At 43.3% G+C, this 60,948-nt stretch overlaps 1 protein-coding gene and 1 pseudogene across 1 annotated transcript; both read left to right on the top strand.

The window, feature by feature from the left end:
* The first annotated feature begins 24,533 nt into the window (after positions 1-24,533).
* On the top strand, positions 24,534-25,626 carry LOC133393585 (uncharacterized). The gene is made up of 2 exons (XM_061659166.1): positions 24,534-24,630; positions 24,697-25,626. Exons 1-2 carry the CDS (start codon positions 24,625-24,627, stop codon positions 25,528-25,530), a joined length of 840 nt encoding a protein of 279 aa, XP_061515150.1. The 5' UTR covers positions 24,534-24,624; the 3' UTR covers positions 25,531-25,626.
* Positions 25,627-27,499: 1,873 nt separating this feature from the next.
* LOC133393171 (uncharacterized) lies at positions 27,500-43,781 on the top strand (annotated as a pseudogene).
* Positions 43,782-60,948: the final 17,167 nt, after the last annotated feature.

Here is a 60,948-nt window from a genome sequence, read left to right on the forward strand (position 1 = left end):
TGTTTGCATGTACCCCTGCCGTTAGTACCACTGCTCGGCTTAGTACATCCTGCGGGGCTCTATTTGCTGCTCCTTTTATTGTCTGTTGTCTTGTACCCCCACGGCGCATGAATCAATAGAGCACGGGAGGGACAATAAGCGATAACACTACGGCGAACATGTGCTGCCTGAAGGACTGCCATTCGCTGTGCTGTGCTGTTATGGTTTAATAACTTTATGCTAATTGATGACGATCGCTTTCGGGCCAGCTTTCGCTGAGGCGCGCTGGGATGACATTTTCGCTCGGGCATGTTGCCATGTTTCTTTTTGCACTGGCACCGCAAGGCACCGCCAGGCTGGTGGGACGGCCCGGCTCTACACTGCTTAAACGGTTTCGCTCATAAACTCGGTGTTATGTAGCCGAGCGCGCATGCAATTGCCAATTTGCGCTCGCTGTTGCTATCAGTGTAGGCGCTTCGTCGGCGTTATCGCCTGGGGCAGGTCTCCATTCGCTCTGTTTCAGCAGCTGGAAAGGAGGTGGTACAAGTCGAGGTTTGTGGAGGAGTACGATCGTCACGTGCGGGAAATTGTAACACACGTTGTACGATGGAACGTTTACGCCATCACTATTCTTCATCATCAGATCATCGAAACGGTTCGAAGGGCGCCTGATAGAGCTGACGCAGGTGTTTATTGGAAAGGTAAGAATGGAGGGAGCGTTTGTGGTGATGCTTAGCGTGTGGCTAAATGCAGAACGCAACAAGTGAGTGCACTGTAAAGTTTAGTTGTGAATGGGATGCCTGTTACCGAATGATTGGCTTCCACCGATTGATATTGGCTGTAATGGCATTGGTTGGAAATTATCGACCAGATTGTGAAGGTTGGTAGAGTTTTATGTTTCTCCAGCAGTGTGATGCATCCAAAATGGTCCATTTAAGAGTAATAAGGAGCAAATAAGGAGCAATTACCATTTTGTAACATTTTCAGTTGTACATTATTTTCCTGATATTTTATAGTTCCAATTGATGGCACAGAATTGTTTATTTCATTCCTCAAGTTTGAAGTATCTTCAATTATTTAACATCAAACTGGTAATAAATATTTTGTGAAATTATAAACATAGGTTTCGACCCTTTTTAATGAAACACTATGGAACAAAAACTGTTGGTATCGTTAAAACAAAAAAATATAAATTATTATTTTGGAACAAACCTAGGCTACCTCTAAAATCCTAGATTTAATAATTTAATTTTGCAATCATCTTACAAACAACGTAATGGAATCGATAAAGTTATCAATTTATTAGTAAAGCGAACATGGACTTTAATTTTATTGCAAACCTCTCAGCTCCCTTTCAGAGCAAATTTCAATTTTAGAAGCCCTTTGCGTGAAAGCAACGCTAATTTAATGCACTATGCGAAATCTCTCCTTCTAATCCCATGCCCCTTTTCTCCAGTTTTTTCAACCAGATGAAAATAATTTACATCATAATATGCCACTTTCAATTAGCACCGTCATAGATTTGGTTTCGGATGGGGCAAACGGGAATAGTAACTTTCGAATGTTTATCGTCCTTTCCGACAGTCATAATTTTTTTTTCCTCCTCAAACTTCACCCACCAAATCACTCCATTACGCACATACACAAAAAATGCAAAAAAATGGAGGGAAAAACAGCCTCGCGCTTGCAGCACATGGCGTTCATGGTGCGCGAAATTATTTCCGCTCGCCTCAGGCCATTTAGCGCGATGGCGATGGCAGTGATAAGTGCAGGAGCGGGGTTGCACCATCGACGACCATCTGTGCAATCGGCTGCTAAACTGAACGTTCATTTATCGGCGCCTGACAATTATCACTCACCAGAATGATGACGGCAGAATGATGCGTATCGCCGTAGTGCATCACCATGCACCATTTCGTGCGTACGATTGTGATCGAGCGCATCGAAGGACGCCGCATGTGGCGGCTGGGTTGATGGACTAGCTCGCAAGAGCTTGGAAAACGCGCGCACGCACAACGCTTCCACAGTGCACGGGAAGGCCCGTATTTCAGCGCAATCCGTCACTCCGTCATAAGTTAATTAAGTCCCGAAAGATGATTTGCGCATCCTAAGGCACCAGCCCGTTTCCCAAACCCATTGCCTGTGCCCTATAAATAGCTGCTGGTTGATGACTGAGGGAAAGAAATTAATTCCACTGTTCCGTGCGAGGGTGCCTACGAACTGCGAAATTGTATTGCTAATTAGTACGAAGTGCGGAGCGAAGACAATGCGTTCGCATCGGGTTGGATATTAGCATATATTTTCATTCATACGCGTCCATCGATGAACAATGGATTCCCGTTGGCAATTTATTGGCGCGATATGGAGCATATAACTGTCGCTGGCTTTGTCATACGGTGGCGAACGGTTTAATTGACTGCAAATTGTCAGCATTGACATATTGGAGAGCTGAAAATGTGTGTTGATTTATTAGCGAAACATATCGAAATACGCAGATAATTTAAATTTACATTCAAGGAAAAGAATCTATTGGACAAGCAAAAGCCCCATTTACACCACACTTCTTGTGAAGGTAATGGTATGGTTTTAATGAAATATTTTTTTATAAAGCAAATCTTTCATATTTCTCATGTTCAATAATGAAATTCAGCTCTCAAGGAGTGTTTGCCGGCGTTTTTCGTTCACCTCTTCATTGTTCAATTTTGACACACTCCAACAAACAACATAATGAATCCTGTAATAAACCACGGTTTCGTAGAAAAAAAGGGGTGGAACTTAAAGTGGAAAACTTCAACCCAATATCAAGCGGCACAAAAATACAATGAAGACATTCTTGGATGCGAAAAGCAATGGTAGTTTGGGGAGCATTCTAAGGGAAAAGCTGAAGACGAAAACAACAACATCAACGACGATAGGCACAAAAAACCCTTTTCCCAAGAAGAGATAATAACGCGAAAAGTTGCACAATAATGATTTATTGTTTATTAAACAATCAGGGATGAGTTTGGGAAGTAAACTTCTTTTTTCACTCGCCCTTTCTCTCTCGCTCTCTCTGTTGCCTTTAACTCAATACTTTTCACTCGAGCCACACAGCTCAGGGTATCATCGTTGTAACATTTTCCGGATTTTCCTCGCTACCTTTTGGGCCCTGGGAAACAAGGGGTTTCCGCGCTGCAAAAAGGGGATCCACTCGACAACGGAAGCGAAGGTAGAGCAAAGTAACTTAAGTACATCCGAGACAATATCGGTAAGGCGAGACAATCTTGGCAAACAACTTATTCTTCCTCCCCGCGGGTGCGGCAATCGGATCAGATCGTAAGGGGAGAGGGGTGGTAAGAGTGTACGTAAAATTTCAAAAATGCAAGCACCGAAGCTCAATTGAAAGTTTGCCCTGCACTTTCCCGCACTACGGGGTTTGCTACCCGGCCGTCGACCCAAAGGTTCGAGCTGAATGGCACAAAAGGGAAGCACTCTTCGCGTTGACTGTACTTTCAATTTGTACATTTCCTACCACATGATGCACACACACATGCACATTCAGGCACACCACAAGGCACCACAAGGAGTGACAGGAGCGATCTCGGTATCAACTAAACAAAAATTCCTAGTGTGTATCGTTCGACAAGTTGCCCGAAGAGTAAGCACCACTGCGAAGTATGTCGAACAGGAAGCCCTTCAATTTTACCTCGCACATACACACTCTTTCCACTGCTTACATCGGTGACGTGTGTACGAAAGCTGGCTTACCAGGCATCCGCAGCCATCCGCAAACCGCACTTCCAACGCGTCAAGCTTTCACGTGTCAACTTTGGTGGAAAGAATTCTTCGCATTCGCCACTTTTCTACACCGCAGCGGGCGAGCAGCTACTCGAACGTTCGCATCGTGCATTGGCATTTCTGATGCTCGCTATTGTAAAGGGATTAAACAATAGTAGGACTCCATGCTAGTGCTTTTCAGTAAAAAAAGAAAAAAACAAAGGAAACGTGTTTAAAATCGATCTGGAGATTTTACTCTGGCCCTGCTCACTTCAGCACATTTGGCTCGCGCTGACTTTTCGACCGCACTAAAACCGAGTTTTCTTTTTTCGCTCCTTCGCACTGCTCCACGGTAATCGGTAGCAAAAGCTGGGTGAAAACGGGAAAATAATATTGCTTCGGGCAAGAATTCTTAGCCCCGGCGGAAAGCACTACAAGCACGGGCGAAACAAAAACAATATCGAACTTTGGCTGTGCGCACAAGTGGCAGCTCAGAGGGCAATTTTTCATATTTTCCCCTTTGTCCGAAAGCAAAAGCGCCCGACGTCTACAGACAAGAAGAGAGTGAGCGAGTGAGCTGACAAAAGCTTACCCAATACACTTCACTTTTCAGCAATGGCAAGTGGAACGGGTTACCAATTGGTACGGCTGTAGGTTCGTTCTCGATCGGATCGGCACTGCTCAATGTGCGGTGAGGACTGTTCATACGAGCTGCTCCCGTGGCAGAAGACACATGAAATTGGAAAAGTTCCATTTCCGTTGAGGTCAATTGTTTCGGTATAATTTAACCGACCGGCTAGCAGTGCTTGTTATTATTTACCCAAATTGGACAGCAGTGGAATCGAACAAATGATGATTTTCGAAGCATTTCCATCTCATTGCGTTGGAGGGCATTCTTCGTATGGTAAGGCGATTGTTTCTATGATCGAGAATGTTGGAAGAAGTTTAACGAACTCGTAACACAATTTCTCTACTTCATACCTTATTTTCAAACAATATCATTACATCATTATTAGTTATCATTTCTTCATATCAATATCATACGATTAAGAGTCACAAAGGTTCTAAATGACCCAGGAATTCCCTTAATAGTTTCGTTAAATTAGTAAGAAATCCTTCAAGAAGTATTAGCTTTTGTTAGCTGCTGGTCTCAATGTCTGCGTACTTCAGGTGTTGTGTATCTCGACAATCACTTGCAAGCAGGGCATAAAACACTGTCTAATCATTCTTATATGCATGTCGATAGATTGGGACGACTCATTGCAAACTCAGTTCAGTTCGCAATATTGCGATACAAAAAAAAAACAATATTTTAATTCATTAGAATCGTACCACAGATCGTAACATATCAGATCAGCATCATATGTTTTTAAAAGGATAATTGTTTCTTATTTCGTACAAAAATGGTTTAAATTTAAGATTTAAGTGTTGCCCCATTGCCACAAAATCTGTCGTTTTCTGTCACTTACTGACTCCTTAAGTGGACTTCTACGCCATTAAAAAGCCTCAAACAAACATATCCTCTGCCATCGATGTAAGCTGTTTTAAGCTAATGCACATAACCATGATCAAAACACAATCTACAGCAGCTACCGTTAATTGATTACAGCTTATAAATGGCCTTTCCTCACCGACAGTATGCCGGAATGGAGGCGAAATTTTATGCCACGTCAAATTAAGAACCAGCAACACGATAATGATAATTTACCGTGCTGCAAAAACAAGCACCAGACGCTACATGCAGGACACGAAGCGGGTCGTGTGTCCAGTACGCAGCGAAAGTAACACCGACCGTGGCTTATAAATTATTTTAATTTATTTGATTATGCAAAACAGCTTCCCCCCGGACTGTAGGCGAACCGGCGGACTCTAATGACGACGCTTACGGCGGCGTGTCAGGTAGACAACGCGGCAAGCATTTTGCGCCCAAAGGAACATCCCCCGGAACGCCGACGGGAGCTTCTTCACGTCGGCGAAAGCACTACACCATACGCCCACCAATACCACCCCACGGAGAGACGACCGCATGCAACTGCAACATTGCACATGCACAGGATTGTGTGTGTGAGAGACAGTGTGTATGTGCTAATATAAATGTATATCGCCATCATTTCTGTCAAGCGCTCACAATGGATGGCCATTGTTGGAGGGAAGCGCTCGAGATGCGCAAGCATTAGCGTCGTCGTGCCGTCGTCTTGCCTGAACACGAACGGCAGACGGCCGACGCGATGCACACATTCCCGACCCTCCTCACGATCCCCTGCTGATTTATAACCCCCGTCTAGTCACATTCTAAGGTAGCAAATGGGAAGTCCTGCAGTGGCAGTTGCGCGTACCATCCACCGCGGAAGGAAGATGAATATCGGTGTCCTCGAGATGCCGTGAACAAAGGACAATGTTTTTTTTTTTCTCTTCGCACTCGCTCTCCTGAGCCGTACGTTTCGCGTGCTTGATCTAAATTCTTGGCCCTTCCGCGAAAAGCGTAGGCCTCGGGAAAAAGGCTCCACGGCGCAACGTCAAACTCATCAGGGCCGTGCGATTTTTTGGCGAGAGCTGCTGCCGAAACTGAAATGAATGCATCAAATATTCATCCCAGCTCCCGGGGAAGAATTCGTGCCTGGGATACGTGGAGTCGTCAGTTTTGAAGGATTCTCCCCATGGGGTAGCAAATTTCGCGATACCTTTGAACCCCATGGCCCAAAAGATGTATCTCCCAAGAGTCCTGAGTCAAATTTTGTTGTGAAACAGAGATCGTCAAATAAGTGTTTCTAAGTTTAGCTTTTCGAAGTAAAAACAGACATTGGATTGTGTTATAGTTTACAACATGATCAAGAATTTGACATAATATTTCGACAGCTTTCTTTCCTCTCAAAAAAACATAAATCCTTCACCATTCCAATGCCCTTTTTCGTCCGTCGCTGGTCTGTAACAGCTTCAGGTTTTGACCGACATCTCACATCAGCAGAACCATCCGAAGCACTCTGGCAGGAAAACCGGCAGTCCTAGTTATTCCATGCACGCGAACCTTCCCGCTTTGGCGAGCCTGAACGGGCGACGGATCGGTTAAAATTCAACGCTATGCTGATTTCGGTCGCGAGGCCACGGCCAAGAGCGTTGGCAGAAAATACGGTCACCATCGCCCTTCGACAGCGTCGTGGGGCGTGAATGCGCTACCCGTGTGCACTTCGTATTTCCTCATTATAATAATAAATTTGTCATATCAAAGTTTCATATCTTGGTTCGTCGGGTTTTTCGCTCATTCGCTCACCGTCGCCCGTGAAATCGACCCACCAGCACCAACCAGCAAACAAAATCCATCGAACGGCTTCCTTCGTCCATCTGGGTTCGCCTCGAAGGCCCTGGAAGCTGCAGACGATGCTTTGGTTTTGTTTGCAAACCGTTTCGTTCGCTTACCTCTTTTCACATCCTTGCTTTAAGCGGAGCGTTTGTCAGGCATCGCGCCTCCGCCAGCAGCGGGCTTACATTAATTCAATATTAACAATGTCATTATTAATCGGAGCCCTTTTTTCTCATTTCCATTTTTCTTGCAACATCATTATTATGGTTTCGGAAAGCCGTGCTGTGTATGAGTATAAGGCAGTGTGTACCTTCGCTCAGGACGACGTGTGGCACTCCGAAACACTCTCGGTTTGTCGTTGCTGCCAGGCGAAGCACACGCCACCTCACCGATGCAAAGCAAAAGAATGCCTATCACGAACGCCATGGCGAACGATCCCGGGTGAATGGGAAAATGATGACGCGTGATAAAAGACTAAAAACCGTGTACGTACCATGTCCGGCCTCGTCATCTGCATCAGCCAGACGGTGCGCGGCGGTCGGACCGGGACCGGGCAGAAGACGGGCCCGCGAAAACACACGCGCACGGTGTGTCCCTCTATCGTTGCGACCATCAATCGTCAACCGGAACGCGCGCTCGCCGTGGTGGAAGCTGCAAGTACCTGGAACGGTGGCAACATCTTCATCCCATCGCACTTCGCCACGGGCTCCAGACGGAGTGCATCTTTTCCTCCCCGTTACGGATGCGCACAAGACAAAAGGGTTGTCATGACTCTCGATGGTAATGCACTGCCAACCGCGGTCACCCGCGGCCACCGTCTTTGCCCGGTCGTGCCTCATAATCATCGGCCGGTATGTTTTGTGCTGTAGCGTTTCCGTGCTTTCAATGTGTTTCTTCGCCGTGCTGCAGTCAAGTCCGGAAGATGCCGTGAAGTACCATTGCACAGGGCCAAGTAAGACGAGCCACGACGCTCGTGCCTGTTTACAGAACGTGCGCGCTTCCAACTGCTCAAAAACCTGTGTGTGTGTGTGTCGCTTGGGCAAAGAGCGGGGGAAAACGATTCGCGCGACCGAGCCGTGACCTAGCCAGGTTAGCAGCACTTTAAGCAAATGACACAGAAATGGTGATGTTTGGTATCTGCTCCATGCCATCCATGTCGCTTTTGCAGAATGTGCAATGTGGTACCGGGTGGCGAAATGGGAGGATTTGTGCTAGGAAGTTGATGAAATTATTACGAGTCAATCCTGCACGAGTGTCGGAAAGCATTACTGTGGGGATGCTTACTTTGCATACGACCGGGGATAGAGGCACACAAAGTAGCGGTACGTTTTGAGAACGGTGTCTCGATGAAGCTGGTGCTTGTAACGGCACACTAAAGGGACGTATCGTGACGGCAAATAACGAAAAAAAACCTGTGCCAACTTCCGATCCAAGACAACCGTGGAAGCATTGCATGGATGCATTTGTAAGTTTTGTTTTCGCTTTGCCTCTTCACTGATTTCTTCTGAATAACTGTCTAAAGTGAGACATGAATCAGTGACGCAGGAAGAGTTAGGGAGGAATTATTACAAAAGGGTAGATGACAGTGGTCTCCAACATCAAGTAAGAAAATCCTGGATAAGAGAGAACTTAACAACTCATCTTTTTATCTAACAAAGTATCATTTTGACACGTTGTTTTTCGGGATTTTTTGAAATATTGAAGCAAATGAATATTGAAGTAAATAGTGAATGTTTGATAGAATTATCCTTATTTCACTGATTCCGTATTCTAATGATTGATTTTGGTAGTTCTACACTGCAGGTCCAATCACATATGCATATTTTCTTTTACAAATGATATAAAAGGCCATCATTTGAACTCAATACCTGATAGTAGTATAGCTGTGTGATAATTTTATCGGTGAAGTAATGTGAATTGCCACTTGGGTACCCAAGTCCATCAAATCCATTGATAAAAAATTGAATAAATAACTCCGTTCTGTGACCAAATCAACAAACTGCATTGTACAAAAATTTGAGAACACACAAAATAAAATTGACTTGAAATTTTGGCAAGTAATAATTTATTTTCTAGAAATTCAATAAAGCCATGTTCAGGCTTTAGTTTGTTTCTACTTGGACGACGGATTATGAACGAAAGTCTTACATCAAGTAGTTTTGATGAGCGGATGATACTTAAGGAATCGTATGTCATGAGATATCTATATATAAAAGAAGCAGTTTGTATCACATTAAGTGCAAACTCTAGTATTTAGCCATTAAGGATGAGTTCCTGAAAGTATTGAATACAAGATTTATTGAATGTTTAGTTATTGGATTAGATTGAATTAAAAGAAAGATGTTTAAATCGATGATGTTAAGATAATTCTTGATTGAAATGATAAACTAATCCAGCAAAGTGTCGTCTTAGGACGTGATTATTGTTTTTTGATAAACGATCGATGTTTTGTCTGAGTAGAAGTAATGGGTATCATTCGACACAAAGAGTTTCACTCAGCGCCCTAGTACCATTTCCCCACCAGACCCATTATCGATTAAACCACCAACAGGGCACAATCCATCAAGTTCGTGGCACAGAACAACAACTGCACAATTAATATTTGATGCGAAACTATAAAACACGTGCTGTGCACGATGGTGGTAGCGCATCCGAACGCCACTGATGCCTTCTTTCCCAACATCGCAACACCCGCGTACCGGTATCTGCTAATTTTTTAATCACAAGACCACACACACACATTGGACATGGCACCATGCAATAGTACACAGTAGGGTCATCCGCTAACCGCAGCAGGTAATTTGGTGAATGTTTATTCACCCCACGGCCCATTAACGATCTCGGGGTGCCACCCAAGGACAAGTAAGGGAGGGGGTGATCCCCCTAGGAACTGGTCCAGCAGCAGACCACAAAATTTTAGTTGAACATATTGTGCTTCCGCGAAAATAGTGCATGCTTGTGGTTGGACAGCTGGGACGGGTGGCTTCGTGTCGGTCGCACCCCGGCTTCTGCATGCAGGAGCGGGTGAATCTCATTTCACTCGTTAGCGCCAGCTAAAGGGTAAGGAAAGTGGTGGCGGATTGTAGAGGGGAAAAGGAACTCTCCCAGCGAGCCCTACCCTTTCGCAAACGATCGTTCGTAGTGCAGTGTTGTCAGGGGCCATTTTACAGGATATGCTCCTGGTGGACTTGCGCGTAAACACGTGACAACAATGCTGCTGCACTCTGACCACACACACACAGTTACACACAGAGTCTATGATCCCGTTCGGGTGCAACTGGTCCCACCGGTACACACTGTCCCCAGCACCCACAGCAACACAGCAACGAAACACGAGCTCCCTGTCATGTTTATTCAATGCTCCCGCTCCAGCAGCAAATCCCGGAAAAACCACTTTTCATATGGGATGCAAATTAAATGCTGCCCAATTCCGCTGGCCACAACCATTACGCCAAACCAGTGGGGCTCTGCCGTTTCGGGAAGGGATCCGCGTCCGCTCGTTAGCGACGCGCTTGGTGTTATCACGTGGAAGAAGCAAAAAACAACACCCATAATTGTTATTTAGCTAAAAATGCAAATATGAACGGGACAGGAAACCGAGCGTGTGTGCGTGGTTGAGTGCGGGAGTGGTGTAATAAACTTGTGATAAACGCCGTACATCTCGTTGTGCTAACAATGTGTACCTGTCCGGGGGTGACCAAGCTTTACCGTTGACACCGCTGTCATGGTTGGTAGGATTTGGAATTAAACAATTGACAAACATTAACATCGTTTCTTTTTTAGGGGGAGGCAATGAAAAAGCGACAAAGGATGCTGGGGGATGTTGGCAACATCAAAGGTAACCACAACCATGTTATTCATGTTATTTAACAGAAGCGAGATTAATGAGTTGGATACAATCGTAATGTGTTGTATCACTTTGTATAGAACAGCGAAACTTGTGCACGTTCGGAAACGGGAGTCTATTCACAATTCAGAAGACTGATCAAATTGTAGAAGAGTTGTTGTTGACTTTCTGTAGAATTAGCATCATTACAAACAAAAGCCATCTCCAAGATCTTCAGATAGAAATCCTTATAGCTGATAACCTAAATTTAGTTCAGAATGTGTTGGCTTTGAGCGGTATTTTAAAAACTATTCAGGTTGTGGGATAATAGCTGCTAGACTCAATAGTTTTAGCTCCAGAAATTGGTTATATTTAAGTGAATAGTAATTCGTAGGTCAACTCACTAAATAAAGTTCGGATAACTGTTACATATGACTGATATTTATATATAAAAGAGAGTTCTAAATAAATCTGCGAAGTAAGAGATTAAGGAAAAGAAGAGAGAGAGAGAGAGAGACAGACAGAGAGAGAGAGAGAGAGAGAGAGAGAAAGAAAGAGAGAGAGAAAGAAAGAGAGAGAGAAAATAATCTCTCTCTTCTACCTTATTAGAGTTCTCACTTAGAAGATGAGAGTACTTCAACTAACTCTTGCACTTTGTACAAGATACTTATCTTGTTCTTAGCTTACGATGCGTTAAGAACACGCCTAGAATAAATGGTGTCGCATCAATTCTTGGCAGAAGTTCCTTACACGGACTTTATTATTGCGTAGCAAATTCAACCAAGAAACTGATGAACCTATATAAAACTAATTAACTAGTTTACACGATCATCGTAAACATATAGCTATTATACGACGATGTACGATGACATTACTGCAACCTACGATGATAGAGTTAAAGATTAAGCAGAGTTCTAGATTAGGAGAATACCTGGGACCAGATCCATACATAGGAGGAACCATATACCTAGATAGACAGGTATATTTAAGGAGACAAATATGTATAAACACTTAAGCATGTACTTGCTAGCAATGTCTTAAACCTCACAGTAAAATACCACACAGCATCCAGTGTGGTTCCAATTGTTTCCACACAAACCGTACACAAAAAAGAGACTCCACATTGAATGCTTCCCAGAACGCAAACGCTGATTGCTGCTGCCACCATGTCAGCTTAAATCGAAATTGATATTTCATCCCCAAGCTAGCAACAGCTGCCTCGATCAACGACAATTATTATAAGAGTTTTTGCTTTCGCTCCCATCCTTCCCGGCGATCGATTGCATGCAAGCGAGTTCGTCGTTCCGCATGCGACCATAACTCAATTTTCTTCCAAAGGCCACACGCACGCCAACCACAAACTGGACACACACACACACACACACACCCGTTTTGCAGCTGCAATTATTTTGCAATCCAACATTTCCCACTTCGGGCAAAGCAGAAACAAAAAACACTGCCAAGCACAAAAGTCACTGGCCCCCATTGGTAATACTCTTTTCCATCCTGCCCCAGACGGTTCCCTCCAAAGTGCATCCCCTTCCGTTGGGCAGGAACGGAGACGGGAAAGACTCGGTGCTGGTAAACGACCGGCGCCTAACTTCGGTTATTGTTTGAGCACGTTTCTCGTATTTATCAAAAGCAGTTTAATTTTGACATTATCAACAAGCAGCACTAGCGTCTACACACTCCTGGGAGAAGGGGAAGAAATTGGAGCAGTACCATCTTCACTATCAACCGCCGCATCAAAGAGCATTCCAAGCCGAACCGGACAGACGGTTGATGGCAGTCGTTTCTACTTCGTTGACGATGCACAAGATGATGCGCCTCGATCGGATGTTTCCTCGCTCGTGATGCTGGAATTGCTGGCCTCTGTTCCGTAGCTGCTGCGCCTCCATTCCATTCCGCAGCAAATGCGAGTAAAATTTATTATTGCACTCCGGTACAAATCACAGCATCCCCTGGTTCAATGGCTACCCTGGCCAGTTCTTTTTCACACTGTCTCTCTGTCTCTCTGCCTCTGTGAAACGGACAATGGTTTGCGAAGAATTTTTCTTCACTTTTGCCCGCAAGCATAACAACGAACGGGCACGACCGCTGTGTCGACGGAGCCCGTCGCCCTCCCGTTGATGGAACCATGCAAAGTGGGTAAGAAATTTACTTAAACATTCAATGCCCGTACATCGTGCAAACAGATTCGTTACAGCGTGTATGACAGGCTGTGAGTGTGTGTTCATGAAATACCACAGCCAGCTGCAGGACCGCCTATGCTGAATCAACAGGCGTAATATGAGAGCGTGCGGGGCAACTGCGTCAGGAATAAGTCAGCGAACGTGTACCCCGACCGTGTTGACAGGCTGGACATGCTTCGGAAGCCATTTACATCTCCTTGACGAGGTACTAATTGAAACGTTTCCAACTGCCTGGAAGGATGACTGCTGTGTGTGTTTGAGTTGGAGAAAATAATTCCTGGAAAGAAATAAGTCCAGTAAACCAAAAAAGCTTACAAATTCGTTCACAAATGCTTACTGTTCACTGCTCGAGAACGCAATTCTTTGTTTGTATTCTCTTTCTCAATCTTGCAATGCGGTTCATTTTATGCCCTGTTACACTATGCACCCAAATTTTCTTCGAAAACCACAACAAAAAGCGCTCTCTTTCTTTTTAGACACTATTTGTAACAAGACAGCCGTCTCGTAAGTCTTTGCAAGATTGTATACTCCCTCTCTGTACGGTGTGATCTTGATAGGGTAACCTTTTACGGACATGTTTTTCAGAAACTCTACTCGCCAGAAATTCCATGGAACGAGAGTTTAACAGTTGTACTGCATAAGAATCCAGCCACTCGTGTGTGAAGTGTGTCGAATGTGTGCACTGTAAACGCAGTGTCCCAACTAAACCTGAAGATTCCTTGCACTGCGAAGACATCACAAGGACACGCTGCAGTGTGAACATTGGTTCAGTGCATGAAGTTCAGGTGGAGGGCTTCGGTTACCTTTGGTCCGGTTTCTTCGAGCGTAACAAGCTAAACAACTGCAGATAACTTCAAGTGGAAAATTGGCCCCCCCAATACCTGGTTAATGTGTGTCCTGGCAGCAACAGTACCTTAGTAGGGGAAGCTCTACACAACTGAAAGAGGGAATGGAAAGCAAAGAGAAAAAGCTCGTTGTATCCTGGTAACCGTTTGCTACAAAATGCTCCAGCAATGGTTACAAATGCAAAGAATGAGAGCTCTGTTCAGATCCTTTCCAGCTTGGCATTTAAAGTTCGTCCACCAGTTTTTCCCCACCATTCAACCAACGTTCCACGTACCACCGCACGACGTTATGGTGCTTCAAATATGTTTATTAACCTGTCAGCCAGCTCGAGGTCAGCGGCCAAGCGGGTCAAACCCCCGGCAGGTGGGTGTGTTTTGCGAAAACCCCGTTGGCAATAGGGTGTGCCGGCGAACGTTACACATTTATTTCAAGTTGCTACAGAAGGAACATGTGCGGCGGTAATGTTCCCGTTTATCCGGCAACAAAATCTCAACTCAACGTCACACGATTGTATTAATTAGACGCGCCAGGAAAAGATGGGTCTGGGCGGTGGGAAGGGAGAGGAACACAAGTTAATCCGTTGCCTCATTAATTCCACCTGTGTGCGCTGTTGTTGCTGTTGCTGTGTCGAGCACAAGCATTATGGGCGTTGTTTACCGAGTCAGCGGTGACACTTGTTACGCCCGATAACGATAATTAAGCCGCGTCTCGATACAGACAGCTTCAAACCTTACACGACTGCTCCACAAACCGCAAATGGCGGCGCTTCCTGCGGAAAAACATGACGGTAGCTGCAGAACGGCAGGGCAAAAGTTATCCCAATTGTTCCCGTTTGCACCTGTACGCCGAGGCACACGAGTTGGAAAAATAAGCATCACACACACATACACACACACACACACACACACACACACACTCACAAACACACGCCAAGCTGTCAAACTGTTTCGACATTACCCAGAAGTGCCTGGGAAATTAAACTTCGCCCCTGACGCTTTCCGCCTTTCCAAATGGAGCTGCCCATTAAATTCAAATAAGCGTCGTCGAGCAAGACATTTTCGCACGGAAGCACTTTTTCAACACGAGCGACACGCACGTTTTCACAAACGTCACATGAATGGGCACGTCCAGCCCATTTTAAAGTGCCAAATTTCTCCAACGTCCAACACCAGCAGACCAAGTTCAAAAGCAAAAAAGGAGGCGCAAACCTTAATTGCGTGTCTCAAGTGTTTCGGTCGGCTTTTCACACCTCTCGGACGATGTTGGCCACCCTACTACACTCAGAGAAAAAAAAACCGAGCTGTCCTAGGGCATACCAGGTTTTGGAAACCACAAAACGGACTCGTTATGGTTCCCGCCCCCCCCCCAGCCAGAAAAGCCTTTTTGTGCCACATTTATTGCTCCAGACATCTTTTTCAAGCCATCTTCATCGGCGTCGCAGCAACGTTCGCTCGGTTCCTCCAACCAAACCGAAAAGAAAAGTGGAAGGTGAAAATGATAGAATCCATTATGGGGGTGTCGGCCAGAGGGAGGCGGATTATAACGCCGTCGAGGCCGCTAAAGCAGCTACGGCGGAACCAAAACCGCATTGAAAGCAGCCGCACGAACAGAGCGAACCACTTGAGCGTTTCCCTTCTTCTCTGGCCCTGTTCTTTTTTTGGCCTTACAACACAGAAACCGTAAAGTTACACCGCACACAAAGGCCCACCGTCACCTAATATCTTCTTCCCCGAAGCTCGGGTAGCTCGGTAGAGCGCTCACTCTCTTATTATTACTTAAAGATGAACCACCGAGGACTTCTTCACCGAGTCCCAAAGCCATCCCGCATCGGTCCCGCAGGAGCACTTCCGGCAGGCCTTAAAGAGTGTTGAGTTGCCGGCATCCCGGTACCGGCCAAAGCGCTCACACCTTGCCACCATTGTCTTGGGCCACCTCCGATTGTTTACCCGGGCCCGTGCCGTTCGGGATGAGCAAGTTACTGTATTTGATTATAAATTGACTGCTTGGTAACCGGAAGATTATGTGGCAGTTATGGGTCGACATAGAGCAATCCTGCAAGCTATGGAGCAATGCCCGCACAGCCCGAGCTCGTGCAGGATCTTAAAGTTTTCCCAATCCCTTAGCAGCAAAGGTAAGACTGTGCATCCTGGGCTAACATAATACCTGTTGTAGTGAAGTTGCTCCCACGACGACCGGTGCAAAAAGGGCGAATCCTTTAAGCGGTAGGGAAGTTTTGCAATGATATTAGATACCTTTGCAGCTCTTGATTTGAGCTCAAGGATCGCTACTTGTTGGGGTGATTAACATTCTTTCGAGTGTCGTCTGGTGAGTGAGTTTGTTGGTGGTGGTGGAGCTAGATTACAAGACACAATCAAGGTCTGCTGTGTGCTGCATCCTGTACGCCAGGCTAAAGTTCTGCCTACTTTACTTAAGCAAACATTGTTTCACCGCTACATCAAGTACTTCCATCGTCTCTCGTGCACACACACATGCACACAAACAAACCCTCCCAACAGTTTCATCAAAAGAAGTCATTATGTTAACACACCAGCGTCTCCTAAATAATTCAATTGCATTAAATCACTTTTCCGCATGATAAACAAACATCCCCAGCCCGACCGCCAGCGCGAAAGTGCGGCAACGAACGACCGGCAGTGGCTCTCCCGCTTGCCATCCTCCCATGAAACCACGACCCACTCGGGCGTAAGGGATACTGGCTGGCTCTGTTGAAGTGGGGCAGCCCTAAGCAAGTAGCTATCATGTCACCCATCACAGCTACGTCCGTGTGTGTGTCAATCGTCTCAATGGGACTCTCATTCTCATTCTCCCTCGAATAAACAACGCCATGATACCGAAAATGCCACACCACCGCTGTCCAGTCCAGTGGGTAGGAATGGGGCAGGCGGCGTGTCGTCCTGGGAAAATGCGGAACATTCGCTCCGTGCGAAACCCGGGGCCGAAACCGTTCGGTTCCATTACTTATTCATAGCGAATTATTTGAACAACAACGGAAGAAACAAACGTCACGGAATCGACGTTTTGTCGAAGCGCCGCCCGATGACGATGAATGCTGGTGAAATAAATAAATAAATTGTACACACCAGCGACACCCACCGGCAGGACCGCAGCGCCATTGCTCGAATGGTAAGGCGAATGGTTTGTCCTTTTTTTTCGCCTCTCTGGAGTGCTTACAGTGACGGACATGCTGTTGGAAGGTTCGTATACCTTTTTTCGTGGAACGGGCTTTTGTAAAGACATGTAATGTATGCTGCTAGTTTCGTAATAATTCCTTAAGTTGGTTTAAAATGGAAGTCATGCAAGGTAATTGCCTACCTTTAGGCGCTTTTCATCACACGAACCAATTAAAATGTCACCAGAGGCACTATTTTTAGTGCATGTTTCCACACTTTTGACCTTCACTGTACACGTAGGCCTTATTACTGTGACGCATTTCCAACCCTCCCTACACTCTTCCCTTTCGCTCTAGTATTGCCCTAACATTGCCAATTACAAGTGGGTTGAGTATCATAACTTTTGCTTTCTCGCTTTACGCCATCGATTCGATACCAAACGACGCGGCGGGACCACCGGCAGCGTCCTTTACGATTTCTATCGCGCCACAACAACCCTTCCCCATTCCCCTCCACTTCCCACCACTTGCCAAAGGCACAGAATCACCATCAGAATCCGGCCCGCTGCCGTTAGAGCGATTGCGTTGATACCGCTGCCAACCCGATCATAATGATGATTGAAGCCGAAAGATGCCGCACCCCGGCACTTAGAACACATGAGCAAAAGAAGAAGAGAGAGAAAAAAACGCTGCACATCCCAACATCCTCAAGAAAAAAAAGGGATAATCCCAAACATAATGCATTGGGGGGTACTTTAATAAATATTGCCCCGCACTCGAACGCGGCCCGTTCGGTGCTCTCCCTTTCCGATTTCGGGCATGCACCGTTCTGGTTCTTGTTTCGCAAAACCCTGTCCAACCCAGGGCAAACCTGGCCGGTCAAGATCACCCCGCCTGCGAGCTACCAAGCTTACGCGCACGAGAACGAACGGCGTCCGGTTTGATGGCCACACGACCAGCACCGAACTACACGAGCCGCTTTCCGCCGCTGTTCTGGTCGCCTAAGGGTGGCCCCTCTTTCGATTTCATCGCTTCCCGAGCGCCTCTCTAACTGGGGCGTAATAAAAACGGACAGATGTGAATTTATGAAAACATTCATCAAACATTCAACATCAATTATGATTATGGTGAGTGTTTTGATTTTTATTCCACCGTACGGGTCAGACAATCGGTTCCGGCCGCCGACGACGACGAAAGGGGCGATCAATTTTGCCGAACCGTTCATGATGGAAATGGACAGTTGAGATGTAATGTGGATGGGATGTGTGTGCGTGTGTTTATGTGTATTTTTTTCCTTCATCTGTCTATCTTAAGACGTACTTACATGAGAGCGGAGAAAAAAGAAATGTGGAACACGCGTTCAAAAGGGCCGACCAGCGGGAAGGATTACAATTTGTTGTGGTTTGATGTATGGGTGTCTCGTTGAATTTTCCGGGTGGTAAACGACCCAAGTGTCATGCGAATAAGAGAAAATCCTTAACCGAAAGATTGATTAGAAAAGTAAAAAAAAATCATAAAATAAAAGGGTAAGAACCTACTTCAAGAAGAACATGTCTAAATTCACTCTTCGCCTTACTATTCTTGTTCTCTTTTAAGATTCTTTCAGTGTGGTGAGCCTACACTTATGATATGATGAGTCGTTGACGGTTTTCAATGCAGTAGGATGAACTGTTATAACACTCTCGTGATTGTCTGTTGAGTACACTGCAGAATGTGAGTAATCAAGAAATTTGATTGTTATTACTGATTTAGTTTTTATTTAAATACTTTCAAATTTTCTTCACTGCCACCAACGCAAAGTTAGTTTACCAAACAACCCTTTGATTTATTTTACCATGTTAAATGGAAAGGATACAGATAAAGAAATGTTAATTCCAATAAGAAATCAAACCGAACGATTATTACTTTGCAGTGGCAATTCATCTAAACGAACATACTTTTCCCATCAAAGCTTGGACAGGGCCTCCGTCCATTTGCCTTTTTGCTGCTTATAAAACACAATCCGCACACACACAAAAATATGATCTACGAGGGCAAAGGCTGTTTATTTACATAATTTATGTTACCACCATACGCGGCCGGCGCCTGTACAAATCCTTTGGCTGCGTTTGATTGCCCATACGCTCCGTTTTACGGCCACTGATCCGCAATATCACACTTCCGGTCATGCCCAAATACATGCCACACACTCGAACACACAAGCTTAAGAAGCGACGTTGATCCTTTGTCCGTTGAGGCATACTTTCTATTTCCGGTTTATGTTTGCGGCTAAATTTTCTTCTCCATTTCGAGACGATACTGTGTGAAATGTATCTCCCTCTCGTCGGAGCAATTCATTCGAAGGATCGCACACACGCCCGCCAGGATTGTTTTGACGCGCCCGCTGTTATTGGTGGTGGAGAAAGAAAGCGAGCTAGCGGTATGCATTACCATCAGCGGCATCCAACTAACCCATAATCAACTCAGACATTGCCACTCATTGCTACTGCTGCTGCTGCACGCGAACGCGACGGATTCGAAGCAATTTTCGCCGCCTTTCATGTTTGCTTTCAGGCGCAGCTTGTCGCACGGCCTCGCAGCGCCCTGCCACGCAAGCGAGTGTGTCTCGCGTGCGTTATACTCTCATTTTTATGTTTATTATGAATAAGGATTCAATAAGATAAAGTGCTGATGTGATCTGAATATTTGCCGTCGCTCCTGCCTGCCCGCTGTTGTCAGACAGCCATGTTGCCAGAACCTCCAAACAACCCGGCAAAGACGCTCGGGCGCAAAAATCTCTGCGTATGTCTTTGCCACTCGCACCATCCACTACCGCTTCCGTCTTTCGGCCACCCAAGAAACTGAGAAATGCGAACGATGGTTTGCTGTTCTCCGTGCTCCGTCGTTGTACGACCCACCGAAGATGCTGCTCGTTTGACTTAACGCGTTTGGAATGCCAATTTTCTCGCCCGTATGTGAAACCGCCGTCGATTTCCCGGTCCCACACACTACTCGGGGGCCCGACCCGCCTGTTTGGCGTGTACAAGAAGGAAGCTCACGAGCACTAGCAGCGCTGTGCGGTGGAAATGGAAAAAAGATTTAGTACCCTGCATGCTAACGAGGGCTCCAGCATATGCGCTTTTATCTTTATCAGTCTGGCGCGAGGGCGACGGCTGGGGTTGTTGTTGTTGGGATGCTGGACGACCGACCGTACGCGGCGATGATTCTTGCATGCTAAAATGGAGCTTAAATTGATTGAACAACCTCAAGAAAATGTGATCAGTGGCGAGTGTTTGGCGTGATGTTTTCATTTTTTGCATTATTTTTTCTCTTTTTTCTTGTAGAAGGTGGTAAAAGATCTTTCACAAAAAGGATGAAAAAGATGATTAAAAATTCACACCATCAAAGAGAATGTTTTGAGAAAAGAATCATAAAAAAGCGATTTTTAAATTGAAATCTTGAATTTCCAAAACATCTTGAGAATGAGTCAATGTCCAAGAGCATTCTTTACAAACAGTCATACGAACTGCCTCCGCACCGGCGAACTCACTTTCTTTCGATTACATTTTTATGACCTTCTCTCCCTAACCACCAAACGCCCCACGCGTACAATTAGCCTCCCGAGCATTAGCATAATGATTATAATTCAATTTAAAGTTAATCCCGCAAAATGAAATCTGCCAGCCGGCGGGGCGCGTGCCGCACCAAAACCAAGACAATCCTTATCGCCCGGATAGCCCTAACTGCCCCCAAAAACCCGGCGTGCCAGCCTCCATTAGGCCTTCGAGCGGTGTGCGTCTGCCACCGGATGTTCCGGTTACATAAATTCCACCCGTGAGGGGTGCGGGGGCAGGCCAAATGGTCCGGTTGTAACCGAATCAACAGCTCAATAAATTAACCCACCCACCGGGCTCTGGAGGTGGGCTGCGCAAAAGCGAACAGAACATCCCCACCGTAACTCGTTATCGGAGTTGAGCAAACTTTCGCTCGGAGTGCTTCCGAACTCTCGGCGCGCCAGTATTGCCCCGAAAAGCGGACGCCAATTAGTACTGTCAATTAGCGTACCGGCGTGTTTCGGCGCGACGCGAGTTCTACCACCCACCAGCGGTCGCTACCGACAGCATCGTTGAGCGAGGGGAGGGCCAATAAAGCAAACTGTTGGTGGTGTATTAGCTCAAAACTTTGCCCACCGGGTGAACAAACTGGCCAAACCAAACTTCGCGGGAAGGAAAGTCGCTTTTCATCTTTTCATTTCGTCTACTTTCATCTCTGCACACTGTCAAGGTGGTAGGCTTTCGGTGAAAAGGGAAAAGCTAAAAAGTTCGACCACTTGAGCTAGAAACACTGCTGCTGCTAGTGTGCGAAAAGTGTAGTTTGAAGTGTTGAAGTTACGCTCGCTAGTTCATTTGCACACAAAACACAATAAATGATTATTTATTTGTGTCAATTTATGCCTTTTTTTCGCTTCAGGAGGGAAATGTTTTGCAATCTGCACACCGGCAGGGAAGCAAATTGTGCACACATGCATGAATTCTTGGTGCACTTGCTACTGCATTACCCTACGAGGATGGAACAAAAACCAATAAACAAATGTTGCTGACTTGGATAATCTCTTCGATGCGGCTGTAGTGATGAGTAGGGATTAATACCGATAACAGCATCCTGCTGGTACAGCAATGCTCATGGAAGCGTGCAATTTAATTTGAGGACAGATCGGTTGCTTAATGTTTATTGACAAAGGGAGTATATTATGTTTAACCCCTCATCATAAATAACAGAGTGATGCAACGTTTGCAAAATTCCTTACACAACAATTTCGTTCTAATGACAAACAATAATTACAACCCTTTTCTCACTCGCTTTTTTTTTTCTTTTTTCCCCCTTGCCTCTCTCTCTCTCTCTCTCTCTCTCTCTCTCTCTCTCCCTCTTTCTGTCTCACTTCATGTCTATTTCGTCGCCTTTAAACGAAACCAGCAGAAACGATTTTGTTCATACATATCATCAAATTTTCATCAACCATACATCGGTTCCATCTGCACACCACAGCAACTCGGCACGGCTTCAAATGAACAGTCGCAGTTGTGCACTTTATTTGGACGTCGAGCCATCGTAAAATATTGCAGCAAATGTGTGAGATCCACTTGAAGCCACGGTCGACGTATGTCGCAATATCGCAGCACTCATCATTTATGCATTTCGATTTCAATTCAATATTGGCTGGCACACTCCCCTTGGGAATGCAACTGGGGTGATTGGAAACCGGAGCGATACCGCACTTAATTAACCAATGTACTGTGATAGTGGCGGCAGAATGGGAAAATCAGAGAGTTGAGTTAGTTGCAAGAAAATAAATGTTAATAAATAGTGCGATTTTCTTACAAATGAATCAAAATGTGACTTCGTATGATCTTTCCTGTTTTGGTGGCTTATATTTTTCAAATCATCGAAATGTTAAGCAATTCTAGTTATTATTATTTTCTATATACATCCAGGATCATCGAATAATAAACATTGGATAAAACATTGTATCATTGAACTAAACATTAGACAAAATGTGTCCCAGGCGAATTATCTTTTACGTAACGCCTGAAGTTATGCTATGTAATACAACAAATTAACGAATCCCGGTTTGTTGCAATGCTTATTTTCCGCGTTGCATACATTCAGGCGCTCAACCATTAGAAATTCAAAAATCCTCCCTTTTTAACACAAAAAGAGCTTAAAAAGCGTACAAAAAAACGTTCAAACGCTCCAGCCACAAAAACCTTCCTTATCACCGGATGGACAAAAGCACGTTAAACAGTAACGTACACAACGAACAGATTTTAACGAACAGAGGAGAGATGGCGAATCAATCGTAAGCTCACCGATTTTCGTTAAACCACCTCCCATCCGCTTTGATGAACCTCCCGAACAACGATCCAATCATACCGCCCGTAATGTACCGCTGTGATTTGTTCTACTTCTGTCAAAACTTCAGCAGATGACGGTTGCGCAACGTGGGCCAAGGGTAAAGGCAAACGGCTGAATGAATTTGTTTTCTTTTTCTATGAATTATTTTGTAGCCGTGCTCCCGTCACACTCAAGATGAAAGTGTTCCATGTGCACGTAACGCGATGGGATGCTGCGGAGCAATTTGGATGAAAGTCACACCGAAGCAATGCGGAGCTTTGGATTTGGTAGAAACTGAAACGTAACAGTAATGAGGAATCAATGCATAATTTTTCACTTGTCACATGTCTAGAGGATAATCGTGCTAACTATCAAGAGTAATTTGCCCAAAATATACACACGTTTTGCAATGTTTCATACCTTTCACTGGCATTTTGTATTTGAGTATGTTTTTTTTTATTATCGTCCCAGCTGAGACCAGTAATTAGCCACCGAACCTGTGGGCAAACATTACGTGCAGCTCAGTAAAAATGACAACAAACCAACGTTCCTTCTCCGACCGTAAAGTTGACGTAAGTTGACAAGTCGCACTTGCTCATTACTCCATACGCAATGCCTCTCGCAGCTGTACCTCGGAAGCAAACACATTAAGGCCGTTGAGACGTACGTGAGCGAATCATCCCGCAGCGCCACTGCCGCGCCACCAGAGCAGATCGTTTGATGGAACGTGACAGGGCCCGCCGAAAGTGCGATCCTTTCTCTTTCGATCGCACCAGCCCCACGTGCCGGTGCCGGTGAAGGGCTGCCGGTGAAAACGAAATTGTAACAAACCCAGAATCGGCGTCCCCCCTCGTGTATCGGAAATGGAGCAAGTGACAGTCGGCCTACTCCGCAGTCGGCCGTAAGTGCATTGTGCTTCCCTCGGCCGTGCTGTGAGATCGCCATCACATCTTTACCCCTTCGGTAGTGTCAACCCATTAAGTAACCCACCTCTCCCGTCCCCAGGTGGTGACGTAACCGTACGCTGCCTTCCTTCACCCGGGCAAGCAAACGCACACACACACACAGCGGGCAATTTGGGCACAGCAAATTAGATTAAAGATTTGGTGCGCACAACAATGAGGTACTTCCCGTGCGCGTTAGGGAGCAATGTGTTGCTTCGATTTTCCTTCACCCCGTTTGGCGAAGATTGGCGACCCGTAAGAGCGGTGCGAGTGGAAAGCCAAACGGTGAAGTGTCTTTCTCCGCGCGCGGCAAAGAAGTTTAATCGGCGTGCAATCGCTTTCCAGCGTCGGCCACCTCGGCTCGGGCTGTACCCTATGTTGAATAATCGGGCAGCTTTGGTGGGGCGGGAAGAAAGGAAGAAAACCAAATTGTAGCCGATTACCATTAGCTCGGGCGGGTGCAGCAGTGGCAGTGCAGTGCAGTGGGCCAGGTAACGCAAAATGGCACGTGGGCTTTGTGCCCGAAGTGTTTCGGGGGGGGGGGGGGGGGGGGGGGGGGGTGGAGATCGGTGAAAGAAATTCGACACCTGTGCAACGAATTCGCATTTCGGAGCCACGGTGGTGCTGCCCTCTGGTGGAGGGGGATGACGGCGTTTTTGCCGGTCCGGGCGCTTCCCATTTCGCTGCTACCTGGCGCTATAAAACGATCCATTTCTTCGGAAGGAAGCATCAGTGATCTTTCGACAGCTCTTGCAACCACACTAGTCCCGAAACCACTAGCCATGAAGGTAAGCTCCAGGAGCAATTGCAACCAGCACGACATGCACTAAACTTGCACATTCTCGCTTCTCCAGGTATTCATCGTTCTAGCAGTGAGCATCGCCAGTATGGCGGCAAGTGGCTACGCCACAAAGGTAGCCACCGGCCAGCAGAAGACGCTGGACAAACGCAGTCCCTGGGGATTGTTCTACGGCGGATTTGGAGACAGTTTAGCGCGATCGGACGATGTACATGGGCACGGGGTAGCATCGTTTGCGGCGCCACAACAGCAGTACGGTGGTGGCTGGCATCAGGAATATCAGCCACAGGGGCATCACTGGGTGCAGGCAGACCACGAACCGAAGTCACTAAGTCATACTCCGGTGCACGAGTGGCAGGCTGAGCGAGCGGCTGCACCTGCCCACTACGACGAACATGCCCAACAGCACCAGTTCCACTTTGGAGGTTCGTTCGAGCAGCCGAAGGTGGAGCAATCGTACGGCTGGCAGCAGCAACAGCAGCAGCACCATACCCTACAGGACGAGGATGCATCCAAGGACTGGGGACTGCAGCATCAACAGCTCCAGCAGGGAGGCTCTTCCCACGAGTGGAAACACGACGAAGGGAAGGAGAAGGAGCTGGCTGGTCATGGTGATTGGGCACCGCTGTCGGCCGGAAGTGCCGATCTGCTCAAGGAACACTCCGCCCAGTCGGTGACGACGGAAACGAAGGAAGAGCATCACCAGGAGTGGGCCCCCATTGAGGGAAAGGCCGAGGAGCACAAGGAGGAGCATCACCATACGAAGATCATCAAGGTACCGTACCCGGTGCACATCGAGAAACCCTACCCCGTGTACATCGAGAAGCCGTTCATCGTGGAAAAGCCGGTGCCACTGAAGCTGTACATTAAGAAGAAGCATCATCACTAGACATTAAGGCAAACAAAGTGTAAAGTCAACTAGGTTAGGAACGAAACATTTGTAACTGATAAGTGTTAAACTAAAGACACACCTGTATACCGTAAATTTGTGGTTGTGAGTTTGATTTTCTTCCGAAATTGTTCTTGCCAAGTATTGAGTGATAAGAAATCAGGGTATGAGATCATCTCTAAAGGAAGTAAAGCTCAGATCAAAATAAGGATATCAACTTGGCCTGAATGTCAGTATCGATCCCAACAAAAATATGGAAATTTCCAGGAGTAGTCATTTAGGTTTAGATTGAATCCAGTCTCGTTCCGACTGTAGACTAGTGGCAGGTTCTGAGGGACGCTACCATGCTTCGGCTAAAGTTCCAAATAGAGTGATACCGACAAGCCAAGTTAAAAGCTTCATCTCAAGAATCCTATGGAATTGTCAGGAATCGTCGGAACCTTTGAAATCTTTATTAAACATAGGAATTTTGAGTAGTACTGAACCATCCTGAGCCATCGGAAACAGGGTTTTATTTTACTATTATTAAAGTGGATTGTTAAGTGTAGTTTGTTTCAGATACAAATGCTAAACAGGTTTTTTTTACAGTTCTTGATGGTTTCGGAAAGAATCCACGATTCCTAATGGTTACGTTAATTTCATCGGTTCTGAACGCCAAAGACGATTCCCGATGGTTTGAAATATTCCATCGGATCTGTTGTCCATTCCAGACTGTTTCGGACTATTTAAGATGGTTTTAGACAAGGTTTTTACTTAACATACTTTAAGGAACTACATTTACTAAAGTTTGGAATCTCCCGGAACCAAAATCGTACTTCTATCAACCATCAGAAACCAGCGGTAACCCTTCCGGTATGACGGTTTATGAAATGAACACCTACACTTCCAGCAATATTACAACGACATCACAAATAGCACACGTCACAAGTAACAACGAAACCATTTCTTTCACCCGAGTCGAACACCCGCCTCTCCACTGCTCACGGTTCACCAGTTCAGGTAACAAACACAAACACTGCAATGCAAATAAACACCACCGAAAAACCCTCGCCGGAAACGGTTCTGCCCCATTCCGATACCAACAACGGACATCCTACTGTCGCCAAACGGACCGAACGATGCTTGTTTCCGATCTCAACACCAGAGAAGAGGGAAGCAACCAAAAAAACCTCCAAAATTCGAACACAAAAACTGTAACGTTCCCACTCCGAGGGATGGGGAGTCTGCCCCCAAGTGGGCCGTATCTCGGTCGACAACAAAGATTGCCGCATTCAGCCGCATACGGCCATCAGCCATTGATCTGGGCAATCCGGGCGCAAGCAGCCGGAAGACCCGTCCAGTCGTGCGTGCGATTTCATCGAGCTTTGCTCGTTCGATGCTGAACGATTGAATCGACGATCCGTGGACGACTACGACGGATCTGAAGGTGCTTGGTCGAAAAGGGAACGGCGACGAGTGTAACGGAAAAAAATAAACGAAAAATATCTTCACCTAAACGATGGAAAAAGAACACACACACACACACGTCTCAGGCTGGAGCAACAAAAAAGACACTAAAACCTCATAAATGGGCCGACCAGCAGGAAAAAAGCTGGCCCCCGGACGTTGGTTTGCGTTGGAGCATCCAAGTTTTTCCAGCTTGTTTGTTCCTTTGTTACAGATAATTGAATATTCTTGGTTTGGCCATTTTTTTGTACGAGTCGTCCTACTTGCTTCATTTTCCTCTGTTCCTATGGCTTGAAATTTCCTCTCAGCAGCGAATGATTTTCGCTTCCTCTCCATCAAAGGCCCGAACACTTTTCACGGCGTTTTACTATTTCCCGACCCAACGCTAGCACCACAACGACAACCGGCCGGACAGTGAACGATGCGTGCGATGGTCCCGCAAGCCGACCTTGGGAAATCAATCAGATTTTGACAGGGAAACAAGGAGCGAAGGTCATTATCTGTGCGAGCGTTCCGGAGCGACATGTCGATCTTCTGCGGTCTGCTGCAGAAGGCAATAATTTTCATTCGGACGCACAAATTTAATCACCAGCCCGAAATGGTCCACACGCTCGTTAGCTTCGAGCACGGTTTGGGCCATTCGAATGTGTGTCCGTGGATGATAATTTTGCGCCGCACCCGAATTCCATCGTACAGGCACGAGCTGTTCGGATCTGTTGGTGGGAGTACGAATTGCACGACGAATAGACAGCGCTAGCCACAGATGAAGACAGTTTGAAACGTCAAAACTCGGAGATGCTTATGAATTCGGACTGCTCCTGAAGTAGGGAAAAGCATACGGAGACAAATCAAAAGCACGAAGTGCTTTGACGGTTGAAGTGCATAATTATGCCAGCATTACGTCGTATGGCTGCAGTGTAGTGAAGGTGGATTTTTGGTGCTTTACGGTGTATCATTAAATTAATAAGCGATTCCCGTGTTTCCCATCATCCTCGGTGACCTCGACGGATCAGCTGTCAGTGAGCCTCGATGCTGGTTTGGTGTTTGTGGGATCGTTAATAGGAATTGATTTGACACCATTTCCGATCGACCGTCGTCAGTACGTCCAAATAGGTACTTGCACGATGTTTATTTACTCACAAGGGTGACGGTAATGTATGTAGCCTAACGCAGATCTTATTGAGGATTTGACGTTACTGTGTCATTTGTTCACCAACGCTTTTGATGTCTTAAGCGGGTTTGAAATTGCGTGGATTTTGAATAAGATTTCTTACCAGAACACCACGAGCTTCATTCTCGATCTCGTAAAGCTAAACGCATGCGACAAACGAGCCAAGATTAAGACCTGTACCACGGCCCGTAGCACGCAAACTTCACCATTAGCTTCCATTGTCGCGGGTTCGCCGGGAGCCAATTAAAAACCTGCCAATCGCTAGCGGCACGCAATGGGCACGCTTGTTCGCTAATGCAACGCGCTGGAATTGCAAATTGCTCAATTTACCACCAAAGTGACCTCGCACTCGTACCCGCTGTAATCGCCATCGACCATCAAATTAAGTCACGGAACGACTCCAGCGCGGCAGCGCGTGCATCGTTTGATTCAGCACCAAAGTGTGGCGATGGCCTGCTGCGACACCGAAGCATTCCAACAGATGCTCGGAGCAGTAAACTGAAGTGCGTGAGCCCACACCGCAGTTTGTCCTCTGGTGAGCGGGTGCGTGCTATTCACATCAATCGAAAAAAAGAGCCACACGAGTAATCTCACTTTCTTTCGGTTTCAACCGGTCAAGTGTCTCACGGATGGCCCGGTGTTTGGCAAGCATCATCCAAAGCCGAACCACTTTCTTTCTGTGGGAAGAGTGGGAATTCTTTTCCCTTAAACCGGGCAGACAGAGGAATGTAAATCTAGGCACAATAAAACGATCGTCAGAGTCGCAGCTTCGTCGCTTGGAAATGATAATTAACTTTTGAATCATACACGAACACGGCTCACGAGCTTTGATTGATCAACTCACCTGTTCGCTCGGGTTTAGCCAAGCTTAGGTCTCTTCTGTGTGACCTATTTCTCAGACTCAAACACATCGTGCCCATCAATGGGAATGAAAGCCAACACATCTAGAGATTTTGTTTTATTTATTTTACATTTTCTGGGTCACAAGTAATGCGATTGATTCGTTGCCTGTAGGCATAATGACTGCTTCTACACTACGTTCAAGCTGAATGAGAAGCAAAATTAAATCAAAGGATAGTTTAGGACCGCTGGCCAACTATGAAAGCTGTCATTACCTATTACATTTGATTTAGTGACTATTTTTCAGATTGCGATACTGCGATTGAGATTTTGAAGTCCTGACTATTGTTTTAGATAAGATATAGTTATTGTTTCAAGAATATATTTATATTTTAATAATACCAACTCCAGAAGATAGTAAATGTTAAGGTATGATGAAAGATGCAATACTCAGAGCTGATCGAGAACGCCCGGAGCCGTCCAGAGCAGTCTAGAGTCGGAGTCGGAGTTGGAGACGACTGGATTTGTTGGAAGTGGTCCAAAGCCAGAATTCGATCCAAAAGTAATCGGAAGTCTTCCAGAGTTGAAGGCGTTGTTTAATCGTATTTATCGTAAATCGTATTCAAAATTATTACAAAACATGTTTGTCACATGTCTAGACGACTTTTATGGCTATAGCGCTATTTATCTAATTTAGAACACCAGCCAAATTTGCCGTATAACCTTCTATTAAACGAGATATGACGTCAGACAGAACACACAATATATAATCTCCCTTAACAGTGAACCAAATATAACTCAATTTAGCCGGTACCGCATACTCTTATGCGAGCAGATGGTGCAGCAATCCCTCACGCTAAACAGCTTCACTTGGTATCCTTACCAAACCTTCCTATTTATGTTGCACCAGCTAAGCGAACCCATCCGCTTGATTCGATCAGCGATGGAGTGGAATACAAATTTTGCCCACAAATCGAAACTATCCCTATCTTGCCACAGTGAATCTGCACATTCGGTAAGATATGCATCCTTTCCATCGAATCGGTTTTGATTGATATGCCTTTCGGAACGCAACCCCTCGACGCAGCCCTTCCACATGCTCTATCGTGAGGTAGGAAAAAAGATGAAATATCTTTATCATTATGGCGTAACCTCGCATCCAGCAGCAGCAGCAGCAGTAAGCGAGAAGGCAAAACCGATCCGGCTATCGATGCCCGAGTGGCGATACGGGAGTGGCCGGAACTGCTGCCAGCTGTTACCGATAAGAGCTGGTGAAAAATTGACTTGAGCTCATTTTTATCGCAACCTTTAACCAGCCATTGCTCACCTCACCGGGGAGCAAGCTGTTTCATCCCCGTACCCGTGCACGCAGCTCTCCTCCCCTCCTTCCCCTCTAGGCAAGCATCCTTGACCAACCGAGAACGTGCTGGAGTGTGGGCACATGCCGGAGGTTCACTTTATCGTTGAGGATATACGAACGGATCTATTCGTACAGAAACCCGCTGGTGAGCTCGGGCGATTTAGCTCGAGTAGGTAGTGATTTTCTTATTTCAGTCTTTCTTGCTGTTGGGAAGTTTGATTTTTTTTCTTCTGTGTGTTACCATCCCCTGCTTGGGTAGTATGTTAGCTCAAGCACCACAGTACAAAATGCTCTTATTTATCATCCATCGGCTGACCGTGAACGGGGCGAGTGGTACACCCCGTGCCAAAACGGAACCCACGAAGTCGACACCGCAGCAGGAAGGATAACCATGTGTGTGTGTATGTGCACTAAAGGATGGCCAAATATTGCAGCCCACAGTGAAAAGGTGGCAAACCTGCCGGACGCGAACCAATTTATCATAACGAGCGCCCTGCCGCCACACACACACACACCCCATTGAGCCTGTGGTCCGGCTCGGCGGTTTGGGGATGTGTGAAAATTGAAACGCAAACGCCACTTCACTTTTACCACGGCGGTCACCGCAATGGGAGTGCCAAGGAGGCAGGGGGATTTCTTCTACAGCAACATTGTGTTGTCGAAACGAGGAAAAAAAAACCTTCGAGCCAATGTGAGGATGCTGGTACTGCTGGGCCAGCCTTGCAGATGTGAGGTGGTAAACGTGCACTCATTTATAAAGGAACCTAACCGTTTCACCATACACGTGCATTTGCGGTGTATGTTTGAGAAGTAAAAAGGAAACCCTTGCCTTTGGGAGTAAATGTTAGATCATTTTTATTGCATAAACTGAGGCAGATGATCAGAAAGGTTGCTCTTAATACCGCAGGTATACGAGGCTATATGATACGTTTTTGCAAGTAGAAATGTTTCTAAAGTAATATTGTTGAGATTCGTCCAACCGTCCTGCGAACCAATACTTCAGGACAGTATACGAAGTAAATTTATGGTGAATATCCAGAAGAAAGGACACTCTTGAGCACCTTAGGATAAGGCCCAAGAAACTGACGATGAATAAGTAGGGTGTTTGAACGCGCAAATTTGAACATAATGACCTCCCTATTAATGAGCCATTTAAAAGGACATTGTGAAAAAGAATAATTAGGACTAGTGTTGTAATTCATTTATCTTTCTTCAGATTAGATAGAGATCTTCGGTAAATTTCTTCACATGCATCGAAAGTAACGATTCGTTCCAATTACAAACTAAATCTTGAATCTAGAATTTTGAGAATCATAGATCCTCAAAATAATGATTTTCTGTATTTTGTTGATTTCATGAACCATGAACTGCATCAAGAGCAGACATTGGTGAAAATTTTGGGAATGAAAGTTGCGTCACGAATGTTCTGATGACTAGGGGAAACTGAGGAATCATTCAAGGTGCCAGACAGTGGGAGTGGATATTTAGGGACTACGATTAGGTTCATTCAAGATTGAAGATTCATGAACCTTCATATTTGTGATTGATTGCCACTAGCTTACTTGATTCATTAAGAGGTTTAATTTGTATTCAAGATTATGATTCTGATCCATCCAACAGTTGTAAAGAGATATCCAAGAAGTTTTGAAGAAGTAAAGTTCAAAAGATAGGCACATGTAGTATCAGAAGAATTAAATATTTATGAAAATCACAGAAAACAATTCAACTTCTTAGGTAGGTACTGCATGTGAAGGTATATCATCCAAGTAATATCCCATAGGATCTCAACTGTAACAAGTGAGGCAGAGGATTGCGCCATTTCGGAGGCAAGTGTCTGAAAATTAGGACCTGATGATTCAACTGAGTTATTGGAAATACACAAAAACTCATCGGTATAATAAGATGAAAGCTCCCTTCTAAAAATTTACCTTCTTATTCTCCAAATTTTATAATAACAATCGACGATGTATTGAACAACCATATGAAATATTGTCAAGATAATAAAAAAAACGGAGAGAAACCCCATTGTTTTTGCAGATAAATATACCTACCACAGCTCCTACTGTACACAGCAAATTTTCTCATCCTGCTTCAGTAAAGTTTTTTTTACTGAAACGGTTCAGTAATAGAATATTTTACTGATTTTCAGCATGAATGCCATGTTTTTACTGACTTTCAGCAAAATAATTTACTGAATTCATTTCAGTATTACGCATTTTACTGAAAATCAATAAAATAATTGTCAAATTAGTCGTTTCACTGGATATCAGTAAAACAAATTACTGAAAATGCAGCAATTCATTCTGTCAAATCGACCTGTCAGTCAGAACATCAAAACAAAACAATGCGGAACCCACTTGCTCGTGATGTGCAAAAAGTTTATTTTGTAAGCGCTTACAGGCCTACTAGTGAAATTTCAGGTGATTTCGTGGTGTCTGTGAGCGCTTACTGAACCATCTACACTTGCGGCGGCAAAAAACAGTATAAAAACTGTATAAAACAACACAAAACATGTACGAACATGAATTGAGGAACTGGCAATCTCTAAGCATAAATAAAAACTCAATTTAAAAGAAATATTTCGTCATTTTTTAATCGCAACTAACTACTGAAAAATCAGTAATATAAGAATGGCTTTACTGCGATTTCAGTAAACGAGCTGTGATTTTGGTGAGCACCGTACATTACTGAATGATTCAGTAAACATTCGTTTTACTGAAAGGATTACTAAAACTTCAGTTAAAAAAAAAATTCAGTAAAATTTTACTGAAGTTCAGTAAAAAAAGTTACACAGAAAAATTTTGTCCTCCTTCCAACCTCCAAACAGCATTATTGCCATGCCTGTAATCAGATGCATTCCGCACCATTAAAACCCTACATCGATTGTCCACCCTGCATTTAATTCATTCCTGCAATCAAACAGGTACACAACCGCACCAACTGTTTTGTAGACAAATCCGTTTAATCTCTACCATGACGCTTAAATTATTGTGTTAGTGGCAGAAAGTGGTAGGATTACATGCCATAAAACCTCCGTAACCAAAACAAAAACGATAACCACGTGATTGTCTATTGACCCGCACCCAAAACACCCCCTGAGCCGCCGCTTCCGCCCTGTTGAAGGTCATCAGCATCATGCGCGTTATGCTCGAAAGCTTACAAACTACAAAATCACCACCGCAACACACACGCTGCATGCTGTTGTTATTAATCGGTTTTGTTCCATTAGCGAATAAAAAGCTAACAATAACTGCAGCGAACAAAAATCACATCCCGTACCCTGCCTGCCTTCTGCACCTACACCCTTTCTCGCATGCATAAATCCGCTTTCTACAAACTGGCCAATCAACATCAGCCTGCCATCCTGTGTGGATGAGTTCGCGGTGCCGGTGCTGAATCAACGGATTGGTTGTGGGACTTTTTCCCCCGCACCTAGCGATTGTGTGATTCGGATTGCATCGATCGTGCTCAATGCCGGGCTCGGTGCGTGTGCTTTCTTCTGCACAATAATAAAAGCCGCCCAAAATCCCACACGCTCAAAATCCACGGTCGCACAGGCCTGCCAATTACTGGCCGGATCAGGAACGCACTTGACCATTCGCGGGGGGAGGGAACAGCACAATCCGACGCCGCATTCCATTAGACGCACCCGCGGCTAGGCCGAATGTCGGTGTCTGATTTTCTGTCAATCCGAACCATCCGCTCGGGGAGTATCGCACCAAAAACGTACATACCGGATGGATTGGTTGTTCTTATCCACTCCACCGTTGTCATCATTCTATTTTTTTGGCTTTGTTTCTTTCACTTGTTTTGGGTTCGTTGTGCAGCCAACAATCACATAGCCAGTGCCAGAGTGCCCACGGGAAAATACAACAATGAAAGAAATTGTGAGCCCCAGCGCTTATCGCTGCCCTCTTTGGCGCCATGCAAAGGGGTGCAAAATGCAAACACAAATTGGCGTGTTGAAGGCAAGCCCACCTTCATCCATCGGTGCCGTTGCTAGGTGACTTTTGGCATTTTTCCGTTTTTGTGGAACCAGCTCAAAACCTTAATCCTTTCGCGGTAATCAAGCAGTTTCGCCTACTAGCGTTGGCATCGAGAAAGGATTGTTTGATTCTGTTCACGTGGTTGTGGTTTTCCCATCCCTGGAAAATTTCACCATCTCGATCGCCGGATGTAGATGCAGACACACCACTCAAATGGAATATTAGATTAAATTATTAACACAATACATCCATGGACCTGTGTGCCACCAAAGAGCACGTTGCACATCCTTCCTGAGTCGGTTGCGTTTTGGTCGTGCAACATTTTCATTCATCGATGCAAGGTCTTTTACCGAAAAAACCTTGATAACAGCAATCAATATACGCTCGACAATTAATCCAATTTTCTGTTTTGTTTTGTAACAATGCGAATAATTTGAAAATATATTTAAAAAAAGTATTTTACATCACTCAAACTGCAATGACTATCGAGAGGATTACCAATCCTTAATGGTGACCGTTTTGTGGTCGCTTCAATCTACTCAGCCAACGCTACACACACGCACACAGCTGCAAACCAAAAACCCTTTCAAACACTTTCGTTACGCTCCCTGCTGTCGTTGTCCACATTCGATGCTTCGGGAAGGGGTGGAAGTGGGGGAACCCACCCACTGGAATGGAAATAAAACGTTGCCATTGTTTTAATCAATTTATTGTTTTTGTTCTGCACCGTTGATGTGGTTTCTTTATGCTTGCCTCCCCGCATCGCTTTGCTGGCCCCTTTCCGTGTGCCACAGTCACAGTTTTCCCTTCAAATTAATTTCTACCAGCCGGCCAACCCGACGGTGCCTCTGCCAGTGCAAAATTGTGCAAAATACCGATGCGGTCGTCGAGCAAATGATGGATGAAAATCGTTTCTACCAGCCCAGCAGTGGTCTGGGAGCGCTTTAGCTTTAACGTGCATTTTTATTTTTTTCGTTTCAATTCTCCCGCGAGTACTGTGATGGTTAAAATCGTTTAAATAAAACATCAATACTATGTGCACGTTCCGGACACTTGCACCCACGATGTGATGTACACAGCAGTACGGCAATATGGTGGGCAGTCTAGCCGAGGCTTCGGAATCCGTTGGACTGTTTCGTCTGTTTTTTTTTTCTTCGGTTTCACGCGACCATAATCGTGACAAATTGTCGAATATATGTTACGAATATTTATCACTTTCATTCGTCATTGCAGGGCCACCATCCATGCGACAGAAAGTATGACGTTTGCGTTGCTTCATGAGCCGTGCCCTTGTTACGTTTCATTTCATTAAGTTTTTGCTCATGCACGCTGGATTGACTTGGTTTAAGTAATGAGATGCTTTGCTATGTTCAGTTTGTATCCAGATACCATTAACTGTGTTTCGGATTTTTACCAAATGAGTTAAAACTTCATGCAAAATTATGCCCCAAATTGTTTGCAGTTCTACTAAATTTGTTTGTTCAAGCTTCACAAATTGTTCACAATATTTGTTTAACCTTTACTCCTAGTAACTTGTAACAGCTAATGCACATAATGCCACTAGGACACAACACCCTTTACTTCTATTGGCAGGACATTTGACTGAAGCTAACCTTCCCGCAACAAAACAAAATAGACCAATAGCACGCACCTGACCCATCGAACGTTCCTACCAGCGCTGCATGATCGGCTATTAGCATCTCTCTCTCTCACTCACCAAAAAAAACATTATCCTTACCTGAGTTATGACCGGCATAGAAAAGGGGAAACTGTCGTCTAAGCACGCTAATGTATTCATTCCATGGTATGTTATGCGGCAGATAGCTTCCTGGCAAGAAAAAAAGCCCCAAAAAAGGGCGACAATCTGCAGAGTCTAGCAGCAGATATATCCCGAAACAAAAAAAATTTAAAAAAAAACCTACCATTATCCCCACGGGAGAACTTGACACGAGCTCGGCATTGCGTTTTGTGACTTTTTTCCGGTTGGTCGTAATAAATACCACCGTAGGGGGGAAGTGACTGTGTGAATGTGAAGAGCGGTTTTAAGTGGTCACTTTGGTCACAGGCTTGCCACCCTCCACTAAGCTTGTCATTTCATGCTGCGTTAGTTTACTAGTTTACTAGGCTTGATTGAATGATAATACAAAGCCGTGATAATTCATCTATTTACAACAAACTAGTTCCCTTTTTTCGGTGGTTCGGTTTTATGCTTCACTCTACAGTTTTTATATCTTTCATTGCTCCCAAAGCCTATTCTGAACTATTTTCGGCAAACCAGCACCGTAATTTCAACCACTTGACGCACAGGAACCGTTCATACAGGCGTCCACTTACTGTAGAAAAGGAAAATAAAAATTCCATCTCTCGTGCCGAAACGATTGCGCCTTGTCCCCAAAAGTGTCCATTTGTGGCACGGCGTTTAACCGTAAACGCTACACCACTGTACACTGAATTTTCGGTACGATGGAAAAAAATGAGCCATGAAATGTTGCTGGTATTACCTTCCCTTACCATATCACGAGTCCAGGCACTATGTCCCCTCTTAAAACAAACAACACCACACCGCACTGTAACGATTCATCCTGGACACTCCTGAAAAATGTAAAAACCATCCCACAATAAGGGAATTCAAACAGTGTGAAACAGCAAACACCAAAAACCTGTATCTATTAATGTTAAGCAATCTCCAGTTCCATCCAACCGGGCACATTTGCTGGACCTTTTAATCCAATTAATTTTCATTACATTTATTTAGGCACTTTTGGATGTGTGTGTGTGTGTTTTTTCTATTGCTTTTTTGATATACCCTCATCAAGAGTATGTATTTTGGTGTGACTAGAGACAATTGTCCTATAAAGGTGGCAGAGAATAAGAATTGACATTCTTCGCAAGTGTAGTATAGTTGTGACCTAGTTTTAATTGGTTTTAATTTAATAATAATTTTAAAATAATGCATAGGTTATCTCATGAAAGTACTCTTGCAAATCTTAACCTTTCGATGCCTGACTGCTGTTAGGTACTAAAAACTTACATAATTTTACAACGTATTTGCAGCCAACTTATGCGCTTCTCGACCATTTTTCAACCTTTAAATAAAACCAAATTCATCAAACCAACAGTAGTATACATTTCACTTGTTTGTTTCGCTCTTTCAAGCTTCTCGGCACGTGAACGTTCAGCTAATTTTCTCCCCTTTTCTGTTAATGCTGTACCGCGCAACTTTTCGCCTGCCGTACAGCCTTCCACGGCCGGATGCGGGCTGGCCAGTTTTTATTTCCAGCTCGATGCATTTGCTGTTGTCCGGGGATGAGAGATTGTGCACGTTTAATCTTTCACTTTGTGAGTGTTTTTTTTTTCCACAGCATAGAAACACGGCTGCTGCTATTGAGCGATGACGCTGGCAACGGTTTCTTCTGATCTACATCATCACCACCACCGCCGCCAATGGTCCGAAAAGGTTTTTCCCGGATAAAAATAACCAGCACGCTAACGCACCAACAGCAAAAGGTTGCAATGTTTCCCTCGGCCCAAAAAAGGAAAATGATAAAATTTACGAATGTTTTTGTTCATTTTCATTCACCAGCCTCTTTTTTTTGTACTCGGTGGCTCTTCAGCAAAACCAGAGGCCCATCCCGTACAGCCCGTACATCGCGTAAGATTTGATTGTAAGTTTTACGGTCCGCTTGTCCGCCTCCATGGCAACGGAAACCCTCCGGAGTTTTTCCCCACCGGGCAGGAGTTTTGCTTCCCTTTAACGTTCCAACGAGTCTATCCCCTTGAAGCGCCGTGGTGCGGACCGAACCGACCCGAGTCCCCGCGTGATGGTAGTTTAATTATCGATCGGCCTGAATATCCTGCAGCCGTGTGTTGGCTGCGTGTGTGTGACGACAAAGACAGATACACACAGACACGCACAGATCGATGATGGTTAAGACTGCGAACGGGGGCAGCAAAAAAAAAAGGCAGCCACTGTCGACGTTTGCGAAATGTGTTCTCCCGCTGGCCGCGAACACACCGATAACAAATTGCATGCATATTAACGCAGACGTGACGATAGTATAAATTTTCACGCCCTCCTTCGTTACACAGGCGCGCGGCAGGATAGGAAAGCATTCAAAGGGTGGAAGAGAGGGTAAAAATGTGTCCCAAAGAATTTGACCAATTTTTCATCGCTCCACTGCGATGAACTGCCATATGTTGGGGATGTTTGGTTAGCGACCGCGTTGTCGATCAATGCACAGGAGTGACAGGAGTGTTCTGTTAGACATGTTTTCTTCGTGAATTGCTGTATAGTACTATATTTGGCAGCAGTATCAACGAATGAATTAACATCTTTCCCGAATAGCAGCCGAGTGACGTTTCGGCAAGTGTGTTCGTGCTGTGTTCAAACGTACGAAGCTAAACGATGTTGCATCCTGACTGTCGAATGATATGCTTTGTTCAAATTCACGCTGGTTCATTCGAAAGCTTTCACAAAAAGGATTCGATTGCTTTCGGAGGAAAGAAAGCTTTGTGTAAAAGTTTACCGGTATGGTTGAGAAAGTTTTATCAGAGCGTTTCACGCATTCTAGGTTTTCACTCCGTTACGAAATGAAATCTCGGTGGTAATGAATGAAACTTCAATAGCTTTATAAGATAATAAAGTGAAGAGAATACAATGAGAATGGACACTGCCAGAACTACATTTTATTCCATTATTCTTATTTATTTAAAAGATGAAACAATAAGGATATCGTTACATCAACGATCAAATTGAAATATTAGCCGGGACAAGAACCATGACCGGGACAAGAACTGTTCTAAAATTGGGAATACAGGCAGTCCCCGAGATACACAGTACCTCTTATACGCGGATTCGGAGATACGCGGTTTACTAAATATGACCATTTTTTCAGAAAATTGTACTAATTTGACACATCAATTGTAAATTGCCAAATAATTGCAGTTTTGAATGTTAGAAACCATTCCAAAAGGTTTAAAACTGTTATATTCAGTCAGAACCATATCAAATAATTCATAAAGTGTCTAAACCCATCCCCTACTTACAAAATTACACAAAAATGAGTGATATTTTAGCTGGAAATCAAGAGATTCGACTTACGCAGAAAGCAACATTACACAATAAACGAAGGCAGGGTAGGGATAAAATAACCCTCAGTCCTTGTGAGTTTTTTAAACGATCCTGTAACTTACTTTCTCGCTAACTTCTTGCTATTTTTCATATCACACCCGTGCATTATTTGTATGTGACCCAGAAGTATGTAATACCATTTCTGTCATCGCGTTTATCGTGAGTGTTATGAATAATTATTTATGACTATCTTCAAATGCAATATTGTTCTTTGGTTTTGAGCAGATACAGTTTGTAATTCAATCTTATACATGGAAACAAAATAATTCAGAATTCGTTGTCCGAACCTTTTTCAGGTCCTTGATATCTCATTGCATACCATACAGGGGTACATTGTATTGTATGCATAGCATGCAGGCGCATAATGCAGCGTCATCTATCTTTTAGCACCGCAAGCTAAGTGCCAGCGCCACCTATCTTTCAATGTAAACAACATTTTAGAACGCCCTCTATTAGTTAGAACCAATGCAGTAATGCAGGGTATGTGATGCAGTTTTTACAGGGTTGCTAGCTGACGCGTTCTGAATTTGCATCGCAATACTTTTTCAATTCTTCCATACGAAAGTTGTTTGTAAAGTGTTGATAATCAAATGGAATATTTATTGTGATGCAAATATATGTGAATACAGGTAATTTTCCTTACTCAATTTCAAAGTAAACGGCTATCAGCTTCATTTTTAATCAGGATTGCGATTAAGCTTTCAATTTTTATTTAATTATTGTCTAGTATTAACATTAAAGACTTTCAACGACATCTTCTGCACATTATATTTTTATTTATTTTAACGCATTGATTTTTTGATTGGACCGTTCCTCCAAAATAAAATAAAAACTTAGTTTTATTTAAAAAAATAAATAAAGATCTTTGTGCAATTGCTTAAATAACGAATTTAAATAATATTTCTTCTTCTTTTGGCACAACAACCGTTGTCGGTCAAGGCCTGCCTGTACCACTACTTGGGTTGGCTTTCAGTGACTTTTAGGATTACCCCCCATAGCAGGATAGTCTGTCCTATGTATAGTGGTACAGGCTTGAACCCATGACGGGCATGTTGTTAAGTCGTTCGAGTTGACGACTGTACCACGGGGCCGGCTTATTCTATGTTGTGTTATATTATTTATGTTGAGAACTTTTGGCTGAGTGTATATGCATTTTCGAATCTACTTATCTTTGAAGCAGGTTGTTTTATCGCGACTGCATTTGTCTCTAAAGATAAGCACTATCAAAACGTTAATACTAAAGGTAATTTGAGTAAAGTTGTTATAAAGCAGGATTCAGGGCAAGCAGGAAAGTTCAGAGCATGACAGTCAATTATGGACAACTGAATTTCATCAATTCGAATTTTTAGATAATTCCTCGCCATAAAACCTTATCGTTGTTTTCTCCTACCTTCTCTCTATGAAAGCATACAAAAACAAAACAAAATCGAACCACTGTTTGAGCAGTACAAAGCAAACGAAACTGTGTATTTTGTTGAAAAAAAAAACAATTTTCTAGTTCGTTTTTAAAATGTACAGTGACCTTCCCAGATGATCTTACTCAAGTCGCCCTTCACATATTTTCTATCTTATCTATCCATTCATCTAAGAGCTTACTTACTTACTTATCCGGCGCTACAACCGCTTTGCGGTCTTGGCCTGCCTCAGGAGTGTCCGAAACCGCTCACGGTCTCGCGCCTTCGTCTGCCAGTCCGTTATCCCGGCCATAATGGCGGACGCCTCCACGCCACCTTGCCACCTCAATTTGGGCCTACCACGCCTCCTCTGTCCTTGTGGACGGCCTAAAAAGACTTTACGGGCTGGGTCGTCCGTTTCCATGCGTATAATATGGCCAGCCCACCGGAGCCTGGCGAGCTTGATACGCTGCACGACAGTGAGGTCGCCGTACATCTCGTATAGCTCGTCATTATAGCGGCTCCTCCATTGTCCTTCCACACATACGGGGCCAAGTATCCTTCTGAGCATCTTCCTCTCGAACGCGGCTAAGAGGGTTTCGTCAGATTTTGACCGTGTCCATGTCTCAGTATATGAGTACCGGTAATATATAGGTACTATATAGTTCCAGCTTCGTCCGTCGCGACAGGTTCTTTGAGGTGAACTGATTTTTCAGGCTGTAGAATGACCGGTTGGCAGCCAGCATCCTTGCGCGCAACTCAGCTTCCATGCTATTGTCGTTGCTGACCTTTGACCCAAGATAGGTGAATCCTGGGACGACTTCAAACGTGCGTTCACCTATCTGTACATCACGCCTACGTAAATTCTGATTATTTATTGGTTCTGATTATTTATGATACTCTGCAATGGGATGGGATCCGAAGCCCCCTCGAGGGTTAATACAGGCTCTCCCATCCAACTCCTATTCCGACACGTCCTCGCCGTGCAGAGTGGTAACGTGTGTCACCACATATCCAAGCTTGGGTACACGGGCTTGATCCAACCCCTTGGGCGGATGGTGGCATATGGCAAACCAGGAGGGGGGGTGGGTATCCCGGGAAACTGGGTACCTGAACGTCGGGAAGAGGGGGGGGGGCAACCCGACGCTAAACAAAACGGTCACGTGGGCGCGGGGCCAGTCACCCAGTCCCATTGATTTATAGACTACGGAAAGCATCAGGAATCATCGAAACGGAACCAACAATACCGACCCATCTAAGAGCTAACATACGAAAAAGCTATGCATTCTTTCAAGTGCATTTTGGTTGCTGATATTTATTTTACTGTACTTTTAGCAAAAACTAACATGTAGTTGGAAGACATCAACACTACGACGGAGTCAAACAGCAGACAAGCTGTATCCAGTGGTGGTACTAGACCTGCGAGTAATACAGTAGCGAGGAATACCTTGCACGGGGTTGCTTACCACATTCGGTTGGCCATGATCATGCTTTTCCGTGCAAACTCATTGTACCGTCAAGGAAAATTTCCTCAATTTTAATTGAAAATGCAGATGCAAGAAAGTTTGACGACCTCGTGTTTCGCTATTCATCGCCATCGATATCTGAAGGTACTGTTTACATACAAGCTAAACACAAACAACCGCCCGACATTAAAAAGCGCACGAAATCGAAAAAGATCAACCCAAACTATTCGTACACCCCTACGCAGAAAGAGCGACCATCAATTACGGAAGCAACGCTGCTCGCGAAATGGAACTCCAATCGTCGCTTTTCTATTCCCATGTACTTTATCTCCTACCTTGAAGGATATGAAAAGTTATCCACTGGTTCGCATACATACCTGCTGTGCACTAATGCAACGATCGACAGCAAACTGAAACAAAAATTAACATTACGGAACCATGACAGCAACGATATTTTGTTCTTTTGCAACGACATAGTGGCAACAAGCTACAGCTTTATCTTCGAAAATGAATGTAATGCTTATGTGGCTGCACTGCGGCAAGCTAGTCTTGAAAAGTTAGGACAAATGATCGTACTGCATTTTCGATACAACACAGAAATTAAATCGAATTATTCTTCCTTGAACGCATACGTCGATTTAATTTATATGTGTGTCGAGGAACTTACGACAGGAACAGGAATGTTTAAATTTAGCCAACGACTACTCACTGCATGTGAGACATCCATCATGGGGAAACTTCGATCAGTTCTTGAGCGTGAATATGATAGGCTTATACGAGCGAAGTTGAGTGAAGATAGTTGCGGCAGTTGGGAAGAGATGCAATTCATGATCGATAAGTCCTTCTTTGAATCAGGCACTAAAGATACATCAACTTCAACGGAAGATGAATCATTTTACTACCAGAAAGTTGACGGTGTTATACAGCACTTTTTCAAAGAGTTTATGCTTGTTTCTGGATCTTCAAATGAGAAACAGCTTCACAACAGAGTTCTAGAAATAATGCCACACTGGATCGACGATAGAGCGACGACGCATTATATGCTATTTCTGCGACTGTTTGATTTGATGAAATTGGTTAAACCAACTTCTATGGATATTCCATATTTATAAAAACTATTCATCCGCATGAAGGTGAACTATTATTGTACTAAATTTCCATTTTCATCGCAATTTGATCTTAGACTATGGAAATTTGATTATCCATACATTGTTGTTCGGTCAGATCGGCTTCGAGACACTGAGCTATACGAGTTGCTCTGCCAAACCGTTGCATTGCTTCGCTGCAAAGCTTTTTTCATACACTTCGTAGCGAGTGATTTCGATGAGAATATATGTGATGTTCTCCGTGTCCTACTCGAGTTCATTTCAGAGGTTGATTCCTCCACGAGCATCATTATAATAACCATTGATCAATCGAAAAAAAACGATCCTGCCAGAAATTCAAAGATATGCTAAAGTATATAATATAAAATTAATAGTAATCGAAGAAGTACTTGAAGCACGCCCAGATGAAGATTGTTTCTATGTGCGTGATCTTACCAAAAAGACAAGACAAAAGCTGTACACAGTACTTTGCAAGGCACCATTAAATCTGTTTGGAACCACAACATCACTCAGTGAAATTGTAACACATGACGATAGCTTAAGCTTTATATGCAAATTTTTGGACAATTACTATGGGTTCGCTAATATTACATATATAGAATCGAAACAACAAAACTTTGATGTAATCAAGCTTAGGTATTTTTCGCGCACCGTCGTTCCTTACATGGGAGAAAATGACGAACATACCAACGAACAAGAGGAAGTCCATTCCTTTAAGTACCTGTACAAACATGAAATACTATTGGACGATATTCGCTTCCGTAGTCCTAAGTTTTCTCAGATTCTTAAATCCTTATCATCTACAAATGATGTACAATACACCATTTCTGATATTTTCAAGCACAATAACGAAACAAAAGTACATATTGTACTTGATGAAGCTGGAACAGGAAAGTCAACATATTTCACATGGCTTGCACATGCCTTATCAATCGATGAACCTTTACAGTACGTATTTCGAATTAACGCTTCACAGTATTGTACTGATTACAAAAGATGGCGAACAACCGACATTAAGCTGCTTGATGACACAGCCATCATTAGATATCTGTACCGTTTAATCCATCTTACCCTGTACGTTTCTAACGTTTACAGTTTTTGGATCAAAACAACAGATGTTGTAAGAAACCAGGCCGATCAAGCTGGAGAGCTCTGCACGTATACCAACGGGAAAATTTATGTGAACACATGTAAATCAAAAATTTCAAAATTAACATTTGCACAGTTGATAGGGCTCGAAGTATTCCAGGCAAAGTTCAACCAAAAACAACTCATTATCTTATTCGATGGGCTTGAAGAGACTGCTCCTTTTTATAAAGAGTTCCTAGTGATTTTTTTGGGAAAAGTTGCAAGACTGAAAGGTATTAAAGCTCTGTTCCTCTCAACAAGACCATACGATTACATGCAAGAGTTAAAAATTCATTTTCTAGTAGTAAAATTCATCGTCTGAACCTATTATCACAGTCCGATCAGATACGATTTGTCCACAATTATTTGATTCAGGAACTAGAAGATTATAAACAATGTGGCGTGAAAAATCGCCATACAATTTTGGGCCTTCAATATCATCAAGTAGTAAATTTTTTAGGAGATGTAAAGCGAATTCCTTTATTTCTTCACATGGCGTGCGTCGTACATCTAGCAATAACAAAAAAACACATGGACTTCAAACGTCGAACAATACCAAGAACGATACTGACGCACACAAATGCAGATCTATTATCGCTAATCGAACATTCCATAAATCAAAAACTGAACATTTTAAGCATTCAGCAAGCAGGACTGACTGATTATAACCTTGAATATCCCCTCAAGCTAGCAGAGCATATTAGGTTTTGTGAAAACATTAAAAAGACACATTTTCTTGGCAATGCTAGTGATGCTGGATCCAACACAAAGACAAGCACTGCTAACTCCGCAAGACATCGAAAAAACCAACAAAATGATTCAGGAAGTGCTTAAAGGAATTGAACAGACTGGTATCATAATAGGAGCTCACGATGGAATCCCTCAGTTTACCCATCGAATATTTGCTGAGTATTTTGTGGCGTGTTGGATGAACGACAACAAGCACCGTATGCGGGACGAGAGTTTCTTCCGTTCGTGATCATATTGGAATGCGTGACTTATTAAATTGATTTATTCTTAGAGAAAGCACTGGCTGTGATCTACATAAAGCTGTAATTAAACAATCAAAAACAGTGGTTCGCAAGCTATTGTCAAACAATTCTTCAGCTGCATTAGTCAAAGATGCTGTTGGTCGATTACCTTGGCTTTTACGTACCCATCTATTACTACTGTCGAATTGTTAGTCGATAAAATGTCCATTCAGTCAATTAACACAACAGATAATCTTTTTGGATGGACCGACTTATAATACCCATTTGCCAGTCGTTACAACGAAACTGCTCGAATAATAGTATCAGCCGGAGCGACACCTAACGAACACGTACTTTTTCAACAGATACTTTCTAAAAGCTTAGCGCAATTGTTGCCTTGCGTAAGTTTTCATCGAGCACATCTTCAGTCAAATGCGAGGTTCAAACCAATCGCGAATCGTCTTCTCATTCGTTTGGTCGATTGTTTATTCAATGAACAACGCGTCGATATCTTCTCACCTCTCGAAACACTAAAATCTAAAACGGTTCTTGAGTATTGCATAACTGAAAATTTAGTGGAAGTATTCGAGCCGTTTGTAACACAAATCAACGATTCTTCCAGGATTTCTGAGACTGAATTCCATCGCTTCCTAAAGTTAGCTTTTGAAAAAAACGCTCATGAAATTATTGTCTATCTTATCAATAATCGAAATAATTCTCTACAATCAATCCACAACATTGCTGCACTCATTTCTTCGCTCAAATATACAATACAAAACAATAAGCTTGCCGCATTCAAGGCTATCTTTGAACAACTCTGTTTTCTACAAAATATTACCATAAACGAGGAAATTGATGATCTCGACGACTCTTCCGTTCAGATATATCAAAACAAACAACTACCTGACCAAGACCTACTTCCTAAGGTTTGCTGTGTACTTCCCTCTACCAACGTTCGACTACCTTTACCTGAATATGATGCCAACGATATCCTGTATGAAGGATACGTCATAGTGGGTTGTAGAAACATAGTCAACGATACGTTCTCGAAGCTGGCTTATTCAACGCATGAAGGGAACATCATCATGCTCAGATACGTTCACCTCAAGGCCAACATGACTATCACTAACAGACTCATCGCAACAATCATGAGGCTTCTACCGAAAGAGAGAAAGGTTTATCACCAGAAGTCGATGTCTGCATTTCAATATCTTCTTGACAATACTACCGATCTGGACAGCGTGGATGACGAGGGTCGAAATCTGCTCCACATGACTGCTCAAAATGGTTGTTTCTTCATGCTGCATTGTCTGATTGCTAGAGGATTCGACCCTGCAACAGTGAACGTCACAAATGGCTGGAATGTGTTTCATTATGTCGCGTTCAATGAGGATAAGGATAGATCAAATAAAATCTTGGAATATCTGTTAAAATATTGCAACTTGATTTGGTTTAACATGTTGGATAACCTGTTACACTGCAACAACCGCGAGATAGCTGATAGCTTCTCCATCAATATCAATCCATCGCAAGATACAACAAATACAAACAAGCTAACTAAGCGACAATATGGTTTGTTGGCTTGGTTGTTTCTGCTTAGCAAACAGAATACTGCTAAGCTGTTGAATGACCAAGAGCAACAGGAAGCTTTCCGTCAAACAGATAGTTAAGAGCAATCAAAAGCCTATGTTCATTAAAGGAGTAGATGATGACGTTCCCCATTTTACTCATCGAATATTTGCTGAGTACTTTGCGGCTTGCTGGATGAATGACAACAAGAACCACGTCAGAAACGGTGGCTTCTTCCAATCATGGTCATATCGGAAGGGTGAATTAAGAATTATACGTGACTTGTTAGATCGAATCATTCTTAACGAAAGCAAAGGATGTGATCGTCACATTGCTGTTAAGAATCAATCCCTGGATTTGTTCCGTTAGGTACTGTCAAACAATCCATCAGCTGCATTAGTGAAAGATGCTGTTGGTCGATTGCCGCTTCACTTGGTTGTTACATACTCATTAATTGAAATAGTCAACTTGTTGCTCGATAAAATGTCCGTTCAGTCGATCAACACAACAGATAATCTTTTTGGATGGACCACCTTAGATTATGCGTTTGCTAGCCAATGCAAACACACATCTGAAATATTGTTATCTGCTGGAGCGATACCCAACGAACACATGCTTCTTCAACAGATACTTTCTAACGACTTAAACCAATTGTTGTCTATCGTATGTTTTTATGGAAAAAGGCTTCATACCAATGAAAGCTCCAAACCCATTGCAAAACGACTTCAAATGCGAGTAGTTGATTATATACTGAATGAACAGGATATAGAGATATTCTCTAGTCTTGAAATATTAGATTCTAAAACGGTTCTTGAGTTTTGTGTGACTAAAGATTTTCTAGAACTGTTTAAATAGTTTGTATCGCAAATTAACGACCCTTCCAAGATGTCTGAGGTACACTTCCATCGCTTTTTTACTCTGGCATTTAAGAACATACGAAATTATAGTTTATTTTATTGATAATTTTAACATTTCTCTAAACCATATCGACAACATCCCTGGGCTTATTTCTGCACTCAAATATACCATACAAAACAATCAGCTTAACGCATTCAAAGCTATCTTTCAACAACTCTGCTTTCAACAACTGATTCCTATTAATCTGGAGACTGATATTCTCGATGACTCTTCTGTTTAGATTTATCAAAACATATTGCTACATTAAATAGAGCTTTCTCCTAAGATATGCTGTGGACTCCCCTCTATCAACGTTCGACTACCTTTGCCTGAATATGATGCTAACGATATCCTGTTTGAAGGATACGTTCTCGAAGCTCTGCTAGCTTATTCAACTCACGAAGGAAACGTCCCCATGCTTAGATACATTCAACGAAAGGCAAACATAACCATCACTAGCAGACTGATCGTAATGATCATGAGATTACTTCCGAAAGGTAAAAACATCTGTCACGAAAAGTCAATTCCCGCATTTCAATATCTTCTTGACAATCACTACCGATCTGGATAGTGTGGATGTTGAGGGCCGAAATCTGCTTCACATGTCTGTTCAAAACGGTTGTTCTTATATGGTAAATTGTTTAATTGTAAAAGGATTTGATTTGACTATATTTTACACGTGAAATAACTTTAATTTTTTAAATTAGCAAAGAAAGTAACAAGAGTTATGCTCTAGTTCATGGTATAAATCATCAGCAGAAATAATGCGCTCTGTCCTTATATTTTACCATTTCAGTGATACATTTTATCACAGCCATAAATCATCGAAAGGTTTGTTTTACATAAATTCAATGAATTTATTTCAAATTAATAATCTATATTCGATGCAATAAACTGTGCCATATTCAATCGTAACGAAAATATAAGATAAATAAAAATTTATAGCACATACAAAAAAAAAGTTTCTTGGTAGCTTGCAAGTCACAACAATAAGGAATTGTAGAAAACATATAATACAAATGGTATGAGACAAGGTAGCATAGTTCATAGTAGCTTTGATGCTGTTCACATAAATTTAACCATCGCTCAGTGTTGGAAATCCCAAACAAATTTATCACAATATAAACAAATAACTATTTTAATAAACCATCAATCAATACAACAGCTATTTCGATGACAAAAAAATTATTCTTCATGTTGGCACGATATAGACTACATGCGTTCTAAACAGAAAGTAATGTTTGTAAACATCGATCTGTCAAGAGCAACACCGAAAGGGACAACTGATTCGCACAACTGATCGAGAACAGGGCGCCATCGCGAAACGCAGTTAGTTGCAAATTAGAACGCGCAAAGAGAGCACCAATTTTAAAACTGCTTGAATAACAACAGTTTGTAAAATTATCTTTACCGTTTGCGACTCACTTAATCGAGTACTACACACGTAGCAACACTTCAAACAATACGCAAACCAAAATAAAACAGCAAATGACACATATTTCAGAACCTATGAATCTACATGATTTCTTGCAAATGGACCTGTTGCAGCAGCATTTTACACATTCACTTAATATCCTAGAACACAAATCAACATTTTAGCAAGCCCTATTTCGTTCAAGTATCAGTAAACATCAATGTAAGATTATGGCATAGTTCTTCACAAAAAAAACCCTTACTTTCAACAGCTAAAAGGCGAGCTGTTCTTTATAAAACCCATAGGACATTAGACTGGTAAATGAAGAGAAATTAGGGACTTAAAATTCAATAAGTTCGACCATTAAATATTACACGCCTGCACCTGAACTGTTATACTCATACCGAAGGGGTTGAAGCATGAATTATGTGCGAAAGTGTTTGCCAATTTTCACTGACCCTTGCTATTTTATTGTCCCTGTTGCTGATCAGTTCTAGCGTCATCCAGCAAGAAGGATTGAACAACTAAACGATACAGCCTCTATATCTTCCCGTGGTAAGCATTAATAACTGACACGATTTACAAACATGCCACTTCGTACAGATGAAGAACCTACTCGATCGAAGGACTTGGAAACTCGACTAATCGACACCATTCGGAGGACTGATGCTTTTTATGAACCAAACCCGATGCGGCGATTCCAGAACGGTATTAAGGCGTCCAATCCATTTGTCCCAGTAATCGACCAAGAGCCTCAACCGGTCAGCTGCTTATGATTTATTGCGCAACCGGACAAAATTCCAACAAAGCCAAAGACGTTCGAATCCTCCAATTCAGCACTCTGGTTATACACGAATGTTTCTCCAGCGAGCAGCAAGTTGTTGGATAATTTTCAAATTTATATGATAATTGCTTGGATCAAGCCACTCTGGACAAGTGTGGTACGATGCAGTATACACCGGGTAGCTGCAAAACCCTTACAAACATGTGCAGAAGCGGCACATAAATCGACCGGTTCGGTTATTGGGCGATAATCGTCATAATCATCATCACATTTGGCCGCCCCGACAAACGAGAGCGCTTGTCGTTTGCCAGGGGTCGAAATCTCCACCCAACGCAGGAGGCAACCGAAGGGTGCCGCTATAGCTTGTCCATCTGTAACAAGCTTTACACTACAAATCCCTTCCGTCCAGCGGGTTGTAGCTGCCCTATCAACCTCGTCTCAAAGGGGATGCCATTTGAGGGGATTTTTTTCATGAACATTTTTTTCATACGTTTTTATGTTTTTGTACCAACGGTTCAATTCCGTTCACAATCCTTCGCTCATTTCTGCAAAAACAAATCCTCCAAACGAAGAGGATTTGCTAGACGCAGCATTCCTAAGCGTTTTCATCCACGCTTAATGATGGTAACAAAATGTATTATGACGGGTCACTTTTTTCTTGGCTGATCATCGTAAAACGTATTCCTGATTGTGCTCTTGTTTATACAATTCTTGCCTCATCACAAGCTTTGAGAACGAAATCAAGCCAATTTTCGGATGGCGAAATAGTCATTTATTGGCAATATGTGTTTTATTGGGAATGTACACGAGCCCTTCTTTAATCAAGTAAATGTCATTTGCATTCGGTGTACTTTTCGCAACCAAAAAAACACTTTTTCACCACAAGGCTTCTAATGACGCGCGCTACATGCTGCCAAATTATTATCACCGGAAAGAAATTAATAATAAATCATTGACTCACTTGTCCCCCGTCCACTAGTCGATTGCCATATGTTTGATTAATTTTCCTTTCCCCAATTGCATCTAAACATAGTAACATAGTCTGTGGGGTTGTATGTAAAAGGTAACAGTCATCGATTCCAGGTTCATCCCTGCTTGCCATAGCCCATTTAGGGGGGAATTCTAGCATTGCTTCCGAAAATATTATCACTGCTAGTACTGCTGGTGCAATGCATCTAACATATCCAATAGCCAATTTAGACCAACTTATCAGTGACTTCCGATTGTGTGTGTTTGTGCGTGGCCTATGTTTGTCTACCTGTCGAACAGAACACACACACACGCGAGTGGCATGCGTTTGCAAGTCATAAAATGATTTATGGCACTCGCTTTGCCACTTAAACGGCTTCCAGTGGATTGATATTGTTACGATTGGCAGCGCAATCGTGAAGCGAAGCTGTAAATCATACTATTTCCATTTGCCACCGGGGTGCTGCCAATGTTTGCTCGTACATTTTAATTGTTCACACGCGTTGAATGCGGTCGGTAGTTGCTGTTGGTATGTTTAGCTACGGCAGCTCTTTTCTAGCTCTAAAATCATAAGCAATGTGCTTCTAGGGAACGGTCGGGGACAATTTGTGGATCCTTTAGAAGTAATGTGAGACGATTGACTTTGTAAGTCGTAATAGAAGGTAGAGTAAGAAGCACAATTAACATAACGATAGGATCCATATCCGTATCAATATGATCGATTTTCGTTTTTTATTTATAAAGACTTAAGATTTATTCTATTTACAGAATTTTAAGATCTTTTTTGTCAATAATCAGAAATTACACATGACCAACAGATGAGTAATACGATCTAAAGGTACTGCAACACTAGCGCACACTGTACCACAGTGTCATATTTTCAATCAGGCAACAACAATCTTTCAAACTCACATTCATCGTGAACAGAAAATCTTGCATTTCCCTTTCGACCCACAAAACATGGCTGCAGCATTCCATAGGCTACAGCTTTGCATATTATCTTCGACATGCGTAAACCTCTACACAACACGCACACAATACCCAAAGCCACAGTCACTCGACGGCACCCGCAGTCCGAAAATGTACACCCGTTGCAAGGCCTTCTGGACACTAATTTACGGCCTCACCGATACCTTCCTGCGCTAAGCTGTATTTACTGTTTTCCAATAATTCCAATGCACCCGGTGATGACCGACCACGTGGCACGGTGCTGGAAACGCCACACACTTGGTTGGTCTGTTTATTTTTACCCACAAATCGTCACCCGATACCACGTCGGTCCGGTTGTACACCGCAAAACCAAAATGCCATTGCGCAGTAAATTGTACAACCCTTAATTCCCTTTTCCTAATGAAAGAGTTTAACAGTGATTGACAAAAATGGTGTGTCAACTGTGCCTCCGGCCGTCGGTCTGCACCACATTCGAACTGACGGTCAATTCCGGTTCCGTCTATGCACCTACAGGACCACCTACCCAGTAGTGAACGGGATGACGGGAAAATTTACTGACACGCGCTTGACGCATGGGCTGCGTTAGTCCACTTTGCACCGGACGATTCACTTCCCGCTTCGATATGGGGTGTGTACCTGGGGTGTGCTTTGTTGACAATTCACTCCGCAGAGGTAGAGCAGCCACAGCAGCAGCAACAACAACAAAAACAGCAAACACGAGCAAACGCATACATTGCAACGGACAAAACAAATTGCTACATTGGGCAGAACAGGCTGACCGGAGTAGGATTACCGTAGAAAGCCGTGGTAGAAGGAAGCACCGAGATAAGCGTTTGCACAAACTTTAGGTCGTTTTTAGCATCACTTGCAGTAGCAATTGTTGTTCAGTGGAGGCTTCGATGGGACAGTAAGGTAAGTAATATTGCATAAGTTACCTTAACATAAGATTTTTAAATTTTACGAGTTTTTTTTATCATTTTTTAAACTAATTCAACTTAACATTCAATTGCACACCGTACTTTGTAGCTGAAATATCACAATTTAGATTGCTGAAAGACTTTGTCCATCCGGAAAATTTCTTTCCGACAACTCCCCCAAACGCTTCCCCGAGTCGTCGTGGTACATGATTTCCTGCCCAAACGGCGCATTTAACAGCGCATTCAACAAAAGCTGCTAAGTACATCTAAGAGCCCCAGTCAACCACCAGCCCCGATCGTCCCACTCAATAGCGCTTCCGTTTAATTAAACTACCGAAACGAAACTCCCTTGACTGCGCAACCCATTTCTCCGGTGACATTCCGTAAGAAAACGACCTGCTGCTGTATTTGTTTTTCGTGCCATCGCTCGCGCGTTGACTGCCGGGTGACCTGTGGGTAGGGGGGAAGGGTTTCATCTTTCGTGGCAATTTCCCTATCCGGATTTTCGACCGGGACTGCCACCGAACCTTACTGAAAGCAATAAAAAAGATATCATCAGCATCGATGGCAAGGGAACGGGCGCATCGTTGTCCGAGAAATTCGTAAAAGGGGGAAACACCTTGTTTCGGGCATTTTCTCGCACCTAAAGCAACGTTGTTAAAGGGGTGTGTGAGCATTTCTTTTTTTGTGAAATTCTCTCTTATGAACGATGGAAAGCATTTTTATTTCCATTTTTCCCCTTTTTCTTTGAAATGTAACACACATTCTTTGCATTTTCCCAGCGTGTTTTAATTATCCTGATTAACGTTAAAACGATTTACTGCTCCCACGCGAAGGGATAGACGGCGGGTTCTAAAGAGATTAAGACGTCCGGTCATTCTAACGCCCGCGGAGAAAGGATAACGACGAAAAACCAAAAAAAAAGCACATAGCATTGAGGAAAGAAAAAAAATCAAGCACCCAACCTATTCCTCGGAGAATTTCCCGGTGCGTCAGTGATGCTGCTGGACCAACAATGGTCAAAGTAGAGCGGGTAAAGATGAAGATGAACGCCAGATATTAAACATTTCCCCATCTTTTAATGTGGCCCACTTGCCACTGTAACATGCTTAGTTTGTGATCCGACATTTACACCAAAAAAAAATTCCCGACCAAGCACAGCAGCACACAAATGAACAACACACCGAATCGTTACGTGCTGCAATCTTTATGGTAATTTCTTCATTACTTTTATGATCTCGATTTCGAGTGAACCCAAGAAAAAAAACAACAACGTTGAAGTTTTTTTTTTGGTGCCACTCTCGAGAACCGCCCATAGCATTATTAACATTTAGCACCTCGTTCGGTTCTGCAAACGGGCAAAGGACTTGACTAGGCTTGGGGAAGGTTAAATCAGCATTATCTTTATGTCTCTGTGTGTTTCCCTTTGCGCTGGAAACAAAAAGGAAGAAGCGGTCGAGCATATTTCATCTCAAGTACAGTGTACGGTGTGGTTGATGTATGCGGTCTGTTGGGATAAAGGGTATGAAGCTAGCTTTGTTATTACATCTTAGATCAACGCCTTACATACCACTGACCTCATCACAAAAGGTTGAATATGGTTTTTTTATAAGTGTTTTATGTACAGTACGCTATACAGTGCAATAACATCACAGTTGTTTTATATTTATCATATGTTATGTTAAAACTCTGAGGAATCTCTTCCAAATTTAAAATACTCTTACAGGGTTTCTCTAGCCAGCTCAACATCGGAAACGAACAATTAAATCTCGTAAAATACACTCGGTATACACAAGATATTTATATGACAATGTTCAATAGGGATTTTACGGATTGGAAATGAAGCTTACATTGTTGAGCTGGCTAGACTAACACTGTATATACTTTCTTTCTTTCTTTTTGGCACAACAACCGCTGCCGGTCAAGGCCTGCCTGTACCCACTAGTGAGAAGTGGGCTTGGCACTGAAAGTTTATTGATTGAACTTATTGAACTTATTGATTACCCATAGCAGAATAGTAAGTCCTACGTATGGGGACACGGTCTATTCGGGGCTAAAACCCATGACGGTTCAATTCAATTCAAGTTCAACCCATGTTGTTAAGTCGTACGAGTTGACGACTGTTCCACCAGACTGGCCCAGTATACACTGTATATATGCTTTTGGCTATTACTTTTGATCGTACTGTATTTTGAGAATATTTTCAAGATGTATTTTAAATGCATTGAAATGTATTACTTGTGACTGTAAAATAAATCAACATTTACGTCATCATCAAACCGAAGTGCCTAACTGAAAGATTTTGCACACGTTTAGCCTATTTGCAGAGCGGTAAGGACATCCCGATTTCATCTAAAACAGTTCAAAGAAGCAATTAATAAGCAATTATTATAAATAAATCAATCTATTGTAAAACATTTAGAGTTTAATAGCTGACTTTTGTTAAATGACAAATAATCATGACAGCCATACTCCATGAATGGTTCGATTGTTAGAAACAAACCTTGCAAAGATATCGAAAAATGTACAGAGTACTAAGAACATTCCATTTCAGAATAATGTCATAAGTTGTACATATAATAATAGTAAAGCTTGTGCCTTAGACATAAAATTACAACTTACAACTTACATCTTACATCTGCTGAATATTATATGACCACTCTACCACACATCCCGGAAGTCTATAAATCACTTGCACGCGCACCCTTCAGACTGCAATAAAACGCACCATCAAACGTCCCTTCCTTTCGATTTCGTCTCGAAGTGATCAAAATACAACAACCTAGTCCTGTTCTTCCAGGATAGAATCTTCATAAACTGACGCCTTTGCGACCATTTTTATCTTAACCTGCAGTATAGTAACCGATCACACAACATACCCCGCGCGCTCGTAAACGTGTTGACTTTAATCATTATTCCACCATTACAAGCCACTTACACGCCGGCTTGCCAACCCCTAGGAACGTAAGAGTAAGGCCAATGAATTAAGACACTAGCATCGCTTGAGAACGACGACTTTTTGTGGGCCCCGGCACGCTTCTCCTGCACCAAAAACTCAAACCCATGTGTGGTTGAAGCGTGCGCTCACGGTAGGAAGGAAGTTTGTCAAACAGTCAACAAGAGAGCCCGTCGTCAAGTACTGTAACTCCCCGCCCGCAAGCACTTCGCCCAAACTTCCCACTCCGCACTGACTGTATAATGCAACAAATAAAGCAAAAAGGAAACAACGTGCCGGCAGCCCGTGCGTTCCTTCAAGTGGGAATAGTATGTATGGGAGTGAGAAGGTGGCAGCTGCTTGATGGGAAAATCTCGGCTAATTCCCGGCAAACTGCTCACACTGCGCCCTCGAGGGCGCTAAACCGGATAGCAATTAATGCGACCCGAATTACATGTGGTTGGGATGAAATTTGCCACAAAATTTTATGCTCCTTGTTGCTGTTTTGTTGGTGCCATTTATCGGTGATGTCGGGGAAGGAGAGAGGGAGAGTGAGCGCTTTTACTTAATTATGCCATTTCGACACCGTGATAGAATCTAATGGTCTCCCGGCTTAATCCTGGGGGCCCGGGGGTTGCCCGCTACATGACGCAGAAGGCTTAGCGTACGCTACGCTCTGGAACGCGTTGGGAGGCTAGCTGAACGCTAGCTAACATAACGATTACGAGGGCTACGAAAGGATTTTTGATAAAAGACTCCACGCATGGAATACGTAATTTGAGCTTAAAGTAATTTGCGTGGTGTGGTTGGGCTTTGGGTGTTGACTCCTTTAATAAGTTAACCCATTTTTATGGGATTAAAATTGAAACAAATCTGTAAAGCTAATAGGCGTTGGAATCGAGCCCATTCTTGTTATAATAATGATGAGAAAGGCTGAAACTAAGGAAAATCATCGGATGACAATCACAGACAAATGCCAAAGAAAGTAAAAGATGTTGCACCAACAAAATTAAAACTGTTATATCATCAAAATTGCTGATAGTATTTTATTTTTCATAGTATTTTAGTTATTTGTGTTCATAGTATCATTCCTACCTATTAAGATGAATAAACGATACTGAAAAGAAGAGATTAAAATTGGTAAAAGATTATGGTTTGAAAAACGAGAGAAAACCCAAATTGTATACATTGCTTTACAGAATTTCCAATCGGACAGAAGTTGGAAGTCTGTGTAGACCTAGTAGAAGAACTAGTTTGCATACCTTTACTCCAACCATAGTATTCCTTTTATAGTCCATTGTATTTTTATTCTTATAGCGCTAAATTGTCTAAACTGCCAGCACTTAGCAAAACAATATCAGGTCCCAAATGTTCCGTCTGTAACAGTTCTTCCGTTCCTCCCCATCGACGTCTTTTTAGCGTTTATCTGAGCTTGGCTGCAAACACATGCTACAAAGGATTAACTTTTACCCTCCCCTTTCTACGACCCCACTGACACGGTTAATAGGATTGATTTGCCGTCCCGTACACTGATGCCCAGGCTCAGGCGTCGAACCTCTTTCCGGCGGAATGCGAACACTCCCTAATGTCCTCACGGCGCACCCGACGCAAACCGGAACAGACTGTGCACTGTGCGATGCCACTACAAATGATTATCAAAGTGCAATTACCTACAACTGATACAAATCGGTGCCCATTTATTTTGAACCATAACTCTTTACCTCGCACTGTACCGGCCGGTCGGTGGAGTTTCCGCATCGGTAGTGACAGTTTTGCCCAAACCATCACACGGCACAAACAACGCAAACAACCAAATTACCTAATCAATTTCACTTTTAATGCTGAAAAATTGCGCCACTCGCGGGGGTAGAAACACGCAAACGTACCGCAACGTACCGGCGACGCAGACCAAGCTCCCCACCAACACCGGGGCGAAGAAAATGTGTGCGTAATTATGCTGTTTTGTATTAAATAAATTAGGTGTAGAATTCGTGTCGTAACGATCACACAATTAAACGCTCTAATTAAATACTAGAAAAACCACTGCCAGTGTTTGACAGTTCGGGCTCGCGTTCCGGGGCAGGGTCCGCACGAAGGAGACGCCGGAATGTTTCACCCTTTTTTGCTGCTGCAGCGGAATCGTAAAGTTTGCCTTTCCCCGGGCGCTCCAACGTGCCACATTGTAGCACAAAACGCAGTAGAATGATATCCTTTCACCGTTTTCATGGCAAATGCATTTCCACCGCTAGCTGAAATGCTGAATGGAAATTTATTTTTATGATTGTTTCACCGAACATTAAGGTGAACTTACAAAATATGGCACAAAGTTCTTCTAGTTCACAATACACATAAAAAATGATAAATGATTTTTTTATGCAAACATCTTTCCCACAGCAGCATGCTGCTATTTGACGTACAAAATGAATGTTCATCATGACATGTGTACTAGTAATCGCGTAAGCCAACCTTGCAAGGGGAAAAATACAATTAGATAGTCCACACGTAGGATACTGTGTGTATTTTATCGCTGGTCAACTGCTTAGAGAACCTACTTTTCACAAATGTTTCCAAACTATTGGCACATTAAAAAGAGAAGATATTATCCCTTATCATCAATCGTATTTCCTTTTTTATTTGTTCTGAAAATAACCCCTTGTTGAAAAAAAAAGGTAAACAAAACACTTTTCCGATCGATTCGACCGTTATTAAATTATCGTGGATTACTAGGGCAAATCCTTCAACCAAAACCATTCACAAACACATCGTTTTCCCCGGTTCCCCCGGATGGGTTTGGCAAAGATTGGCACCCTTGTCCGGGTACAGAATTTTGCCCAAGAAAAGAATAACAAAACACACACAAAACACAAAGAAAATCACTTCACCGGTGAACAGTTAAAAAAACAGCTAGCATAACCGATGGGCGGAACACACCTGATCGCATTCGCCTTACTTAACCCTCGATGTCTTGTATTAAAAACCTCAAACGAGGGATAGCGTAAAAAGATTTAAGCGTGAAGAATCCCATAGCCATAACATGTCTTGTATGTCCAAAAGTATGTCATCACTGATTTGAATGGTAAACAACTTTCTTTTTTGCTATTACTGATTCATTCAAGCTACTACAGATACTGTAAATAATCATAATCTCCATTTTAATGTTGACTTTAGTATTTAAGCGCTATTTCTTTTTTTACAGTTGAAAAAATATTCAAACGAAAATATAACCAACAAAATTTATTATACATTTTAATTTGTTTTTATTTTTTTCATTAGTATTTCAAAACTTGATTTTGTAAATAAAAAGGGTTTTTTTAAATACGCATCTAACTTGGTATTTTCATTAACTCCTATACGAATCTAACTGGACTCCGACGTCATAACCGTTTAGTGTATCTACCATTAAAAAGAATGTTCTGTTTTGTATTTGAATCCAACTATAAGACTCATCCCACACACCGGGACAAGTACAGCTGTGTACCTCTGATTCCTCACTAACAACGCTCGTTCTTCATCATCGTCCTGCAAACGAGCTCATTTCCATTTGACAAACTCACCCATTTGCAAACCGGTGGACAGGGGGAACAGACCACCCATCAGCTCAAATTGTACGCGCCACCGTTTACAACAATGATGTAACCAAATACCGCGCAAACGCTTTCAACAGTGTGTGTGTCTCGGTGTGACTGGGAAAGAAGTGTTTGCTTTGTCGTTCGTTGGCGGATGTTTAATTGTGCCTGCGAAACATGCATTCACGCCAGCTCCAGCACCGTGTGCAGATCCGCTATATGAGCATGTTTGACGTAGTGATTAGAAAAATGACCTCATTAAGCTGTTGTCAAATATGGTTGGCGATTAAAGAGAGAGAGAGAGAGAGAGAGAGAGAAAATACAGCTAATGAGATGCGCTGTGTCTGACATGTCTCGGCTTCGTTGTGCGAGCATCCTTAGCGAACAGTAAATCCGTAACCACAGCGTCTTACCGTATACAGGACCTTCTCCACGATCCGGTGCCAAACACGTCACACCGAAGCATAGCTTTATTAATTTTTCCTCCCGTCATCCCTCGAGTTTTGGTTTGATCGTGTGCGGTTTGATTGCAGGAAAAGTTGAGCTCCCATGCAAGCACCATTTCCACCTTGGTGACACTTGGTGACGAGATTAAGGTGGGAAAGTTTTATCTACGACTGCTGCAGGTTTGTCCCGTCGTACGCTACAGTTGCTTGATCCATCAATTCCAACCACTTGCAGATTAACAATATCGAAGTTATTGCCCCGGAATGGTGCGCCGTCCATCGTAACAACAGAATCATCAACTGCAACGAACTGCTCGCGCACTGTGCGTATCTTTAGGACAATTTTGGTCAAATAGTAGTAACACATAATTGTAAAAATACATAATCAATACCGGAAAACAATGGAAAAAGGTTCTTCAGTCCAGAATTGTTGTAAGATAGCTTTGTACTTTCGACGCCTAAGCTGAGATGTCCTCAAACATCTTCGAAATCTGATTTAAGGAATTACGCCTAAAAGTATGCAATATATTACCGTCCATAAATTGCGTAACGCTTCAAAAGGAAGCATACATTGCAGCACTTCGATTTGTTACATAGCGGAGAAAGAACCTTTATATTGGGTACATATACATTTTGAAATTCAGAAGAAAAGTGGTTTATATATGGATTGTTTTTGCTGGAATATAATGAATCAAACCCGTAAGCCGCCGAACTTTGCGGTGTATGCGTTCCAAGAAATTGAGAATTGTGACGGTATTAAAATTGTTGTTATTATTTGTTGACTCAAAGATTCTCATTTGAATCATTGCGTAATATATAAGTTTTGCCAAGGAAAAATTATACGAAAATTGAGTCAGAATTTATTGATTGAGCTCCTTTTTTCAGCTTATGCACTTCAAAACTATCTCACGAAAAACCGACAGAAATAGTTCATTCACTATTGTCTCCACACAAATTTATTTCATTTTACA

This window comes from Anopheles gambiae, chromosome 3 (genome assembly GCF_943734735.2).
Source record: "Anopheles gambiae chromosome 3, idAnoGambNW_F1_1, whole genome shotgun sequence".
Classification (NCBI taxonomy): Eukaryota; Metazoa; Arthropoda; class Insecta; order Diptera; family Culicidae; genus Anopheles; species Anopheles gambiae.